This window comes from Pseudoliparis swirei, chromosome 24 (assembly GCF_029220125.1).
Source record: "Pseudoliparis swirei isolate HS2019 ecotype Mariana Trench chromosome 24, NWPU_hadal_v1, whole genome shotgun sequence".
NCBI classification, from domain to species: domain Eukaryota; kingdom Metazoa; phylum Chordata; class Actinopteri; order Perciformes; family Liparidae; genus Pseudoliparis; species Pseudoliparis swirei.
In genome coordinates, this window is record NC_079411.1 from 26,768,687 (window position 1) to 26,840,775 (window position 72,089).

General features: G+C 42.4%; 1 protein-coding gene across 4 annotated transcripts; it reads left to right on the forward strand.

Moving 5' to 3' along the window:
• Positions 1-16,124: 16,124 nt before the first annotated feature.
• On the forward strand, positions 16,125-42,767 carry pcdh10a (protocadherin 10a). 4 transcript variants are annotated; one of them, XM_056409249.1, is made up of 5 exons: positions 16,125-19,029; positions 21,267-21,325; positions 21,767-21,873; positions 37,674-38,066; positions 41,014-42,767. In XM_056409249.1, exons 1-5 carry the CDS (start codon positions 16,486-16,488, stop codon positions 41,031-41,033), a joined length of 3,123 nt encoding a protein of 1,040 aa, XP_056265224.1. In that variant the 5' UTR covers positions 16,125-16,485; the 3' UTR covers positions 41,034-42,767. The 4 variants fall into 4 exon arrangements, with proteins under 4 accessions (XP_056265224.1, XP_056265225.1, XP_056265223.1 ...); XM_056409250.1 differs by having other exon boundaries at positions 37,674-37,834; XM_056409248.1 differs by lacking the exon at positions 41,014-42,767 and adding an exon at positions 38,702-38,746.
• Positions 42,768-72,089: the final 29,322 nt, after the last annotated feature.

Below are 72,089 nucleotides of genomic sequence, written 5' to 3' on the forward strand. Positions count from 1 at the left end.
AGATCAGAATCAATATATGGAATACAATGGGTGAGTCTGGAATAAAGAAATATATATATAACAATGTCATGACATGTGGGGTCCACAGGAGAAGCATCTTGCCAGACTTTGGAGATCCAGTACCAGTCGAGTCCAACGTCTCCTTAACTATTGGCTAGAACCCCTCGAGCTGTATTCTACCTCGTTGGTGATCCCCATGACCGGTCATCCAGCTCCATTATCAGGAAAACGTCAGTTTAATTGGTCCAAACCTTTACATCCTCCCCAGCCGTACTTAGTGGTCAGCGTTGACGCTATAGAGGTTGGTAATGCTGAAGACGCTTCTCCTATGAACGCAGCCAGCTGGACGAGCTACAAAAATCGCTGAGTCAGCGCCACGTCCAAAGCCAAAACATTATCATTATTACAATAGGATTTTTAGGCCTGTAGCAAATACACTATAATATATTTCATCCTAATCAACCGTATTATTTCTCGAAGTTATCTATCGTGGTTATTTGCATTAAAAACTGAAAATACAATATTTTATTTTTTTTGATTAATAAAATCTTGGCATTAACCTTTTTTTAATTCTGCATTATGAGCTGCTTAGAGCTAGCTGTAGGATATTAAATGGGTAATAATTTCCCTATATTAAAAGATATATATATACAAATATATACATGAATATATATATACTGTATATATATATTAAAAGATATATATATATTAAAATATATACATAAATATATATACATAAATATATATATATATTTATTAGGGCTGGGCAACGATTACAATTTTTAATCGGGATTAATTGCATGATTTCCCTGATTAATCACGATTAATCACGATTAATCGCATTTGTATGCGCAAAATCCAATAATTAATTCAAAAGTAGTGTATAGCGCACTTCTATTTTAAATGTTCTGCCATGTGAATGAAAGTGCCATAACATTTGTTGTCCCTGTTAGAGTGAGACACCAGAAAACACTTTCAGTGCAGTTTGTCAATTCCTAGAACTTGACACTTATTTTAAATGTACTGCCATATGAACTAAAGTACCATAAAATCTGTCAGGACATTGTCAAACGCACTGTTATGCAGAGACACTGTGACAGAACGCTGGAGACTGTGAAGCAGGGACGTGATCACAAGGCAGTCGTCTCGCAGCAGCGATCATATTTGGTGCTCTATCTGCTCAGTGTGGTGACTTTATTTGACACATTCCACTGCTGTGCAACTTCAGTAAAGTGTCCCGCGCACGTTTCAGCATCATGTCTCTCCTCTGTTTTCATCAGTCAGGGCATGTGAATGCAGCGCCCACTTCTCATCAATATAATGCTCAGTAACTCCGAAGTAAACATCTCTCTTGTTCTGCCTGTTTTGTGATATACATGCCTAAAAGGTGCCTAATATTTCTAGACTGAAATAATATCGGCATTATAATCATTATAACAATGAGTATTTTTTAGTTGCCTATTTTGTGGAGCCCCTCAGGACTTGGTGTCCTACGCTCAGCGCGTAGTGCGCTATGGGAGCGGCGGCGCTGGTAGTCGTTTACAGCATGCCGCACAAACAACAATGAACTAGTGGAGGCGGCAAGGTGCTCCGTGTTGCCAGATTGGAGATGGTGAAGTATCGTACCAAAGGCTCAGCATGGTTGTATTTGGAGGATAATTATCGTGTATCTGGCAACCCTGAGATCGGTCGACCAATGACTGTTCTCTATACTGTCAGAGCTCACGCAAGAAGGTGGAACGTAAGGGAGATACCATTTCCAAAACTTGTAAGGGGTAAATACTAATTTATGAAAACCCAGAGAAACACAAATATCCGACGAAGCAAAATCCCGGACGTTTTTGGAATCCCTGCCGGACGCATTTGTTAGGTCTCAGAAGCAGGACATGTCCGGGGAAAACCGGACATCTGGTCACCCGATGTCCAGTCGTCCCCAGTGAGAGCAACAGCATGTTGTGAAGCTGTCGCTTTTGCAGTCCTCTCCTTTTCATACAACTCGTGTATTCTCCGTGTGACGTGTGTCTTGAGGGCGTCTCATACCTGCCGTCATTTGTTGAGATTCTCCATGTTTGTTAAACCGCGAATGACTTTCTTTTCCGGTTCCGCAGCAATCAGTCGCAGACTTTTACAAAATAAAAGCCTGTGAGCAACACACTTTTACAAGTATAAAATAAATAATAAAACCTGCGTTAACGCGCGCTAAAATAATTGTCGGCGTTAATTAATTGATGCGTTAACGCAAGATTAACGCGTTAACGTGCCCAGCCCTAATATTTATTTATTGCTGGTAAAACAACCCCTTCAAATAACTTTATTTATTGAAGTTTCTCTCTAAAAACTACATTCAATACCGTTACATTTGAACACGGTAACGTTATAATTTATTTCATTTCTCACTTTATTAAAAAGAAAAACAACCAATAAGTGCCAATCAGCACCGCGGGCTGAACTAATGTTGTCGTCAAGCTGTGACAGCTCTGTGACCTCCACGTCGAGGCGGTTCCAGATCAATTATAATCACAGATTACATAGAAATCCTGATGTCGGGGGGGTCTTTGTACTGCTCGGAGACGATGGGTTGAGACTCTGGGCACAGATGTGTCTCTTTTCCATTTTTTCTCGAGCCGTTCTCATTTGTGTCTTTAACCGTCACGTTATGTCTCTTTAAAAATACGTCTTCAACCCAGTGATCTAAAACAGTCTCACACACAGAAAAATAATGGTTCTTAAAGGGTTCTTTGAAAAGCGTTGTGGTTCTATGAAGAACCATCACCTACTGAAGAACCATTCTTTCATCTGAGACACCTTTATAGGTTCTTTGAATAACTCTTTAAGGGAATGGTTCTTTAAAGAACCCTGGTTTGAAAGGTTCTCTGTGGAACCAGATATGGTGCCTTCAAGAACCATGTTTTAAGGTTCTTTAAGACACCTTTATAGGTAATTTGAAGAACTCTTTGAATTGTGATATTGAAGTTATTATTAGCTGTTAATAATTCGTAAAACATTGAGTAGAAACAGAATACTTACAAGCCAAAATTAGAGGTTAGGCTAACGGTCTGAAATGTAACTGGGTCTATATATACAGTACATATATATATATATATATATATATATATACACATACATATTTATATACACACATAATAATAATAATAAATATACTTATATGGGCTTACAGTATTTGAACAATTGTCATAAAACTTGCAATAATAAGACTATTAAGCAATAATAAGACTATTAGGCAGTAGTCTACACATTCAAAGTGTTTTCTTAGATTTTTTTGAACAAAAAATAAAAACAGAAAACATAAACCAGACAATCATATTCAAATCTATTCTTATTTATTTGTGGTCATTTATCGTTATAACATTTTTGAAACCACTATTTAATTTTATTATACTTTTCTACTTGAGTACTATTGGAATGCAGGACTTTTTGCTCAAAAAATAACATTTTATAACGCAATATTATTATTTAACTTTGTACAGATCCGAGTACTTCTACCACATTTAGTTTATTGTTCAATAAAAAATTCAAAGAACGATGATAACTCGCACAGCCGACACCGTTCTATCGTGAAGTGTCGGCCTGTCAGTCATCTGATGTCAATCAAGATGAAGACAAATTAAGTTTATTTCCTATACGACCCTTCCTTTTCTACAAACACACACACACACACACACACACACACACACACACACACACACTGTTGCGCATTCACAGATAAAAAGAAAACACTTAGAGCCGCCATGCTACACGTGATCACGACGCCACATTAAAGGGCGAACCGACGAAGAACAAAGGAGCCGCGCGGCTATAAATAGAGAGCGACTAACAAAGGGACGTGAGAGCGGGAGAGCGTAGGGGGCGGGGCTAATGAGGTACAGGTGAAAACTGATCAGAGCGGGGCAGAGAACCATAACTCACGAAGAAAAAAAACCAGGAAGTAAGACACATCACAAACTTCAAAAAGATAAACAGGGGCGTCAAACTCATTTTCACAGAAGGCCACGTCAGCATCATGGCCGCCTTTTAAAGGGCCGGTGTAACTGAAATATATAAATGTATAAACTACTCCCGAAAGTTTTGTGATATAACTCTCTTTGCATTTGATTATTGTTTATTCGAGTGTAAAAATGTTGTACATAAGAACATTTCTCTAATAGTATAATTAAAATCTATTTAATTTTAATTTGTCAAAATAAAAGCACAGGATGTTTTTCCTAAACGTCATCAGGGGCCACATAAAATGACGTGGCGGTCCGAATTCGGCCCACGGCCTTGTGTTTGACACCTTAGGGTTAAGGCAACAAACCCAATTACTGATTATTTTCCATTGGTGGGTTACTACGTTGCTTTACTTCACCCGACTATATTTTTTAAGACAAAGATTTGCACATTTTAGACATAATAAAAAATCAACGAACACAACAAACCCATTTAGTCAATATGACACTGCAGCATTGGGAATATTTTCACTTTCTCAGATGACTTACAACAGATAGAAAGATGTCTTATTCATATTATGTCTCAGAAATCCATTTCATTTGAAACTTTCAAAATAAAAGCACAGGATATTTTTCTTAAACATCATCAGGGGCTACAGAAAATTGGCCTTGTGTTTGACACCTGTGGGTTAAGGCAATAAACCCAATTAAAATAAAGATGTGCACATTTTAGACATAATAAATATTCAACTAACATAATAAACACATTTAGTCTATATGACACTGCAGAGCTGGAAATTATTTCACTTTTTCAGATGACTGATGACAGATTGAACCACCGTGATACTTTTCTTTATGTCCTGGCGAAACATATTTAAAATAAATCCATTTCCCCTAGATATCACACACACACACACACACCGGCTTCATGAAGCAGCTGATGGGCCTTTCCAATGAAACCAAACACTTTGAATGCCGCAGTTCTTCCACATTTACTGCTTCTCAAACCGCCCGAAACGGATAAAAAGTGCGTAGCGGAAAGAAACAACTATTGAATTCAATCATTTCTTCTTTTCCTCCGCCTCCGTAAAAAAAAAAGGACATCCGAGTCTCGGCGGTACAAACAATCTTCACTTTTCTTTTTTCTTCTTCTTCTTCTCCTCCGGTTGAAGATACGTCGTCGAGGAGAAGAGGATTACGCGGGCGACGACTTCAAGAGATTTCGACAATACCTCGGTGTCTCTCTCTCTCTCTCTCTCTCCGTCTTGGGGGAGATGAGTTGAGCTAATTAGCCGTAATCTCAGCGAGCGAAAAAAAACTCTCCTCGCTTCGTTGACACGCGCCGCCGCCGCCCCGCTAATCGACTGCGAGGAGTTTTTGAGGCTTTTAATACGGCGACAACACAACACACACACACACACACACGCACACACACACACACACACACACACAACAAGCTGTACCTGGGTGATTATGAGGTTTGGGGATACGCGGCGTTACGAACCAATCCGATGTCACCGACTCCGAAGCTGCTCGAATAAACTGAATAGATGCTCCAACATCCCCCCCCCCCCGTCAAAATAAAAGCCCAGAGCGAGTTTTGAAGCAGAAGGCGTTTTTATTTTTTTCAGGCGTCTGCTTTGAATATGAAGAACACTTTTAATGTCCCATCATGCTTTAGTTTTTCTTTCTTCTTCTTCTCTCTCATCCATTAGACGACAAATCCGTCAGTCACCGCGACGGCAAAGACGATCAGCTTTTTATTTATTGTTCTATCTCCTCGTCTTCCGGCTGAGATGGAGCGCTTAGCGGATGTTATAGGGACGGCCTCAGATGAAGGGCCTTTATAGCAACACACACACACACACACACATACATACGCACACACACACATACACACACACATACGCACACACACACATACGCACATACATATATGTACACATATACATACACACATATATACATACACATATATATATACATATACATATACACACATATATGCATACATATATATGCACACACATATACACATACATATATATGCATACATATATACACATATGCACACACATACGCATATATATACATATATGCATACATACACACATATATACATATATATGTACATACATATATGTATACACATACATATACACATACATATATGTACATACATATATATACACATATATATATGTACATACATATATATACACATATGTACATACACATATATACATATATATGTACACATATGCACACACATATGCACACACATATATATATACACATATATACGCACACACATATGCACACATGTATACACACATATATATGCATATACACACACATATGCACATACACACATATGCACATACATACACATATATATACATACATACATATATATATACACACATATATACACACACACACATATATGCACACACATATACACACACATATATACACATACACACATACACACATACGCACATACACATACTCACACACACACACACACACACACACATACGCACACACACATTCGTACATACTCACACACACACATACGCACACACACACGCGCGCGCGCACTTACTTGCTAGAGATCGATCGTCATAACTTATTATGCCGACCACGTAACAAAACACATTCTGAAATGAATGAGGCCGTGCTGGGGGAGTAGGGTTGAGAGGGGGAGCCAGGATATTGAGCATTAGCATCTATATTTTCTGAATGTGGGGGGCAGATGGCCTCTTGGGTCATTTAGACGAATCATCCATTTTTAAAAAGGGGATTCGATGGAGAGCGATCCTCCCGTCAAGGCGTCCTGTTCACCTGCGCCGGCCTTCCACCGCCATATTTTGTCTAAGCGTCCGTGCGGCCTCCCCCAGATTAAATCTTTCATTCTTTTTTTTCAAAGAGAGGGCGAGAAAGAGAGAGAGTGGGTGGAATATGATGTGTGTGTGTGTGGGGGGGGGGGGGGGGCTCACCCCTGGGGGAAAGGCCAGTGCATTAGACAGAGAGAGAAAAAAAATCGGTTCCCAGCTCAGATGAATATGAGCGCCGCAGATTGGTCGACTGTCTGGGGACATTCAGGGGAAAGGCAGTTATGAGTGGAGGCAGCAAGTGGAGGAGGCAAGGAAAGGAAAAGAGGCAATCACCGCATAACCAAACAGAGCCCTGAGGAGCCGAGGGGCCCGAGGGCCCGAGGGGCCCGAGCCCCGGCAGACACAGATTGCTTATTCAGCTGTTTTTAGAGTGACGGCATTAACGGCATCCGGCTGAGAGGTTCTGGTCCCCTCTTTGACGGCCGACACAGAACCATGGAGGTGGCATCTGGAACCGGACATGGTTCTTCAGAGTGATGCCATAGAAGAACCATTTTTGGTTCCACGAAGTACCTTTCAAACCAGGGTTCCCTTAAAGAACCATTTCCTTGAATAGTTATTTTAATAACATATAAAGGTTTCTCAAAGAACCTTCGACAAATGGTTCTTTAAGGCACCATTTCTGGTTCCACAGAGAACCTTTCAACCCAGGGTTCTTTAAAGAACCATTTCCTAAACGAGTTCTTCTAAGAACCTAAAAAGAAGTCTCAAGGAACCTTCAAAACATGTTTCTTCAACCCATCATATCTGGTTCCACAAAGAACCTTTCAACCCAGGGTTCTTTAAAGAACCATTTTCTTAAATAGTTCTTCAAAGAACCTTCAACAAATGTTTATGTAAGGCACCATTTTTGATTCCGCAGATAACTTTTAAAACAATTGATCTTTAAAGAACCATTTCCTTAAATAGTTCTTCAAAAAAACTATAAAGGTGTCTTAAAGAACCTTCAAAAATGGTTCTTTAAGGCAACATTTCCAAAATGGTTCTTCAGTAGGTGATGGTTCTTCATAAAACCAAAGCCTTTTAAAGAACCATTTCCTTAAAGAGTCATTCAAAGAACCCCTAAAGGTGTCTTAAAGAACCTTCAAAAATGGTTCTTTAAGGCACCATTTCTGGTTCCACAAGAACCTTTCAAACCTGGGTTCTTAAAAGGAACCTTTCCTTAAATAGTTCTTCAAAGAACCTACAAAGGTGTCTCAAGAACCTTAATAAATGGTTCTTTAAGGCATCATTTCCAAAATGGTTCTTAAAACGAATTTCAATCGTTCAATGAGAAAACAACAACAACAACATTATTATAATATAAACAACATTACATAACAGTAAGTAAACAAAACAAAAATTATCATAATATGAACAATAATAAATAAAAGTAAGAAAACAAAACAAAAAGTATCATAATATAAACAATATTACATAACATTAAGAAAACAAACCAACAATTATCATAATATGAACAATAATAAATAAAAGTAAGAAAACAAAACAAAAATTATCATAATATAAGCAATATTACATAAAAGTAAGAAAACAAAACAAAAATATTATAATATAAACAATATTACATAACAGTAGGAAAACAAAACAAAAATGATCATAATATAAACAATATTACATAACAGTAAGAAAACAAAACAAAAACATACTTAACGAGTTCACGGGTTAATGGCGGATTTAAATAAATGAACGTCTGAGGTGATGGAGGAGAGAGTTCCAGAGGGAGGGGCCAGTCTCCCCCCCCCCACCCTTCAGATCCGATACTTGGCCAGAGTTTATATGGACAGTAAATAATTTCTCTCCATATTAACGATGTGAAGTGAAAAGTGAATAAAGTTGCCCGCGTTGCGCCGACCCTCAGAGGACCGTCGCCCACGCCGCGGCTCCGGAGACGTGGAGCATCTTCCAGCTCATCGTCTTGACTTTATGAGGTCGTGTAATATGTCAACGTCGAGTTTACATCGTGATGTACTCCTACCCCAAGGGGGAAGGATAAACCATTGCTGCTTAGTACCCCCCCCCTCCTAGTTATCACATAAGATGAGAGGATTGATATCGAGCTGTAGATGGAAGTCGTTGAGATGCTAGTTCTGCATTTGAGTCATTTCGATATCGTCGGCTATAGTTTAAAAAAAAGAAATGTTCATATTTAGTGTTTTATTTTCGTATTTTTACAGTGACAGGAAATAAATCTTTTAAAAGTAAGAAAAGATCAAATAAATTAAGTTTGCATCTGACCAAGTCTGATCATGAGGGAAACTAAAGGAAATTAAATATAAAGTCATTGTTTAAGCAAGTAAATAAGTCAAAATAATAAGAAAAAACAACAACAATCAAATCAAACAACACTTAAATTCGGTCCAACGATCAGAAGAGTAGGTTTGTTTATCTATTATTGTTGATATGTTTACACGTAGTTAGTACTTGTTGTGATCTTATAGCGAATGTGAGAACAAATTTATAAAGCTGCTTTTCAGTTGATTTTTGAGTCTTTAACCCTTTATAGCGCAGTGGAATTCAAAATGTCAACGCTACAGCGCTATCGGAGGACACGACTGTACTGTTTTACTGTTGTGACATTAAAAAATAAATCTTGTTTTTAGACAGAAAATCAATGTTAATGAAGTTACCATATATGGTTCCTCGCCCGATAAAGGGTTAACGTGTATCGCTTCATTCGTTCTGTGACATCTTATTCGTGACAAAGCGAGACCTGATTGGTCTTAGTTCATTATTGCTTCATGTATTTTACACTTATTATGCTGGTTTATGGAATATTAGGCTTTTTTTAAATATAATAATTATTTTCAACGTGTAGGAACAAGTGTAAAACTATATCGATATCTATATGTAATATATAAACTGTATCTGTATTTACAGACATGGTGATGGATTCTCTCTGGAACAAAAACAGAATAAACAAACCAATGAACGAAAGTCGCTCCGGCAGCTTCATCTTCATCTTCATCTTCTTCTCTTCTCTCTCTCTCTTCCGTTTCCTGTCGGTGCCGTTCACCGCTGTCAGAAACCCAGATGGCCCCTCCCCCCTCCCCCGCCCCTCGTCTCACTTTAACACCTCCACCTCCCGAGGCCCCGCCCCCCCACCCCCGTTCCTCCGTCCATACACCGGTCCTTCCCCCTCTCTCGCTCCACTGTCCACATCTTCCCTTTGAGCCCTGTTTCTTCTCCTCCCTTCTTTCCTATATCCCCACCCCCCCCCCACACACACACACACACACACACACACAAAGCCCCCCCCCCTCCACTCCCTCAGTTATCCATCAGACTGAGTAATGGCCATCAGGGCTGGGAGTCGCCCTGCAGCTGTCTGGGACAGACACTGATCACACACACACACACACACACACACACACACACACACACACACACACTTTGAGCCCAGGGCGCAGCCATCCATTTTGCACACGGCTCACAGGCCGATGCACTTTCTGGGCTCGCCCAATTACAGGAGCCCGAAATGACACGGGCGAGGCGGAGGCCTCCCATTGGAGGATGAAGAACATCAAGTGCTTCTGATTGGGCGACTGACGTTTGTGCGTTTGGCTTCACGGTCGGTGGAGACGGCAACTTGTACAGTTATTAACGTCAACTTGTACAGCAACTTGTACAGTTATTAACGTCAACTTGTACAGCAACTTGTACAGTTATTGACGTCAACTTGTACAGCAACTTGTACAGTTATTAACGGCAACTTGTACAGTTATTAACGGCAACTTGTACAGTTGTTAACGGCAACTTGTACAGCAAATTGTACAGTTGTTAACGCCAACTTCAACTTGTACAGTTATTAATGTCAACTTGTACAGCAACTTGTACAGTTGTTAACGACAACTTGTACAGCAACTTGTACAGTTATTAACGACAACTTGTACAGTTGTCAACGACAACTTGTACAGTTGTCAACGACAACTTGTACAGCAACTTGTACAGTTATTAACGACAACTTGTACAGCTGTTAACGACAACTTGTACAGCAACTTGTACAGCTATTAACGACAACTTGTACAGTTATTAACGACAACTTGTACAGTTGTTAACGACAACTTGTACAGCAACTTGTACAGTTATTAACGACAACTTGTACAGTTATTAATGACAACTTGTACAGTTGTTAACGACAAACTTGTACAGCAACTTGTACAGTTATTAATGGCAACTTCAACTTGTACAGTTATTAATGGCAACTTGTACTGTTGTTAACAGCAACTTTTACAGCAACTTGTACAGTTATTAACGGCAACTTCAACTTGTACAGTTATTAACGACAACTTGTACAGCTGTTAACGACAACTTGTACAGCAACTTGTACAGTTATTAACGACAGCTTGTGCAGTTGTTAACGACACCGTCTACAGTTCTTAACTTCTTTAATATTTTTTGTATTTGATTTGTCAGTGTTGTTGTGTGTTGTGTATGCATGTGTGTTGTATATTTACATATATATTTTGTTTTGTATTTTACTTGTATACTTCTATATCTTTCATCCCTGTTTCTTATATTTTGTGTTTTGTTTTTATTCTTGTGTGTTGCTGCTACTGTCACGACAAATTTCCCCTTGGGGATTAATAAAGTATCTATCTATCTATCTATCTATCTATCTTCTCCACTCATTCACGTCGTCGTCTCTGTATTGATTATCGGTTTTGTGTTTATTGCAACAAGAGGCAGTTTGTTTCCTCGCCTCTATTCGTTTCTCTTCTACTCATCGTGTTACGACCCTCCAGCGATCCGACGAGCGATGACATCACACGTATCAACGAGCTCGTCTCCTCTCCGATCGCCACGACGACGTTTGAACCCGCTGTCCCGCCGAGCGACCGCATGCTCGAATCCCAAAACCAACGCCGATGCCCGTCGACGTATCGAGACGCCGTCGCCTTCGACTGCCGGTCATCCGGCCGCGGCTCGGTTACATCGCGGCCCGAGCCGCTCTTAAAGGTCCGGAGACCGCGGAAGGTCGCCGTAATGGGCTCGAGGTCGATCCTCTCGGTGCTCGCCCTCTTAATGATATCTTAATTGCCTTTTCGTTCATATTATGAAATGTTAATGGCCTTCTGAGCTTTTTACCTCCAGACCAGCCTCAGTCGGTTCGCCCCTCGCATCGTGGCAGGTTATGACATCATTTGTCAAAATGGTTGTCCCATTTGTCATTTTTGAGTGGTACTTAATTATAAATGTGGAAACAGTTAAAGGGAGAATGACCACTGACGTTTCTCTCGCTCGCGACAGAACAACCACGAATGAAATGCAGCTCACCGACATCTTTATGGTTATAATATACATTATGTTTCTTACGCCAACATGAATTATATATACGATAGACGTAACATGGAAAGTATTATCGCGCGATGCAAAAGGCCTTGGAATAGCTCCACGTTTTGGGAAGTACACTTATCCGGCGTCGTGCTGTCAATTAGGGCCGACTCGATGAAGAGGAGCTACTTCCTACGTCGATGAGAAATAAAGATCCTGACTTTCAGGCGAGTGTACACCGGTGAAAACGTAGTTATGAATATGATATTACATTTCTGCTTCAAAATCCTCAGAAATTAAACACACTGGCCCTTTAAGTGTGTTAAAGGCTATAAATCGATAATGTGATCGGACTACGGTTGGTTATTTGCTAATTTATCTATTCAGTGACGATCTGTTTACAAATATTCGCTAATTTTAATGTATTTTTTAGTCCCGATCTATTTACGAATATTTGCAAATATTATCGTCAGTTTCAGTGTCAAACTGTTTACAAATATTCGCTAATATTATCTTCAGTTTTGGTGACGATGTTTACAAATATTTGCTAATATTATCTTCATTTTCAGTGTCAAACTATTTACAAATATTCGCTAATATTATCGGCAGTTTTGGTGACGATATTGTAAAATTGTTGGTAATATTATCGTCAGATTTGGTGACGATCTATTTATGAATATTTGCACATTTTAGTGTATTTTTCAGTGACGATCTATTTACAAATATCTACTAATTTAAGTATATTTTTCAGTGCCTATCTGTTTATAAATATGTATTATATATATTTATTCATTAGTTTTAGTTACGATATTTTCAATTGTTTGCGAATATTATCGTCAGTTTCAGTGACGATGTTTACAAATATTTGCTAATATTATTATCAGATCGGTTACGATATCTTCAAATATTTGCAAATATTATCATCAGTTTCAGCGATGATCTAAAGTATTTACCAATATTTGCTTATATTATCAACATTTTCAGTGAAGATCTAAAGTATTTTCAAATATTTGCTCATATTATCATCAGTTTCAGTGAAGATCTGTTTACAAAAAATCGCAAATTTTAGTGTATTTTCCAGTGACGATCTGTTTACACAGATGTTTCAAACACAGCTGAGAACAAGTAAATGTCTTCAAAGACCAACACAGATGTTTCCACATATTTCGGTTGATTAGAAGTCCTCTTCTGAGCCGTGTGCAAAGCGTTGTAGATCAACACGCCCCTCACTAAATGGATAAATAACACTTTCTACTATTGTTAATATACGGCATTATCACAGAAGCTATAATACATTTTTGTTACATTTAAAAGCCCGAATAAGTAAAACAATTAACGCTGACAGGATTCCATTTAGCTGCTCCGTATTTCACGGCGCCGGCGTCCTGTCAAGCTGTCACTGGGACGTTGTTAATGTTGTTAGTAACACCTGTGCTCTTTCCTATTACTAACTCAACATGTCTGCGGCGGAGAAGGAAAGAAAAACAGAGTTCTGTGACATAATTGCCAGCGTAAAGCTCCACCTGAGATCGATCTGAGCAGAGGTCTAATCAGCCACGGTGATTGAGGACCCCTTTGGGGGCTTTTATAAGCACGCATGTACACCGCCGACCAACAAGAGCATGACCAGATGTTCCGATTAATAGTCTGCGGACTCCATCGCCGCTGCGGTCCAGCCTCTGGTCACTAATTAGTAGGCAGGTAGGGTCAGAGGTTACATTAGGTAGATAAACCAAAACAAATTAAACGGTGTCATAGTATCTTCAAGTACATTGCTTACGAGTATTTCCATTTTATTGCACGGATTATTTTCATCCTCAACGCATTATTTTCCTCCTCCATATATTTATATATATATATATATATATATATATATGATGAGACAAACATCAGAGATGGGACAAATACAACTATTTATATATATATTTTGGTATTTATATATATATATTTATTTATATATATATTACATATATTAATATATTATATATATTACTATATATATATATATTATATATATATATATATATATATATATATATTATAAATATATATATAATTATATATATATATTTATATATTATATATATACTATTATATATATAATTATATATATATATATAAATGTGATGATCTTATAGAAAACACATGCAATATAATATCTGATGACGTCACACAAGCAATTTACTGTTCAAGTAGACACAATAAAGTCTACAGATGAAATTAACTCCTTCACTGCTGAGTGGCGAGAAGTTTTCAAACTCCCTCTTTCATCTAGAGGAATTTAGAAAAAAAAGAAAGCACGTCGAGACGCGAGGGGGCGACGTTGGTCCCTGTAACACCCCGACGGGGAGAGAGAGAGAGAGAGCGAGAGAGAGAGAGAGAGAGAGAGAGAGAGAGAGAGAGAGAGAGAGAGAGAGAGAGAGAGAGAGAGGCTGTGCTTCTCTTGCTTCAGGGTCCGCTCCGGTGTCAGCTCCGTTCAGTCACACCGCCGCGGCGCAGACGTTGAAGGCTGGAGACGCGCGCGCTTTGTTGTCTTTGTGACGCGCGTGGCGAGATGTTTTAATCCGGCGCGTGGAATTAAGACACTTACGCTTAATTGAAGCTCCAATTACGCTCTTTTTCATCTTTTTGTCATCATCCTTTCCTCCTTTTTCGAAGTTAGAGTAAGTTAGACCCCCCCCCCCCTTAACCCCCACCCCCAACGCAACTATTTCTCATTTGCATATTTAATTCACGCTTTTATGAATTAAATTAGCGCATGACGCAACTGCCTCTACAGTTAAGGCCGGCGTGAGACGGGGGGTTAATGATGAGAATGGGAAGATAGGAGAACTAATAGACTCCAGGCTATTAGCAACACGGTGGGACTGAAGTGCGCCGCTTCATTAACCCGAATTAAAGGAACTCATGTGTGATCCGGCCTTGATGGAACCGCCTCGTCTCCAACTGATGCTCGCTATAGCAAACACAGTGCCGATATCACTTCATTTCAAATGCTTTCTTCTTTTTAAAAAAAATATTGTGTGTAGAGAGAGATGAGGGGGGGGGGGGGGGAGAGAGAGAGAGAGATGGGATGGCCATGGCACGGCGGGGTATTGCGTCACTATAAGCTATCTTTGCATGGTGGTCCGTGGCTGAGGGCACTCTTGCTCCATTCTGACTCATGCCTCGTGCTTTTGGTGTCAGAGCACATACCCAAACTGTCTAAATAGTTGCTCCATCTTTTTTTTTTTTAGCATTGCATATGGAGAGAAAAAGAAAGAAATGACCATATACTTATTAAAATATATAAAAACATTGAAATCCCATCTGCAACAGACTCCAGTCCCCCCCCCCCCCACACACACCTTATTCATCCCACTTTCTTAATTCACTACATGTGTAACATCTGTAGTGTTGCTGCTATACAACTGACTCTGAGCTTTGGAGGAGAGAGAGAGAGAGAGAGAGAGAGAGAGGGTGAGGGAGAGAGGTGGGGGTGGCGCAGCGGCACACTTGACTGCTGTGTTGCGAGGGGCCCCGCGATCCTGTGCAGCTCTCTCTGGCTGGCGTCGCAGAGCCCCAATCAGGTGCCATCACACCGCGCGGTTCGAGAACGCCCATTGGCTGGCGGGGGGGGGGGGGGGGGGCGGAACGGAGCCGTGCGCAAAAAAAAAAAAACCCTGGCTGCTCACACTCGCCTCACAGAAGCCGAGCTGCGAGCATCATCCGCTCTGAGCGCGTTCCGGGCGCAGTGGCTCCATCCTCTGACAAGAGAAAGTCTGCTTCTCCATTTTACAAGTTGCTTTTTCTCTTCTATAGATTCCATCGGTGCGTAAAAAAGGACTTCTTTTTATGTTTTTTTTGTTGCTGCTGGCTTCTTTTGTGTGTGTGTGTGTGTGTGTGTTCCTACTCGGGTGGATTGTGTTCCCCCTATAGTGATGTTCTGTGACTTTATGTGAAGAACGCGCTGTCTGTTCTGTGCACAGAGAGGAGGAGGAGGAGGAGGAGGAGGTTTTTTGGCTTTGCGTCCTGGCTCCATCCATCCAGCCTGCGATGTTTGCGCCGACGCCAAAAGCGCACAGACCGGTGCAGAATTGATTAAAAAACAAGAGCGCGCAGCTCGGATCAAATGGCTGCGCTTCTCGCCGCTGAAACGACACAATGTTCCTGTGACCCGAAGCAGGAGGAGAGGAATGTTCACCGGCGGACGGACAGCTTTGTTGATGTTCATTTAATCGCTTTTTTTAAGGACAGAAAAAGTGGGAAATGCTCATTTCTTGTGAGAAAAAAGGAATAAAGCTTTTTTTTTTTAATCGTCTTTGAAGTGCACTTTGCAGAGAGAGAGGAGGAGAAAGAGAAAAAGAGAGAGAGAGAGAGAGGGGGAGATGATTGGGTTACTATTCCTCCTGCTCTCCGTCCTGGATGGAGCGGTCTCTCAGCTGCACTACACCGTGCCAGAGGAGCAGGAACCCGGCTCCGTGGTTGGGAATATCGCCGAGGATTTGGGGCTGGACATCACCAAACTTTCCGCGCGCCGCTTTCAGACGGTGCCGAGTTCACGGACACCGTATCTGGAGGTGAACTTGGAGAACGGGGCGCTCGTGGTGAAGGAGAAAATCGACCGGGAGGAAATCTGCAAGCAGACCATCCCGTGCCTATTGCACCTGGAGGTGTTTCTGGAGAACCCGCTGGAGCTCTTTCGCGTGGAAATCGAGGTGATGGATATCAACGACAACCCGCCCAGCTTCCCGGAGACGGACATTTCCGTGGAGATATCGGAGAGCGCCATCCCCGGTACCCGGTTCCCCGTAGAGAACGCCTTGGACCCGGACGTGGGCACGAACGCGCTCAGCACGTACGCCATCACCAGCAACAACTATTTCTACCTGGACGTGCAGACGCAGAGCGACGGGAACAAGTTCGCGGAGCTGGTGCTGGAGAAGCCGCTGGACCGGGAGCAGCAGGCGGTGCACCGCTACGTGCTGACGGCGGTGGACGGAGGCATCCCGCAGAGGACCGGCACCGCTCTCCTGGTCGTTAAAGTTCTGGACTCCAACGACAACGCGCCCACCTTTGACCAGTCGGTGTACTCCGTGAACCTGCGGGAGAACTCTCCGGTGGGCACCCTGATCATCCAGCTTAACGCCACCGACGTGGACGAGGGGCAGAACGGGGAGATCGTGTACTCCTTCAGCAGCCACAACGCGCCGCGGATCAAGGACTTATTCGACATCGACGCCAGAACCGGGAGGATCGAGGTGGCCGGCGAGGTGGACTTCGAAGAGAGCAACACGCATCAGATTTACGTCCAGGCGAAGGATTTGGGCGCCAACGCGGTGCCCGCGCACTGCAAAGTGCTCGTGAAGCTCGTGGACGCGAACGACAACGCGCCGGAGATCGGCTTCAGCACCGTGACGGAGTCCGTGAGCGAGCAGGACGCGCCGGGCACCGTCATCGCACTTTTCAGCGTCTCGGACCGGGACTCCGGTGAGAACGGACACGTGAGCTGCGAGCTGCTCGGAGACGTCCCGTTCAAGCTCAAGTCGTCGTTTAAGAACTACTACACCATCGTGACGGACGGCCCGCTGGACAGAGAGCACACGGACTCCTACACCATCACCGTGGTGGCCAAAGATAAGGGTCAGCCGTCGCTGGCCGCCAGCAAGTCCATCAAAGTGCACGTGTCCGACGAGAACGACAACGCGCCTCGTTTTACGCAGGCGGTTTACGACGTGTACGTGACGGAGAACAACGTGCCCGGTGCTTTCATCCACGCCGTGAGCGCGCTGGACCCCGACGTGGGGCAAAACGCGCTCATTACTTACTCCATATTGGAGTGTGACATCCAGGGCATGTCAGTGGACACGTACGTGTCCATAAACCAGGACACCGGGTACCTTTACGCGCTGCGCTCTTTCGACTACGAGCAGCTGAAGGAGTTCGGCTTCATGGTGCAGGCGAAGGACTCCGGCGACGCGGAGCTCTTCTCCAACACCACCGTCAACGTGATCATCGTGGACCAGAACGACAACGCGCCCGCCGTCATCGCCCCGGTCGGGAGAAACGGCACCGCCAAGGAGCACCTGCCGCGCTCCGCGGAGCCCGGCTACTTGGTGACGCGCGTCGTCGCCATGGACGCGGACGACGGCGAGAACGCGCGGCTGTCCTACAGCATCCTGCGGGGCAACGAGATGGGCATGTTCCGCATGGATTGGAGGACGGGGGAGCTGAGGACGGCGCGCAGGATCTCTCCGAAGCGCGACCCGCAGGGCTTCTACGACCTGCTGATCGAGGTGCGGGACCACGGGCAGCCGCCGCTCTCCTCCTCCGCGAGCGTGAGCGTCGCGCTGGTGGACAGCGTGGTGGAAAGCCGCAGCGGGGACCGGGGCTCGGCCTCCAAGGCCAAGGAGACCTCCCTGGACCTCACCCTCATCCTCATCATCGCGCTGGGCTCCGTGTCGTTCGTCTTCCTGCTGGCCATGATCGTGCTGGCCGTGCGCTGCCAGAAGGACAAGAAGCTCGACCTGTACACGTGCCTGCTGTCGGGCGAGTGCTGCCTGTGCTGCGGCTCGTGCTGCAGCCGGCACGCGCGCGGCCGGAAGCAGAAGAAGCTGAGCAAATCCGACATCATGTTGGTTCAGAGCACCAACGTGACGTCGGGGGTCGGCCCCGCGGGGCAGGTGCCCGTGGAGGAGTCCGGCGTGGGGGGAGGGGGCTTCGGCTCCCATCACCACCAGAACCAGAACTCGTACTGCTACCAGGTGTGCCTGACGCCGGAGTCCGCCAAGACGGACCTGATGTTCCTGAAGCCGCGCAGCCCGTCCCGCGGCGGCGACGCGGACCACAGCAAGCCCTGCGGCGCCGTCGTCACGGGTTACGGTGACCAGCAGCCGGACATCATCTCCAACGGCAGCATCCTCTCGAACGAGGTAAGAGACGCGGCGCCGCGCGCGTGCGTGCGCGTGGTTGTTAGTGGGTTAACCGTCATTGAAGTGGAGGTCCTCCAGAAGAGCCACGCGGCTGCTTCACGTCCACGCGCGATGTTCACTCAGGTCACGCGCACGCACACACACACAAAAAAGAAAGGAGGAAAAGAGAGAGAGAGAGAGGGGGGGGGGGGGGGGTGTCTGCTCAGCGGCCTTTCATCAGCGTCGGGCCTAATGGTGATTGGACATGTCAATGTTACATCTCATGTGGCCTTTTAGAGCTGATTTAATATCTGCAGCAGACATGAGATGAGAGGGAGAGAGGAGGAGAGAGAGAGGGAGGGGGAGAGAGGAGGAGGTGAGAGAGGAGGGGAGAGAGGAGGAGAGAGAGGAGAGAGAGGAGAGAGAGGAGAGAGAGAGAGAGAGAGAGAGAGAGAGAGAGAGAGAGGGAGGGAGAGAGAGGAGAGAGAGAGAGAGAGAGAGAGAGAGGGGAGAGAGAGGGAGAGAGGGAGGGAGAGAGAGTGAGAGGCAGAAATGGAGGGATGGCGAGAGAGAGAGAGAGAGATTGATTATGGGGCATAACATACATTTAGTTGGTTTTTTTCGCAACAGACTGGTTTCAGATTTGCAGAGAGAGAGAGGGAGAGCAATACAGGGCGAGAGAGAGTGAAATACAGGGAGAGAGAGAGAGAGAGTTAAAGACAGGGAGAGAGGGGGGAGAAAGATAGCGAGAGAGATATGGGGAAGAGATATAGAGACAAGAGAGAGAAAGAGAGAGAAAGATAGAGGGGGAGAGAGGGAGAGAAGGAGAGAAGGAGAGAGATATTGATTATGGGGCCTAACGTATATTTTCAAGTCAAACCACAGAGTTGAAAGAGGCTTTTATTTTATTTAGTTGTTAGATCTCGTTTATCTCTGAAGAGATGATCATGAAGAACTGGTTGAGGCTCCGGGTCGAGACCCTCAGAGTCCAGGCGAGGCCCTCAGAGTCCAGGTGAGGCCCTCAGAGTCCAGGTGAGGCCCTCAGAGTCCAGGTGAGACCCTCAGAGTCCAGGTGAGACCCTCAGAGTCCAGGTGAGACCCTCAGAGTCAAACTGAACTCGTCGTGAAAAGGAAACACAAGAAATGTAAAACAAATGTTTCAGAAACAAAGAAAACAAAGAGAGAATCTACAGGAACTTCATTCAGCTGATAAACATTTAAAACATCACCAGGAGGAGGAGGAGGAGGAAGAGGAGGAGCTCGAGGGTCCTGTTTTGTGTTCCTGCGTTGGGGGGAAACTGGAGTTGGGGGTTATTTTTTATTTGTGCTGATTGCGGTGTGTTGGCTGGAGTGGAGCCAGTCAGTCAGTAGCAGTCAGTCAGTCAGTAGCAGTCAGTCAGTAGCAGTCAGTCAGTAACAATCAGTCAGTAGCAGTCAGTCAGTAGCAGTCAGTCAGTAACAGTCAGTCAGTAACAGTCAGTAGCAGTCAGTCAGTAACAGTCAGTAGCAGTCAGTCAGTAACAGTCAGTCAGTAACAGTCAGTCAGTAGCAGTCAGTCAGTAGCAGTCAGTCAGTAACAGTCAGTCAGTAGCAGTCAGTTAGTAGCAGTCAAACAGTAGCAGTCAGTCAGTAGCAGTCAGTCAGTCAGTAACAGTCAGTAGCAGTCAGTCAGTAACAGTCAGTAGCAGTCAGTCAGTAACAGTCAGTCAGTAGCAGTCAGTCAGTAACAGTCAGTCAGTAGCAGTCAGTTAGTAGCAGTCAAACAGTAGCAGTCAGTCAGTAGCAGTCAGTCAGTCAGTAACAGTCAGTAACAGTCAGTCAGTAACAGTCAGTCAGTAACAGTCAGTCAGTAGCAGTCAGTCAGTAACAGTCAGCCAGTCAGTAGCAGTCAGTCAGTGGTGGGCTGGTCTTTCTGGTCTTTCTGGTCTTTCTGGTCTTTTCCTGTGCGTTGAGTATTCTGCTCACGACGTTTCTCAGCAGCACGGCGAACAAAGGCCGTTCAGTTTCAGCTCCATCATTCACACATTCAATCGCCTTCCAACACACACACACACACACACACTACACACACACACCCACTCTACACACTCTCGCCTCCTCGCTCACCTAGCCCCCCCCCCCCCCCCGCCCATAGCGCCTCCTCGTGGAGCTGTGTGTGAGCAGCTGATGTCTCCTTTGTGTGTTTATTGTGAACGTGTCGACTCAGCGTTATTACAAAGTGACCAGAATATGTGTTTCTGTGTTTTTTTCTCCTCTAGCCGAAACACCAACGAGCAGAACTCGGCTATCTGGTGGACCGACCCAGACGTGTGAACAGGTAGTCAAAACACACACACACACACACACTTCCACATGCACACACTAGATTATTACCAATGTGTTAAGCCTATTGAGCCACACACTCACACACACACACACACCAGAGGACCCGTTAACGTTCAATCGGCCTCATGGAACGGAGGTTATTCCCGCATCTATAAAAATTGAATATTACATATCTTCGTGAGCTCGGTTAATGGAGGCCCCTGGAGGCCCCCAACGCGTCCGTAACGTTCGTCTCCAAACGTCGGCACGAGTCCCGTAACCGACGGGGCGGCGCTCTAACGCCGGATTTCCATCAACGCCACGTGTGTGACGTCCAAATTTAGCCTCTCGCCGGCCCCCGCCGCGAACACCGCGTGGATGTCTGATTCTCTTACTCCTTTTTCTCCTTCTCCTCAACCAACCCCCCCCCCTCCATCCCGTCTCCCTCCCGCAGTTCGGCGTTCCAGGAGGCCGACATCGTGAGCTCCAAAGACAGCGGGCACGGCGACAGCGAACAGGGCGACAGCGACCACGACGCCACCAACCGGGGTCATTCAGCCGGTGAGTCACCCCCCCCCCCACACACACACACACACTTCCACCTATACTATCCTCCCCTTGCGATGGTGGATGGGATAGAATACAGAAATCGTTGGTGCGGTTCAGCGACTTTTAATTTCCTTAATTTGAGCGTGTTAAAGGCTCCCGGGCTCCGGTGTTGCTGAAGCTGGCATGAGCGAGCCTCCGGAGGTGTTGATTGTATATATAAATATATATTTATTTATTTATATATATTTCAAGAGGGAAGAATATTTCCACGACTTAAAACCAAATTTCCATGACTAAACATTTTGAGAAATCTCGGTTGCATACATGAAAAAGTGAGAAAATATCGTATTTTAACTAAGAATGAGATTTCCAAAGCATACAGTATATATACCGTCTAAATTAATATATTAATATAACACATTTCCATGACTTTTCCCAAACTTTTTGGATTTTTTTTCTTTTTCAAGGACTTTTCCAGGCCTGGAAAATATCCATTAAAAAAATTCCGTGACTTTTCCAGGTTTTCCTTGACCCCGTCTTAACTCTTCTACATGTTACAGTCCACTACATGTTTTTGTGGACGGGGCTTTACGTTTTGATCGCCCTTGTTCCCTCTAAAATCCCATTAGCCGATACCTGCTTATTGATCAACGTGGAGTCGGAGGAAAATACAAAATCTCATTTCATATTGAATTGCCCTTTTCCTTTCTGAGGGATTGTTCCAACACGGCTCATGAAAAGACACCCCCCCCCCCCCCCTCGTCTAGACTGGAGCACCCGCCAAATATCATATCGGACGCCGGGAATACAAATAGAGCCGATTAGATGGGCGTCGTAGGACAGCGCGCGGTCGTCATCGTCGGGCTCCGTGGTGGTGGTCGGCATTGTTAATGAACCGAGATGAAACAAGAGAGAGAGAGTACCCAGAATGCAGCAGAAGAAACAGGCTGGGAAGGTAGGAGTACACCTGCATTTACCCGCTCGGTCCGAAACACCCGGTGGTAGCCCTGGTTGCTTTAAGCCCCGCCCCCCTCCCTTTAAGCCCAGTAAGAGAAATAAAGACGCTTTATTAACACGCAATATGTTTAAAAAAGGGTTAAATGCTTATAAAAAGACCACAATGTTGCTTAAATAGTGATACAAGGACAAAAGAAAAGCACAAAAAGGGTTCACCTACCAGAAAACCTGTAAGTTATGTTATAATGAGTCACATTATGCGACTATTTTTAGCGGTAATTTGTTGAATCGTTTTCTCAAACTATTTTTTTGCTTATTAAAATAGTAGAAAATTCATGAATGAAAGTGACATCCATTTCCAGGTGCATACGTGTGTATTTTGGTTTTCCACTAGAACGTGTTAAACATGTATGAATATACCTGCATTTATCCTCACAGTGTTAGCGCTGGTTGCTTTAAGCCCCGCCCCCTCCCTTTAAGCCCAGTCCTACGAGAACAAGATTGTGCACCTTTGCAAAGATTATCCTCTCGGGGTAAAGATAATCTGATGGGTGGCTGTATCTGAACGTTGAATCACAGTCAGCCCGTAGAATACGGACTGGTCCGGGAGTTGCTATGCACTCCAGATACGCAGATATATATATATATATACACTACCGTTCAAAAGTTTGGGATCACTTAGAAATGTCTTTATTATTCAAAGAAAAGCACTGTTTTTTCAATAAAGATAACATTAATCAAAAATACACACTACACATTGTTAATGTGGTAAATGACTATTCTAGGTGGAAACGTCTGGTTTCTAATGAAATATCTCCAGAGGTGTATAGAGGCCCATTTCCATCAACTATCACTCCAGTGTTCTAATGGTACATTGTGTTTGCTAATCGCCTTAGAAGACTAATGTCTGATTAGAAAACCCATGTGCAATTATGTTAGCACAGCTGAAAACAGTTATGCTGGTGATATAAGCTATACAACTGGCCTTCCTTTGAGCTTGAAGTTTGAAGAACAAAATTAATACTTCAAATATTAATCATTATTTCTAAACTTGTCAATGTCTTGACTATATGTTCTATGAAATGTTCAATTCATTTGATAAATAAAAGTGAGTGAGTTTTCATGGAAGACACGAAATTGTCTGGATGACCCCAAACTTTTGAACGGTAGTGTATATATATATATATATATATATGTGTGTGAATGATTACTGAAAAGGAGGTTTTTGTTCATATTATCCCTTTTTAACTTTAACGCATTCAATAAAGACTAGAACTCATAAAATATACAACCTCTAAATGGGCTTTTAAATCGTATATATGCACACTTAAGTCTTTAAACCAGCTAAAAGTAACACAAAGAGGGAAGTATGACAATGAAAAAGTGAAAATCTATTACAGCAGATAGGATGAAAAACACAAGATATTCAAAGTCTGACCCATTTATTTTCAAGAATACAAGGTTTTATGACCTAAATAGTATTTTTTAGACTTAAATTCTGAATGTGCGTGTATATAAAGGATAACAGGGAACCTGTGTAGGTTCCACAGTGACGTGGGATCCATCTTAAGCCATCACCTCCTTCAGTAAGCGGTCAGGCCGCGACTGTTTTTAAAATGCAAAGCCTTCACTTCCCTCCCGCTGCTTTTGCTTTGCACAGTTAAAAGCAGCACATTTATGAACAAATAACAGGTTTCCTCGGCTTTTTATCCGGCTCCCAAGCACACTCGCTCTGGCAACCGGCCTGGGATTGAACCCGGTCGGCTCCCGTACGACGACGACGACGAGGGGGAAAAACACAACATTTGTTCCTCGTGTTGAATTTAGAAAAGGGAACAGCTTACCACTCCACGGGACGTCGTATCACACCACTGGTATTTGGAAAAGAGAGACACATGCGTTTCACAGACTTCGCGAAACGAGAAAAAAAAACAGATGGACCGAGTGTGTGTGTGTGTATTTGTGTGTTTGTGTGTGTGATTTAATATGTAGGTGGATGCATGATACCTGCATGTAGTCCTCTCGTGTGTTTCGCGTGGGAGAGAACGAGGCGAAAGGGGTTGATATCTGTATTAAAAAAGGTTTCCCTTTGAGGCCGTGATGTGAAAAGATTTAATGAGATTCAGTGGAAGAGGAGACGAGCGTTAGCTAACGGCGCCACGGAGGCATATAGCCGTTGCTCATTTCTCTCTCTCTGTACATGTGAGACTTCTGTTATATAATGAGGTGACTATTAGGGCTGCAACAACATTCGATAAACATTGCTAAAAACTGCAAAAAAATCGATTGTTAGAATAGTTGGCTAACGAATTTCGTTAGCGATTCGTTGCGGTCGCGCGATTATTACGGCACTCGATAATTCGGCGAGATGTTTCAGTATGGGGGAAAAAAAGAAAAAGTTGGAGCAAAAGGAAGGAAAAAAATAGATAACCGTTTCCACGGAGCAAAGCAACGGAGATAAGCCACGCCCCCTCCCAGGCGCGAATGAACCACGAGTAGTCGGGCGAGTAAACTCACGCGAGTTAAGCGTTGTCTGTTATATAAAGGGCTGGAAATTATTGCTTTTTTTAAGGATTTTAAAATCCGATTCGTCGAGTAATCTAAAAAAAATAGATGAATCGATTATTAAAATAATCGTTATTGCACCCCTAGTGGCTGTTTTTGGTAGTCTCATTGGGTTACGCTTTGGTGTGATTGCGCTTATAGGACTTCAATGATGAGTTCATGTTCTTCACCTCGGGTGCCACGTGCATTTGTTATGCATTTTTATAGCGAAATCCATGTGTACGCTGCATCTGTTTGGCATGCTCTGGTTTCCATACTCGCATTCTGTGTGTGTGTGTGTGTGTGTGTTTTATACACACATCTTCTCTTCCGGGGTCTCATCCTTCATTCTGTCTCCCGAACACGGTGGCTCTCCGTAACACTCTGCTGATCAGTAATTCATTTTTGGAACCTTTGCATATAGCAATTATCAAAAGGAGGGTTAGAGGCAAGCTTTTCCTCGCGGGACGGCGGCGCCGGCAACACACTCTATCTCTTTTTTTTCTTTTCGGTGCACCTCTGAAAAAAATTTATTTCAAATCAAGCGAAGGAAAAAAATCATTTGCAGTTGGCATATCATCAACTACCGCCGCCATATAGCTTCCCGCTCAGCCGACACTTTAGCAAATAAAGTCTCCCGACGTGGTTTTAAATCAAAAGGACGCCGCAGCCCTGTGACGCCGACGGATACCTTTAAAAAAAAAAAAAAGTAGGCAAATAGCTTTTCAGAAAGTATACCTGGAGTTACAGGCACCTATTGATTGACAACCACCCCCAACACACACACACGCACACACTTTTTTCTTCTTTTTTTAGGTTGCTCGATTCAGATTAGACACAATTTCCACTCATTATGTCCCTCATCATCCCAATTAGAAGATAGTGGCAAGTGTGAGCAAGCCCCCCCAAAAATAAGGTGACAGATAAGAGAAGATTAAATATTCATCAGGAAGAGAAAAAAAAAGCCTGCATCTCAGAAAGAAAGAAAAAAAGTTCAATCATCTGGGTGACGGGCGGGAGGCTGGGAAACGATCATTATCGTGACGTTTTGTTTTCGGTGGGAACAACAGCCGTGACAAATGGGACAATTAAATCACCGTGGCAATGGTGTATTAGATGGCTGATTATGAATTAGTGGTCGGGCGCCGCGTCGCAGTTTCCCACGTCAGGGAGCTGTCAGATGAATTTAGCACAGCGGGGTTTTGAAACGCCGAACTATCATCAGGCTCCAGATAAGCGACGCCACCGGAGACTGTGATCCATGAGACACAAACGAAAGAAAAGTTTTCAGGGTCATTTCAACAGCTCAGATGATTAAAAAGTTGCTTTATTAACACGGAATATGTTGAAAAAAGGGCTGAATGCTGACAAAAATACCACAATTTTGCTTATATAGTGATACAAGGACAAAAGAAAAGCACAAAAAGGGTTCACCTAGCAGAAAACCTGTAAGTTATATTATAAAGATTAACGTTATTGAATTATTTTTATCGATAAACAGATGTTTTGCTTATTAAAATAGTAGAAAATGCATCGATGAAAGTGACATCCATTTCCAGGTGCATACTTGTATTTTGGGTTTCTACTAGAACGTGTTAAATATGCTTTAATGTTTAAAAAACACATTATTTTTCAAACTGTCTGTATGAATATACCTGCATTTGCCCTCAGTGTTACCGCTGGTTGCCTTAAGCCAGGGGTGTCCAAACTTTTTGCAACTAGGGCCAATTGTGATAAAGTAAAGATGCCCGGGGGCCAATAGTTCCTTTAGACATTTTTTAAACCACAAAAGTTACATGAAAATACACTGTTATAAAACAATTTATTTTTACTGTCACAATTAATTTTATTTTTTAAATGACAATGTAACCACATACAATATAACCAAGTCTGCCTTTCATTCAGTCAGATAACAATGAAAAAGCTGTATATAGAATACCTTACATTTCTATGAGTTACATAACATTGCAATTAACCTGTTTTGCACTGAATACCTTTTCAAGATAATATCAATAAAGTGCAACCTGTGAAAAATTTAACAAAATAAGATCAAATATTTGGGCATAAAGAGTTTACTGAGTGTTAGTGACACTGCATATCTTTTCATCTTTTATCTTGATACGGCCACTCTCCATAAAGCTCAATGTTGAGCTCTTGTTTTGAAGGGCAACAGCTGGAACGCTGAGAGGTAACACCTGGCAAATCTCCAAGAATCTCGTCTGTCGCGCATGCGCAGCGTAACCGGTTAACGTCGTAACGTACACATTTACACGAAAGTCGGCGACAGGCATTTCGCTCTTTATTTATTAATGACTTAGTTTTATGTCCGTGTAGTTTGTAATATGTGAAGTTCTCAATAAAGGTCTTGAAATAAAAGAATCTGCATTCCCCCTCGCGCCCCACCTCGTCTCTGCTCTTGAACCCGGAGCAGAGAGCGACTCTGAGACGACTTGTCTTCACCACCGTGGGAACGCAGAGGTGTCGGTTTGCTGTTCCCGCGACATATTGGACGCTCTCTGCCGGCTGGTTGGAGCGCGCTCACCTGTATGTGCGCACCTGTCTGTGCGCATGGGGGCGGAGCTCCGCCGCGATACCGAGAGCCAGGAGAAGTGTGAACGCCACCACGTAGAGACAGAAATGACATGCCGCTGTGTCGATACGATCAATAACAGACGACCGTTTAGTTGAATAAAACAACCTGACATTACTTATGTTGTAATCTGGCGCTATAGAGAACATTTCAGTGGGGCGGACCCCCACCCTGTTCTCATGGGAGGGGAAACACTAGTAATTCCCACCGCTCCTGAAAGCGGCGGCCCTCACTGTCAACTTTTCTCCTTTTTTTTGCCGTCGCCATGGCAAATAGGTTTGGAGAAGGGTTCACGCCACGGATGCAGATTCAGATACATTAGAAAGGAGGAATTACGTCTTTCAAGTTTTTATGATTTCTTTATTCTGACAGATCTGGCGGGCCACAAATAACACATTATATGACCGATGTCGCGGGCCGTATGAAATCTGACCGCGGGCCGGACTTTGGACACCCCTGCCTTAAGCCCCACCCCCTCCCTTGAAGCCCAGTCCTACGAGAACAAGATTGTGTTTCTTAAATGATGAAAAAGAAATAAAGACAATTTATTAACACGCAATATGTTGAAAAAAGGGATGAATGTCTATAAAAATACAACAATATTGCTTAAATAGTGATACAATGAGAAAAGAAAAGCACAAAAAAGGGTTCACCTAGCAGAAAAACCTGTAAGTTATGTTATAAAAAATCACATTAAATAAATGTTCTCGGTAATTTGTTGAATCGCTTTCTCGAACAATTGTTTTACTCATTAAAATAGTAGAAAATGCATAAATGAAAGTGACATTTGTTAGCGCTGGTTGCTTTAAGCCCCGCCCCCCTCCTTTAAGGTCAGTCGTCTCTCAGCCCTGTTTCACGAGAACAAGATTGTGCACCGTTGCAAAGATTATCCTCTCAGGGTAAAGATAATCTGATGGGTGGCTGTATCCGAACGTTGAATCTGTCAGCCCGTAGAATACTGACTGGTTTGTGAGGTGCTATGCACTCCAGATACGCAGATATATATGTGAATGATTACTGAAAAGGAGATTTTTGTTCCCTTTAACTTGAAGCATTTAATAAAAAGCAAGAAGACTAGAACACATTAAATGTACAACCTCTTAATTGGTTGTTGAATTGCACAGAAAGTACAGTATACATGCACACGTAAGTCTTTAAACCAGCAAAAACAATAACACAAAGAGGGAAGTATTCCAATGAAACAATGAAAAAGTGGAAATCTACTAGCCTACAGCAGATAGGATAAAAAACATTGCCTCGTTAAAAAAAAAAGAAAAATCAATTTGCGTTTAGCCCGTAACAGGTGGAGATGTCTCATTGAATATCGATAAAATTCATAGCAGGGAAAAAGAAGAGATTAATCAATTTCATTAACTAATTACGCAGTCTACTTCCTGAAACATGTCTTTCTTATCTGACCTTTTCATAACACAATAACGGTGGGCGGACGAGTGGATACCAGAATGATTATCGGCACACTGAAAACATCGTGTCGAGGGTCTTGATGAATGTCTTCTCTGCTGTCAAGAAAAGGCCGTGCTGTATGAAATGAACCGAGTGATAAGAAAATGATGTACGATACAACCTTCTTGCACAAGACTGGATCAAATCAGGGTAAAAAGAAGAGAAAAAGATGCACTCTTTTTGGTCTGAATATTTAGGTGAGTTTAGCCTCTAAACTGTAATCTCACTTACGGGAGTAATAAATCTGCTCTTGGGCCATGAGTCATACGCGTCGCCCTTCTGCTCAGAGATTTAGCCGTCGGTGAACATCTGCTCCGTCCGTGCTGCAATGCTAAAAAGAAATCCTCCAGATATCTGTTGATTAGGCTCAAATTAAACTCAGGTGTCGGGTAACGTGAACCGTGAATAAGTGGCTTCAGTTACGCTGCCTGCTAAAGGGATTCAGAACCTACAATGAGCCACACTTTGTGCACATTTGCATCACATAATGAGTATGTGACGAAGAATTTATGAAAATTTGGTTTTATTTTGACACGCCATTCCTTTCACTTTTTAACAATGTACTGAGACGTGGGGAAGGAAGGAAGTTACGTGGCTACAAACGGGTTTTTGACCAATGGATTTCCAGGACTTCTTCCATTACCTTTTTTGAGAAGTTGACATATTACAAAGTACACGGACATAAAAATAATTCTTTAATAAATAATAGAGCTAAATGCCTGTCTTTAAGTGTAAATGTTTGGGGGATAAAGGAAGTTACGTGGCTACAAACGGGTTCATACACATTTTGACCAATGGATTTCCAGGACTTTTACATTACTTTAAACCAGTGGTTCTCAAACTGTAGGGCGCGCCCCTCTAGTGGGGCGCCGAGGCATTACAGGTGGGGCGCAAGGGAAAATGCCGATTTTTTTATTTCAAGAGCTTTATTGAGAAATTCACATTTACAAAGTACACGGACATAAAACTAAGTCATTAATAAATAAGAGCGTAATCACCTGTACTTTAATGTAAATGTTTACGATACGGTGTTAACAGGTTACGCTGCGTGTGCGCGACGGCCGAGATTATTGCCGATTTACCAAGAATCTCTGAAATTGTCTTTCTTGCTGTTGCCCTTCAAAACAAGAGCTCAACATTGAACATTAATTAAGAGTGGCGTATCAAGCCTGCAACCCCGTTTTAAAAGAGGTGTAGTGGAAAGCTCATTGCAGCGTTTATAATGATAACACGTGATGACTCACACATATCTGCACTTGTTTTGCAAAGGTTGCACAGTATTGTTTTTAAAAGATATGCAGTGTAAAACTCTCTATTGCCAAATATTTGAACATGTTTTGTCTTAGTTTTTCACAGGTTGCACTTTATTGTTATTATCTTGAAAATATATTCAGTGCAAAACAGGTTGTTTGAAGCCAAAATAAGCTATTTTTGCCAAATATGAGTTATTTTTGGCACAGATAAAACTGTATTAGTATTCTAATAAAGTGATATTAACAAATGATGTCCAGGACTAAGAAAATGATACCTCTGTTAATCATCCTTTAAAAGGTCAAATCCGACAGTGTCAAGTCTCACTCATGAAAAGCCTCGAACTGTAGGGGGTATTACTAATCAAAGAGATACTCTTAGGCCAAACGGCCATCTTGGCTTTTCCCTCCCAGCTCAGTCGCGGTTTAACAAACATGGAGACGTGGTAGCTGCCTCTCCGAGACTCACACAATGTCTCCATCTGCCATTACTGGATATGGTGGGAGCCATCTTCCTCTGTGTTGGCCCTGGGAGGTCTCTGGTTTACTCATCACAGCCTCGCCGGCCAACGCGAGGAAGCCGTGGTACACGCCCCGCCCCCCCCCCCCGCCGATCCCGAAGCCGCCGTCCAAATATTGATATTTTTTTGTCTGTAATCTCTCCGGAGGACAAGATGAAAAACAGAGGAAGAGATTCGAATCCCCCCCCCCCACCCCCTCTACCTGAGGGGAGCGTTTTATGTTCTTTTTTCTTGCTTTCTAGAGAGTAAATGAGATAAAGAGAGAAGAAGAAATGGGCACAGAGGATTAAATGTGTGTGGGGGGAATAACAAGAGACAGAGGGGGAAGTGAGACGGAGACAGACGGATGGATATGTACCCACCAAGTGGATTTTAAGCCTCGTGTTTTCTCTAAATTAGTTTTTCCGTCATCCCCCCCCACCTCACTCCCAGTCGCTGGATGTATGTCAGGCAGCGCAATTAGTCAAATCACACCGACGTGGGATTTTTCGGAAACACTCCGAGATGTAATGAAAAAAAGAGAGAGAGCAGAAGTGCTGATTGCTTATTAGCAAGTAGATTGTGTTTGCATTATTTTGCGCCGTTTACATTTTCCTGTGCGTGCATGCGTGTGTGTGTGTGTGTGTGTGTGTGTTTGTTCTTGCTGTCTGATGAGGTCACAGTGAGATTGGGGCGCTAGCAGGGCCTGTCATTGCCAGTCACTGTTTCGGTTGTTGTTTTTGCCTTTCTGCCCGAGGAAGGAGAAAAGGTGCTTCACAACCACTGGGTGTCATGTGCACATGGCCTGTCTTTGTCTGTTTTCACTTGCATACATTTACATATCTCGGTGTTAAGAGTGTATTTTTAAGTGTGGTGTGTTTCGGAAAAAAAACACATGCGTTGATGTCGCTGGTTTTTTTGGGGAGGGGGGGGGAGGAGTGAGAAGCCAGGCAAAAATCACTTGAGTAGTCTGGAAGCCAGGTGACAAGAGCTGCTCTCCGAGCTTGATTTACGGCGAATGCAGCAGACTATATTTATACGGCGTCTCCAGAGTACAATACGGACCCCGTGCCTGCTTATTAATATACCGCGATATGAAAAGTATGGACCAACCCAAGCTGGAAAGCTTTGTTCTTCATGCTTCGACATTTACTCTTATCTTTATGAGTATGCAAAATGTCTTTTGTTCCTGCATAGTTGCGTGTGTGTTTGGCTTTGCACCCGTGCTTCAGTCCTTCAGATTGATTTGTTTGTACATTTTGAAGCATTGTGGCAATAAAACCGCCGGTACAGCGGCACAGAGATGATTGGAGGACTTGAGGTCAACACCCTGGTGAGTCCGAAGAGGAAAGTAATTTGCTAGAAGTCCATTAAAAGGCTGAAGGCTAACTGTAAGGTGTGGATTAACATAAACACTTTGATTTATATGCCCCCCCTCACAACTTTAAAAGACGGACACAGATAGACGTCGGTTAACTCGGAGGTTAAATGCCGCTCAAAATTTCGATTAGCATGTGCGCTACTGCTGTTGATTTTTGATCACAGCCTCTCCTCCAGAGTTCAGAGCGCTATATACGTGCACATGCTAGGTGGCGATGCGAATAAATAAACAACCCCGTGGCAGCAAAAAGCACTGACTGGTGCATTTTCTTCTTTTTTTTATAAACTTGCTGAATCAAAAATAATTACTTGAAATAAAAATAGAAAGAAAACTACCTGCGGGTCCTTATTCCGGAGCTATTTCCCCGGAAACATTGTTTGTCTGCAGTTTTACTTATGAAGTGAATAACTCTGGAGATTTTAAAAGCAAGTTGTGGCTCCGTTGACCACGCAGGAAAATAAGAAATGAGCTTTTTTCTTCTACATTTATTCTGAGTCGTTATTAAACCAGGAAAAGCCTGCAGCCCCATTTGACTCTGAATAGTTCACTTTGAGGCTGCTATACCTTTATTATATTTCCATACGAAAGGGGTTTAAATACACCAACGCTAATGTTAAATTGGAGATTTTTTACCAACCTTTATCAGACCTATCTGACCCCTCCAGCTGTGAGGCCCATGTGTCGGCAGTGCTGTTGGTAATAATACATGATATTTACATAATATTTACATGTGCGCGGGTGGATGGCAAATACAGATATGGTACAGTCACGATATGGTATGAATTCAAATCGTGTTGCTCTAATGATAAACAGCTGTTCTCATACTGAATACTTTTTTAGAAGTCTTCTCAAATTTAGTATAGCGACATTCAACTTAGTTGTTATTATTTCATATTAAAATGGTATTTCTTTGGTCTTTGATAATTAGTTTAAAGGATGCATTATGCATACACCTAAACAATAGATGTCTGATTCGTGTGTTGTTTTGCAGTTAAAAATATATAAAGTAATCTGGACCTGTAGTCACAGTTACGTAGTATAAGACGACCAAATGGTTTATCTGTCACGGTGCTATTAGAGTGGACCCAAAAGCACGACTCGGACAGGAGTAACAAAGATGAATGTCTTTAGTTGAAAACAGGCTGGGTCAAAACAGGGAGATCAGTCCAAGAAACAAACAAGTTCAGAAAGGGGCGGGGCAGAGAATCAGAGGTCAGAACAGGCAGGTCAGGGATATACTCTAATAACACTGGAGAACTTGGCATGAAAACACAAGACAATCTGGCACAGGACAAGTGAGGGAACCTAAGTAGACAGGGACTAACGAGGGGATGGGCAACAGGTGAGACGGGCATGAAGACCAGGTGAAGGTAATGAGGGACTAACGAGGGAGTGACCAGAGGCAGGTGAGGGGAGTTGGACTGACGAGATGGGAAGCAGGATCTGGAATTACATGATAGTTAGAGACAGGATGAAAACAACTAATAAAAAAAAGAAGGTGTGAAGCTAAACTGTTACATTATCACTCTTTTGATAATACTGATTCAATAATTCTGTGATTTTTCTGCTGTACTGTTCATTCTCCTTGATATAGTGGATATGTTTACTACAAGACGCACTGTGCTTTACTGACTCTACTTGTGTTTGCTATTCTAATTCAAGCTTTTTCAAAAATACAAATTCAATTTTTTTAAATGTGTTTTTTTATGTGAAAACATGCAGAGCAGGTGGAGGTCAAGGACAAAGCAAATGTTTTCTTGCTTTGGGCGCACGGCTAGAACGCAAAAGCGACTCATACTGTACGAGCAGACAACAACCAGAGTGTAAATTATGCCGCGACCACGATGCTGTACAGACGTAGGGTTTTCTTTATTCTTTTCATAATGTAGAAACCCGTCTGAAATGCACAGAGCGGTAGAGCGATACTTTGAATATGCAGGGGGGAAGAACACGGGACACAGGACTCCTTTTTGTCTTTACGTAAAGCCGACCGCTAAAGACCTTCACGCGCCGTGGAACTGACGAATGAACAACACGAAAATGCAAAATATTCGTCTGCGCATAATTTACATCAAAGCTATTCTTACCGGCAGAGATGCAAATTCTACAACAACAGCTGCAGAACCTTTTCCACGGAAAAAAAGTGACCCGGTGTGCCAGTCTGTGAGCTGAATTGTTATTTAGCCTCAGCAACTGTACGCTGTTTTTCTTTTATTGTGAAAAGGTAAGACCGAAAATGAAGTTAGCTGTTGTGGTTCGACTCTGTTATGTCCATTTCACATAATCTAATTGATAATTTAATTAACAGTTTAACAACTCAGACAAGTTGCCCTTGCACCTTTTTTGCTACGTTTAATATTCACGTTCTTCGAAAAGATTATTTTTTGACGTGCAAATTAATTGCCATGAAGAAAATTCCCCGGTGTGTATAAAGGTCTTACAGGTCAAGCTGCAATAAAACAAAGCCAGCTCTTCACTATCTTTATATTATGGCAGATATAGAAAATACAGAAATGAGCCCCCACCAAATGCGTGTCACGAAAATGCACAACTGAAAAGACGCATTTAGTAAAGTTAGCGTATCATTGGATAGAACTTCATTTTCATAAGTTGTTGTTTTCAAGTCCTCAGGACCCATCGTGAAGTTCCCGTACATAACAACGATGACTGTATTGAACCGTAGCGCTAGACAACAACACACTTGTCGGGAAGACGATATAAAGTCATCATGTTACTTCCTCCTCGATTTATTGTAATTATTACATTCTTAATACTCTTGAGCCTAGTATCTATTGATATGAACATGCTTACATTACATTGTGTGTGTGCATGTGCATTTAGTTATAGAGGAGCAGTGGCTTCATCGGTAGAATAGATTTGTGTAAGAGGACCCTGGAGCCTTTTTGGCCTCAGGGAATTACAGAGCGTCTCCGTTTTTTCGTGTTTTCCCCTCTTTTTTTATGCCTTTTATCGTCTCGCCTTCCTCCGGTGACCCCGATGTGCTTGCCTCCTCCTTTTGATCCCGCCGACAACGCTTTCCCACACGGCTCTTAAACTCGGGCAAAAAAATACCAAAAAAATCCAATCTGCACATGAGTAGAGACTCATTACGATGATGACTCTGTTTACGCCTCTTGTTCTTTTCTCTTCCCTTCTCATAATCTCTCCCGTCCCTGCGCTCCTCTCTTTATTCTCTCCAAGAGAAAGTAATTAACATAACTGGTACATCTTTTCATGCCGATCGTGTGTTTGCGGGACTGCGCGTGTGTGTGTGTGTTATTCTATTATATCATCTCAGATGTTAATTTAACATTTTTTATGTTGATGTTTTGTTTTCGGCAGTGTCTTTGTGTCAATTACACACTTTTCTTTTCTCGATTTGTTTAGAGATGATTGACACGAGGGTGTGATTAAGCAGCCAGTGAATACGTTGCATGTTTATTTTATTTTTTGGCCTGTTTTTTCCTTCTTTTTCGAAGATAATTGTGTTTTTATTTGCGCGTGAGGATGATGGAAAATGGATTTGCGTTTAGCCTCTCTGTGTTTTGGGAATCAATTGCGAGGCTGAGGATGTTGATGTGGAGAGGGGGAGGGGGGGAGGGGGCTGAAATGTTTTCGCAACACCACATCACTTTGATTGCACATTTCATTCGGAATGAATGAGGTGAGGAGGAAAACAAAACAATTCGCTTCATCAATGTTGGCCTTGTCTCTTTGATGAATAGCTCTCGCTGCACTTTATCTGCTCGCAAGTGATTACTAAATTGTGTTCTCTCTTCTGGTCTCTTTTGCTCTCATCTCCTCCCTCCATTTTGCCTCTCCACTCTCAAATATCCTTACCTCTTGTCTTGTAAATCCTCTTCGATTCCCCCCCCCCCTTCTTACTTAAAATCCCTCCATCGTTCACATTTCCACCTTTTTCAATTCAATTTTATACAGCCCAATATCACACATTACAAATTCGCTGTACAATCTGGACACATACGACATCCATGACCTTTGACCTCACATCGGATCAGGAAAAACTCCAGAGTAGAAAAAAAAACTTTCACGGGGAAAAAAGGGAGACCGACAGAGGACGATCACTCTCACGTTTCAAGTTTATATTTGTTCGAGAGGGACAATGTACATTGATGAACACTTTAAATTCAAATGTAAATGCACCGAATTACAGCCGCGAGGCTGATTTCCATTGTCTGTCTGCCCCCGGGCCAGAATGTACAGGCTGAGCGCCCGAGAGGAACAGGTTGTGCCAAAGTGCAGCAGTAATAAACTACAGTCAATTCTAGTCTATAGCTGACAATACACAACAGTTTGTTAATAAAAAGTTAACAATGGATAAAAAAAGAATCGCATTAAAAGACCAAGATAAAATATCTTAGTGTAAGGAAGACATTTCACATACATCATATTACACACAGGTAATAGATATAAGGTTATAGAGTAAGTAGAGAGAGAGAAGAGGAGATAGGTGCTCAGTGTATCCTAAAATGTCACCCCAGCATCCTTTTTACCTTCTCCTAATATGACTCCTGGGAGGAAGCAGAGTTAATAATGTGTGATGGAGAGATGGAAATTCATCCTTAAGTAGAAAGACAGGTAATAGATATAAGTGTAACCCTGCAGCCTTTTTTCCATCTCCTAAGGAGGAGATAGGTGCTCAGTGTATCCTAAAACCTCACCCCTGCATCCTTTTTACCTTCTCCTAATATGACTCCGCAGAGGTACCAGAGTTAATAATGTGTGATGGAGAGATGAAATTCATCCATAGGTAGAGAAAGAGAAGAGGAGATAGGTGCTCAGTGTATCCTAAAATGTCACCCCAGCATCCTTTTTACCTTCTCCTAATATGACTCCAGGGAGGAAGCAGAGTTAATAATGTGTGATGGAGAGATGAAAATGTATCCTTAAGTAGAGAAAGAGAAGAGGAGATAGGTGCTCAGTGTATCCTAAAACCTCACCCCTGCATCCTTTTTACCTTCTCCTAATATGACTCCGCGGAGGTACCAGAGTTAATAATGTGTGATGGAGAGATGAAATTCATCCTTAAGTAGAGAAAGAGAAGAGGAGATAGGTGCTCAGTGTATCCTGAAACCTCATATGATGATGTGTGTCCTCTCCCTCAGGCGCCGACCTGTTCTCCAACTGCACCGAGGAGTGCAAGGCCCTGGGCCACTCGGACCGCTGCTGGATGCCGTCCTTCGTGCCGTCCGACGGGCGGCAGGGGCCGGACTACCGCAGCAACCTCCACGTCCCCGGCATGGACGCCACCCTGCCCGACACTGAGGTACCGTCCTCCGTCGAGCTCTCCGACCAACCGACCGTGACCTCCCCGACCGCCGCCTCGTCCGCCGATAGGTCATTCTCCACCTTTGGCAAGGATGGTCAAAGGTCACAGTCACACCACAGCCTTCACCATCACCTCCATCAGCAGCAGCAGCAGCCGCAGTACAGCTCCAGCACGCTAGAGAGGAAAGAGTATGATAGGGGGACCCTGCCGTACAAACCCACCTTTCCCTGTGAGTATCAGTATGAAAGTTCACTGGGACCCTACGACTTCGGTCTGGTCCAGAACAGATACTAGAGCAGGAGACAATTAATCTGCCCTTTTGATTCTGATCTGAGCTCAACTCTTATTTCTTAGATTTTTTTTTTAAAGACTTTTTTAAATATGGCTTTTTCTTCTTCTTCTTTTTATTGTTTTCATTTTGCCACCGAATGTAAAAAATGTACATTATTATTGCAAACTTCCCTTCTCCCAAAAAAAACACTTTGAAAAAACTTACCTATTTTAATGCAAAATACTGTCTGTAAACATGTGACCAATTATAAAATAAACACAATTTAAATTGGACTCATGTTAACTGCTGTTGCCCCTTTCTTTTCTTTTTCTTTTTTTTATACCTTCCTCTAAATTCCCCCTCAGAATCCTCTCCAATTAGCCTTTTTTTCTGATGCTCATACAAGTAAAGGTCACCAACACCCGAGCATACTTCACTTGGGAAGATATCCCTGACATCTTCACACGCATACAATTAAATGTCCTTACGGTTTCAAACACGAGTGTATATAGATAGAGAGGATATGAAAGATAGACCATCTCATTTTCTAAAAGGACATCTTTTTTTTCTTCTTTTCATTTGCTCCACCAAAGGTGTTCTGCTCGAGCTCGATGACTTCCCTACTGAATAGCTCGAAAGGTGAAACGCGCAACCCACGCTCGTCTTCTCGATCGCAAGGACTGAAGTCCATTTTGTTCTCAAAGGGGAACGTGTCGAGCATCCGTACTCGCTCGCTCATGGATCCATACTTGACATAAAGAAGGGGGAGGTGCGAGGTGCGCCTTCAACCCCGATGTCAAGACTCTGCAGTTTGGAGTTGGGAGTTACGGGCACATGTGCAAGAAAAGAAACTAAACACAATATAATGCTGCGTTTACACTAAAAGCGTTGCGAATATTTTCAACGCTTTACTTGTACCATAAATCTTTACCTACTTCATTTCTGCCATCCACCACGGAAGAAATGTGAGCCTACGAGTGATGTAGCCACCAAATATATAAATATATATATAAATATATATATTTATATATATAGATGTATTTATATATATATATATATATTTATATATTTATATTTATATTGATTGGCTTTCGCAACTCAGCGTCCGGTGAATCTTTTGGCAAAGTTGAAATATTGAATTCATTGACGTCACTCGCGCCCGCCCGGCGAAAATTCTCATCCGTCGCAACCATTCGCGTTCGTGCATTGGCGGAAAAATTTGCAACGCTTTTGGTGTGAACGCAGCATAAAGGGTGCTTGATTTGCCACATGAAGGATATACAGTATATTGATATCCATTGGAGTAAAAATGTAGTTTCCAGCTTCGCATTCCGAAAAGAAGCTGAATGGGATTCTTTAGAAATGATGGCGGCGAGCTTTCCAAGCTCCCCACATTACATGAATATTCTATTCGCTGTAAGAGTAGAGAATGGATTCGACATACACACATTCAGTAGAGAAGTCATTTCCAACCACCATCCTCCATGATACTGCATGCCGGCTGTGGGCTGTCTCTCCCAGGTAAACGATGACCACTATAACCCTGCTTTTTCTTTTGTTTGCAATTTAGCAAACAGAGCCGAGCCATTTTTTTTCCCCGTCTCGCACACATCAGCTCTGTTTGAAAAAAAATAATTTGTATTTAGCCTTTGGGTGCTAGAGCACGCTCCAAATATAGCAGCGTCTGTTAGTCCCCGTCTGCCTCGCAGGGTTCGGGATAAATGCACTCCATTTTCCTGTCCAAAACTCCCGACTGTGTTATATTTCATTTTAACTTTTCTTAATACATAATTTCACATTCTTTTTGAAAAAAAAATGTCACCACGGGTTCAGTTGTTCATCATTCTATGAGAAAAGATGAGAATAGTCTCAAAGGCCGAGACTCTATCAACCATTTGGCATCATGTTCTACCGTATGCTACTATACTGGCTACGGAGCAAAGCTCTGATCAGCAGGGTTGCCTTGATAAAGGGTTTATGAATATTTAATGATCCATTTATTGATAATTAATGAAGCAATTAGTGTCCTGTGTATTTTCTCTGCATGCATTATGTAGCCACCAAATTCTTTAACTGTATCTTCACTGATGGACACACTTTTTTACCCAATTCCTCAATATTTTTTACCATTAGGAAGAAGTAGTCGAAGAAGAAGAAGTAGTCAAAGAAGTAGTAGTAGTCGAAGAAGAATAACAAGAAGAAGTCGTTGAAGAAGAAGAAGTAGTCAAAGAAGTAGTAGTAGTCGAAGAACAATAACAAGAAGTAGTAGTCGAAGAAGAAGAAGTAGTAGAAGTCGAAGAAGAAGATGTAGTCAAAGAAGTAGTAGTAGTCGAAGAAGTATAACAAGAAGAAGTAGTCGAAGAAGTCGTAGAAGTCGAAGAAGAAGTAGTCAAAGAAGTAGTAGTCGTCAAAGAAGAATAACAAGAAGAAGTCGTTGAAGAAGTAGTAGTAGTCGAAGAAGAACTAGTAGCAGAAGAAGAAGCAGAAGAAGAAGAAGTAGTAGTAGTTGAAGAAGAAGTAATAGTCGAAGAAGAAGCAGAAGAAGAAGTAGTAGTAGTTGAAGAAGAAGTAGTAGTAGTCGGAGAAGAAGAGGAAAAAGAAGAAGTAGTAGTCGAAGAAGAAGTAGTAGTCCTGTGTATTTTCTATGCATCCATAGCCACCAAATTCTTTAACTGTATCTTCACTGATGGACACACTTTTTTACCCAATTCCCACATTATTTTTATCATTACACTGCAAGGACCGGCCTTTTAAGGGTGTGTAAATAACTTCACACAGAGAGTCCTTTGTGGCACGCATCCTTCAAAGAGATGAAGGTATTTCCGAGCCAATTGTGTCCCTAAAGAGTCTCGAAGGGATAGGTTGTCATTTGTCTTATTGGGTTTTGTTGCTCTTGTCTTTTCAGCCCGCAAAAGGATTTGTTAGCTCGTTCCACGTGGACCTTTCGGAGACGGCGTGAATTTCGGTTGCTAAAGACCACCCACACTGACGCTGGAGACGGCTACGTGGAAAACTACACAAACAGCGACCTGGACAACGGCAACCTTGGTTAGACTTCATTATCTTGGGTGGCGAACTGTAACGAAGCCTTGGCAGTGGTCCGCCGAGGAAGGAGGAGGAGGAGGAGGAGGAGAGGAGGAACTAAAATGCTGAGTAGCTGTACGCCTCTAGATATCTTATAGGAGCAATCCAAGGCCTTATTTCTCTCAGCAGGACTGAGAACGGGGGTCGAACTATACTTCGACGTGTGAAGAATTATAAAAATCATCAGCAGAGGGATGAGAGGAACTGAAAACGAACGGCTGGAATAGAAAAGAAGAGGGACCCGGTTAACTCGTAGGAGGTGGGTTGTTTTTGTTTTTGGGGACTGAGGAGTTAGCCTCTAGAGATCTGTGTGTGCCTGTTTACATGAAGAAGAAGAAAAACACAAATGTTTCTGTACAAAACTTCAACCAATGTCACATGGAACCCTTTAGCTATTTCTATGGTCACCACTAAGCCAACTGTACAGAGACCGAGTGGGGGAGGGGAGGGGGGGAATGGAGACTGAGAGCCAGAAGAATTAAGAAAATGTTAATTGGACATCGAGAAAGAGAAAGAGAGAGAGAGAGCAGGTGTTGTACAGGTATGAAATGACATTAAAAAAGAAGGAAATGGGATAAGCAGAGGCGATGTGCAGTATTATACATTCTGTATCTCCGGTTTTTTGACTTGACTGTCTTTATATAACTTCTCTTTTTTCGTTTCTGTTGTTCTTTCTGTGTGGTTAAAGTGTGCAGACTCTAAAGTATTCCAAACATACCGTTTAAAGACAGGAACTCGATATCCAGGTCCGGTCGTCTTTCAAGTTAAAGCCACTTCAGGAAGGAGATGTTCACGAATACGCTGCGTCGAAAAAAAGGCGGGAAAAATGTGATAATCTTCACGTTTGGATTATCAATAAAATATCAGAAAAGTTCCCATTTCCTTCCTGAGCTGAATGCAGAGAAAGTGAAGTGACCCTTTTATCAGGATGCGGTTCCTTTGATGCCATTGGCCTATACATAAACAATCAAGACACACTCAGTGGTTTTTATCATGTGTGCAAAGTGTTTACTGTGCTATTTTAAAAAGCTTATAAATGAACATAAATCTATATATAACTATATATATACATATATATATATATACAAAATACTTTTTTTTCCAAAAAAAAATGTAACCATTGGTTAGTTTTCTACACCTCCATAATGCCATTCAATCTAATAATACACAACGAAAACACTTTTTTTCTTCATAATTTCAGCCGACGAAGCGAAACACTTTCACTCCAAACAGGATTAAGTTGATGTTCTTGATTTGATTGTTACTTTTCACGGTTAACGGACGCTCGGCCTTATTGTGTGTAGGGGAACGACACCAGTTGAGTTGTTTTGGCCTGTTGTGTATTTTTACTAGCAGAATATTTGTTCATGTACAGAAAGAGGGACTATCACAATCGAGCTAGATATCAAAGGTTTTACAATCATACAAAAAGAGGCATACACAGATAAATATGGACGTGAACAGACTAACACATGGTGAGAGGTGCAAAGTATTGCACACACACACACACACACAAACACAAGCACACACACACAAAGGTCAAGTGGTGATAAATAAACAGTGTCATTGAAGTTTTCCAATGTGTGTTTTGTTGCGTTCACATGAGAATAAATGTAACCAATCAGAAAACAAGACAATGAGCCGGCAGCCAGGTGCTCTGAGAGACACATGCTAACGTGAGCATCACAACACGCTCTCGGGTACAATGCTTGAGCAGGTGTGCTTGTTTCCTGATTCTCCATCTTGTTTTATTATTCATCAGAACACAAAGTGCAGCTGAGGAAAAATTATATTAGTTTTGCAGGAATATGGTTATAAACCAAGGTATTGGCTGAATTCAGAACTTTTAACTGATTGTAGTGCTAGGTGAAACATTAGCAACACCAAATCATAGTGTTATTACCTTCGCATTGAAAATGCCCGAAGGTTATGTTTTGATCGCCGTGTATTTATTTATTTATTTATTTGTATGCGTGTTATTCGCAAAACTCAAAAAATATTGAACCGAATCGCATGAAATTTGGTGGGATGATTGTTTATTATCCAGGGACCATTTGATTAGATTTTGGGATCAATCGGGTCAAAGGTCAAGGTCATGGAAAGGTCAAACTCTTTTTTTACCATAGCACGATACATTTTTGTCCAATTGGCATGCAACTAATGTCAAAATGTTCATAATTCAATGCCCAATCTTGTGATATGTGAAGGTATGTGCTCTACCCAGTGCCCATTCTAGTTGAACATGCATTACATGTCATTTAGCTGAGGCTTTAATCCAATGCGATTTACAATCATGTTACATTCATACATCATAGACGCAGCTACAGGGAGTAATTCAGGGTTAAGTGTCTTGCTCAAGGACACATGGACTAAGGTGGGGATTGAACCGCCAACCCCCTGATTGGAAGACGGACCTGCTAACCACTGACCCCACAGTCATGGATTCACCAATTAATTGGAGTCACGATAACAAATCCATCCGGTAGCTGTTGAGACGTTTCACTTGAGCGCCACATAATGTCAACCTGCTGGTGGACAAAGGTCACGGGGGTCAAGGTGCCGATCCAACTCGGTGAACGAGAGACCGACATAGCCGCCCCTCGACGCCATGCAGCTAGCATGGCTAACAATAATGGCGTGAACTTGGATTAGAGCGGCTCCTTTGTAACAGTCAGGGGACACGAGCTGCACAAAGCGGGGAAGTTTGTCTTATCAAAGCAAGAACTTGCTTATTGCTTAAAATCCTCACGGAGCATATCCTCCGAAGTCACTGTTGTTTTTAGCACATGCAATTTTCACGAATAGATATTCAGCTATCCCAAAAGAATCTCATGGATTTCCAAGAAGTAATCAGTGTAGTGTTGCTCTACTTTCCTCATTCCCTGACCTCAATAGCCAACCCCAAAAAAAACCTTTCTGATGGCTGTCACTCATTACGCATTCTGTCCATGTCCTTCATTAATAACTCAACACCATTCCCCTACATCCCAAACACACTCCTTCACTCAAGGGTGATCTTCACATGGCCTGGCACAAGTTCATAGACAGAAGAAGAAGAAGAAGTCAAAGGAGAAGTAGAAGTAGTAGTCAAAGGAGAAGTTGTAGAAGTCGAAGAAAAAGTAAAAGAAGGAGTAGATGAAGTCGAAGAAGAAGTAGTAGTCTAAGAAGAAAAAGTAGTAGTCAAAGGAGAAGAAGTAGTCGTTGAAGGAGAAGAAGTAGTAGTCCAAGAAGAAGAAGTAGTCGTTGAAGGAGAAGTAGTCGTCGAAGAAGAAGAAGTAGTAGTACAAGAAGAAGAAAGAGAAGTATAGTCCAAGAAGAAGAAAAAGAAGAAGAAGTTGTAGTTGAAGGAGAAGAAGTAGTAGTCTAAGAAGAAGAAGTAGGAGTCTTAGAAGAAAAAGTAGTAGTCGAAGGAGAAGAAGTAGTAGTCCAAGAAGAATAAGTAGTAGTCTAAGAAGAAGTAGTAGTTGAAGGAGAAGAAGAAGTAGTAGTTGAAGGAGAAGTAGTAGTCGAAGAAGAAGAAGTAGTAGTCCAAGAAGAAGAAAGAGAAGTATAGTCCAAGAAGAAGAAAAAGAAGAAGTAGTAGTCGAAGGAGAAGTAGTAGTAGTCTAAGAAGAAGAAGAAGAAGAAGAAGTCCTTGGGTCATGAGGGATACAGTCCCTTACTTGACAGCCTAGAAACAGAGAAGATCTGTTTGTGTCTGTTCCAAGATGGCCTTCTTTTACAAGCAGAGATCCATGTGACTGGCGCATGAGACTTATCCGGCTGTCGCCCTTGTGAATAAACAAACTTTGGAGTTCTGATTAAAATCGTACCCATAAACAATTCAGTCGTTTATAGGACTGCAAAATGGTGGGATGCAAAGAAATAAAAAGAAAGAGGTCAGCTAGCGGGTAATATCTTCGAAACAACAACAGGGAAATACTGTGAAATTATTGGATCACTCCCTCAAAGGTGTCAGAGTTATTACTCTGAAAATAATCTGCATCTTTGGATTCATGATCGATGACATAATTACATCGATTTAACCCGATTGGTGCAAGAAGATAATCAAATTGTATTTTTTATTTTATTCAGTCAATTAATTAAAATACAATACAATATTATTTTATATAATATACAAAACAGAAAGACTGAAAGGGTATAGGTAGAAGCGAAACATGCTTATATATTCCTAAATAAATCAGAAAATTAATATCAAATAAAGAAATAAATAACAAAGAAAACAACAAATTAAATTAAAATAAATATATATATATATACATACATACATACACATATATATATCTATAGATATATATATGCATACATACATACACACATACATACTTCCACATACATCTTCCATATAAATACGTTTTTAATCGCATTTATAACTCTCAAGAATTTTAGATATAATCAAATTGTCACTATTTCCGTGACGTTACTGGTTTGGTTCTTCGGTACCTTTCCCCTCGTCTGACGCTCGTGTTCCCGCTCTACGATTACCCTAAGTGAGAAGTGTTGATGGCTGTTCTTAAACCAGCGCACTTGAAGCCAGCGTGAAAGAAAAGCACTGCCTGTTTAGTTTTTTTTAAAGAGGAACAGAATGCAATAGCGTTTCAAATGGTGGATAATGGAGGCACTTTCTAAAGGGAGTCCTTGTTGTTGCGCTCATTTGTCCACGAGGACGTTGACATTTTTATTTGTGTGAAGAAAAGAGAGCAGGGGGGAGAAAACCTCTGCCTCTAAAAATGATGTACTACAAAATGAAACCTAATTATCAAAATGTCCTCATGACTATTATCAATAAATGTGTTTTTTCCACGATATTACCCTAATGGGACCGAGGCGCTGCGCTCTCATTACCTAGCTCCCTGATGAGCTGTAATGTAGTGGTGCCTCGGATTCAGTTAAAACCCTTTTGTATGTGGACTTCTGTACCAAAGCAGAGTAAAAATATCTGCTCAAATCATCCGCGTTCAATGTCAACTTCCGATATGTTCACAGTTCACAAAGCCAAGGGCGCGTTTCAGACGGTACTTGAACATCTCTAATTGCCTTCGCATTGAAAATGCGGAAGGTAATGTTTTGATCGGCGTGTATTTGTATGCGTGCGTGTTATTCGCATAAGTCAAAAAGTATTAAACCGAATCGCATGAAATTTGGTGGGATGATTGGTTATTATCCGGGGACCATTTGATTCGATTTTGGGATCGATCGGGTCAAAGGTCAAGGTCTAGGTCATGAAAGGTCAAAATCTTCTTTGAATCGCATGAAATTTGGTGGGATGATTGGTTATTAACCGGGGACCATTTGATTCGATTTTGGGATCGATCGGGTCAAAGGTCAAGGTCATGAAAGGTCAAAATCTTCTTTGAATCGCATGCAATTTGGTGGGATGATTGGTTATTAACCGGGGACCATTTGATTCGATTTTGGGATCGATCGGGTCAAAGGTCAAGGTCATGAAAGGTCAAAATCTTCTTTGAATCGCATGAAATTTGGTGGGATGATTGGTTATTATCCGGGGACCATTTAATTCGATTTTGGGATCGATCGGCTCAAAGGTCAAGGTCATGAAAAGGCCAAAATGTGGCTGCGGCGAAGGTATGCGCTCTACCGAGTGCCCGTTCTAGTTATAAAATGTTCTACGCTCAAGGTTCACCGACCGGCGTTATTCAGAGTGAGATATGTAGGACGTGGTTCAACGATCCAGAATGCATCTCTCTACGTGAAATATTTAAAGATGTAAAGGTTTGATAGCCATCTCTGGGTCTACTTACTAGAGAAATAAAGTATCGGCGGACGTGTTAGACTTCGCCGGGCGACCTTTAGGCGGAGGCTGACATTGTATCAACGGCGGCGAGTCGACTGTGATCTGTTTGTCCTCCGCGTCGCCTCCTCGGCGAGAACGTGGGAGTCGTTACGACCGAATCATCTCGCCTACACCCGTCCCCTCTCCTCGCCGCACGAGGTCGGCCGAGGTGACCTCGCTGTCCGTCTGAGCCTCCGAGCCCGTCTCTCATCTTCTCGCCTTGGCAAAGACGCACTTCATTACTTCGGCTAAATAGACTTTCAAGAGACACCCCATCAGCCATCATTTACACAGCCCCCCGGCCCTATCACCTTTCACCGCAGCCGACCTCATCAGACGACATACGCACCCCTGCCATTCGTACACATGCACTACACGGCACGCCCACAAGCATAAAGTAGAGCTCTCCCGCCTTCCTTTGCCGTCTTATTCCTCGTCACCTCATCAGTCAAAGCACACACACATACACACTCGGGCATCCTTGGGCTCTATTCCCCGGCCACCTCATCAGGCCAGAGCAGACAGCTATTACAGTCGGCGCTCCGATGCCCATTTCTCTCCGACCGTCTCTCTCCTTATCTGCCGGCTGGCCAGGTCTGCAGCAACCTATTGACCTGAGACGTCGTCTCGCCGCCTCCGTTGGCCTGGACGGATTTTTAAGGAATGGATGATTTTCTTTCTTTCTTTTTATCTGCCAAACTCTATCCAACAACTGTTAATGAGGGTCCTCGTTCCGAGTTCTTTTTCTTTTTCTTATTCTCTCCAAACAAACGTTGTCTGGCCGCACAGCGCATACCCCAACGAAGTGAAATTCCACACGCATATCAGGACTCGTGACATTTTTTAGATATTTTAGTGTTCGTATTTGTTTATAAAACAATGTCTCTCTAGCGCCCCCTAGAGTGTTCGGGTTTTTTCACCAATGACGGATTGAGTTGAAATTTGCCATACACGTCCGCTTGGACCTGCTCTACAACATTGCCAATATCACCCTTAAGCTCCGCCTACTTAGATTTTCCGCCATTTTGAATTTTGTAAAAAAATATTGTTTTCACTTTTTTTGATTTAGAATTCCCCCCTCAGTCAAGGCATGATTGACATTGTGTTTTGCCATTTCCGAATGTCAAAAAAAGTTATTAAATCATTATTATTATTATTCTTAAAGTAAAAAATAATTAAGGGGGTGCCGGGGTTGCTTTTCTTTGTTTTTTTTGGGGGGGGGGGGGGGGGTATGTGTGTATGTGTGTGTTCAATTCAATTCAGTTTATTTGTATAGCCCAATTTCACAAATTACAAATTTATCTCGGAGTGCTTTACAATCTGTACACATAGACATCCCCCAAACCTCACATCGGACCAGGGAAAAACTCCCAAATAAAGGGGGAAAAAGGAAAAAAAAAAAGGAAGAGCAGGAGAGACTCTCCAGGAGGATCAGAACAATAGAAGAATAGTAGAGAAGGAGATGTTGAGACAGACAGATTTAAAATTAAATACAAATATGATATAATGAATATGTTCAGTATTCATCATGGGAGTGGATCGATCACGATCATGCAGATGGATGGCGGTGAGGGAGGGTGGAGGTGTCAGAGGTGGAGAGGGTCTCAACAGGACAGTGGCAGTCAGTCAGAGGAGATTCCGACCCAGACAGGACTGATCCATCAGGGAGGATAGATCTCGATAGATATCTCATGGGTCCGAGGTCCCATGATGAAGTCAAGGAGGACTCGGAAAGGCACCATATATGTGGATGTATGTGTGTGTGTGTATGTATGCGTGTATGTATGTATATGTATATATGTGTATATATATATGTATATGTGTGTGTATGTATATGTGTGTATATATATTTGTATGTTTATGTCTGACATATTTGTACTTGTTTTATGTCTGTCTAAACGAATACGAAATTTAAGTGGAAAAGCAACAACTTTGGACTCAATTCACTTCAAAAACAGCAATAAAAGCATAATTGTAATCACACCTTTTAAACAGAAAAACCCTAAAAAAAATAAGTATTAGTTGCAAAACTAATACTTATTTAAGTGTTGTGATTAGACACAACTGTCGGTTAATTAGTCTGCGGGTTTGTCTCGGAACAAAGGGAAAGAGTCAAAGACAGACACACTACTATCATTCATGTTCATGTCCATCATTTTTTCCCCGGGTCTTATTAAAGATGCTGTCGACAGCATCTTTTTACAGTCTGATAACTCCACAACACTGGAGACAGATAGTGCCAGAAAGCCACCCGGGCCAACATTACACGCATCTGTGCTTTTCTTATCTGTTCCCAGGAATGAATAGGAGACAAGTACTTTTTTTTCCCTTCAGTTTCCAAAGATGACCTTCTGTCTTCACATACAGTATTTATTGAAAAGCTGTCTGTAATTAATCATCTATGTCGAGCATGCATTACCTTAAGGCTAACTTAAGTAAGTGTTCAAGGACATTTGTGTTAAAGCTGCACTAACAATGTCTTCATACTAACAGTCTACAATGACTGGATAGTGATGACAACCGCATCATTCTCACTCCACTCTGTGGTTCTCTTCAGCTCCTTGGTGTGACTTTGCATGCTTTAGTTCAGTGGTCGCCAACCCGTCGATCGCGATCGACCGGTCGATCTCGGAGACGTTCCCTGTCGATCTCCAAAATAAAATGAAAATAAATTCAAAAACACATTGTTTGTTTTTTTTCATTTTTTTTTCTGTCTTCTGAATGTTTTCTTTTCTCTGATTGGGAAGATTGACGAAAGAAAAAGATCTCTTTCTTTTTCATTACGAACGGAAAACGGGTTACAGCACAGTCGTTGTCAGCCCCGCCAAAGAGGGGAAGACTACAGGTGAGGCGGCAAAATGCAGAAAGACCTTTATTGATAACTTCATATTATACAACAACACAAAACAAAGTACATCACACATAGACAATAACAATAAATGTTGAAATGCCTGTAATCTGTATGTTCATGTTTACCGTTATTTAATACGCATTAACAGGCGTTTAGCGCGCGATAGCCGATGGCGACGACTTTGGTCTTCTTACCTTGAAGGTTACCTTTTTTTGTTTTGGGCTTTTTGCTGTTGTCCAAAAAACAAAAGCTTTCTGATTTTTTTTTTTTTCTTGTCTGAAAGAGCATGTGATTTTGAAAGTTTTTTTTTTTTTTTTTGATATTCTATTATTTGAGGACAGACAGGTGATTTATTTCACAAATTATGATTTTATTATTTATTTAAATGATTAAATCTGAGGATGTGTGTAGATGATGTGAACGTACTGACGGTCAGAGTTGAGAATCCCAGAAAAATCAGATGAGAAAAAAAATTTGCCCCCACCAATTTGCCTGTCAAAAAAATCAAATCAAAAAAAATCAAAATCCAGGCTGGATTTGACAGAGACAGACAGCCAGTCAGACTCCGTCTCAGAGACTCTGCTCTGTCCGTCTCAACTAACCACACAATACATGCAGTCACACACATCACAGTCACATGACATCACACTGATGGGATGATTGTGACTTTGTGTGATGAGTGAGACTGACTGATGATCATGTCTTGTTGTGTCGTGTTGTGTTGTAAAATAAATAATAACAAATATTTTATTAAAATTTAGCTTGGCTGCTCATTGTGTTGTGTTGTCATTGTGTTTTTGTGTATATTTTTAATAATATTGTTACTTTTTATATCACACTTCAACATGATTTTGAACTCTGGAAACAAATTGAAAATGACAACCAAAAAATGAAAAAGTCCAAAAAGTCAAAGTCTTTCGTCCAGTTCCTCAGGTCATTTCTCCCCGTTCCTCTCCCAGGTTCAGGTCAGGGCGGAGGTCAGGGAAGGTTGATGAAAAGCTCACTGCTTTAGTTCATTGCTTTGGTTTGGGGTTATCTCTCCCTGCTGTCATCAGACATCATTTCTATTCAATTCAGTTTATTTTATATCACCCAATATAACAAATTACGAATTTGCCTTCGTGGGCTTTACAATCTGTACACATAAGACATCCCTGTCCTAGGACCTCACATCGGATCAGGAACAAGTCGCCTCAGAAGGGCCATGACAGGCGGCATCAGACACCAGCAGGTCCAATGGACCCGATGAGACGTGAAGTCACAAAGACTCCGGGGAGGAAGCAGAATTAGTAACGTGGGACGGAGAGATGTAAAATCATCCATAAGTAGATAGAGAGTAGGAGATAGGTGCTCAGTGTATCCTAAAATGTCCCCCAGCAGCCTATAAGCCGATAGCATTTCTGTATATAAACATACGTATCTGCTACGTAATGATTCCTTCAAAAGTTGGTGGAGACCAAAACCAGAGGAAAAATCAAATAACTGCTAATGTTGTTCCGTGTCTACCGAATGTGTAAGTAAGTATGTCAATGTTTGCTAACATAACGTAAGATGAAAAGTCCAAAGTGCCAATTAAACATTAGTCTTTCAAGACAAATCCCTGACTTTGCTATCCAAGGCTCAAACATAATTTATCTGCCTCCGGGACTCGAAGAATTGTATTTCCACGTCAGCCGGAACCTTTTGTTCCGTAGCATTCTCGTTAACGAGATGTCCCAGGAACGCCTGGAGGGGATTTTAAGAACATAAAATGTGGCACAAATGTCCACTTGGACTGAAGGATGAATTGTTTAGATTTTTGGGGTCAAAGGTCAAGGTCTCTGTAAACTCTATCTCTGTACAATTCTGGTGAATGGGATATCTTTGGAACGCCTGGAGGGAATGTATTTGACAATTGGCGAGAAAAACATCCACTGATTAGAATTTGGTGGAGAAAAGCCACAAAAACATGTTTTTTTGGCCTCAACTCAAGAATTTCACACCAATTTCCAACAGGATGAAATGATGAAGTGATGGTGGAAGCATACGACCGCACGTCGGAAATTCTAGTTCTCTTTGTGAATGAAGATCATGTGCTGCCACAAGAAGAAATATATATTTTTGCTTTGCCAGTGGCCGGTACAATCAGAATACTGTATGTAAAATGACAACCGTGGATATGAAGACATGATGTCACTCCTCCGGGCGGATTCGTCAAACCAGGGCAAAGAAAAGAAGAAAAAAAGAGTTTTGGCCTAGATTACAATTACTCTGCTTTTCCAATAAAACGTGATCATGCTCACACACACACACACACACACACAAGGCCTGCAACGTCTCGCCCTCAGCCGCCATCCCCTCTCATTGTGTATTCTGGACAGGAAGTCGTGAGTTGGTAACCCGGGGTGACGGAATCAGGCCTCTGACTCACGCCCTGACCTCAAGGGGAGGGGGGGGTGGGACAACCCAGCAGAGGACAGACCTCACCCTGCAGCGGTATAGCTAACGCAACATGGTTAAGAGAGACAAACAAGCGAACTGCAGAGCCAGGATGGCATGCTGCAAAAGAACAAACATCAATAAGAGCAATGGCTGCCTGACTGCAGAGCCAACAGACACAAGAGGAAAGAAAACCAATAGAAAGTGTGCAAGCTGGCCACACCAAAAAAAACCAGCTAAAAAACGTTTAAAAAAAGACCCTTCTGTTTTTTCGGTAGCTCGGAAAGAGAGAAAGAGTTTCGGTCCGAGGGAAAGAAAACTGCTTGAGTTACCGACAAAAAACAACAACAATTTCTGCCTTTTTTCTACATGTAAAAAAAACCAGCCAAAAACCGTAAAAAGAAAAGACCCGACCGGCTCCAAAAGAGAGAGAGAGAGAGAGTTCGGTCCGAGTAAAGAGAAACTCAAAGCCGTGGCATTGATTTCAAGGAGATGTGTCGGGTGGAGGAGTTGAGAGGGTGTTGGTGGGTGGGGGAGGGGGAGGAGGTCGGTTCCAGGGTGGTGTAGCAACAAGGATAGGAGCCACTAGAGACCAACTTTATCCAATTCTTTGTTTCTGCCCCCCCACCTCCTCCTCACCTCCCGACCCCCAGATGCAGGTGCAGAGATGCCGAGTGAAGCATGAGATTCCCCCCCCCCTCCGTCCAGTCCAGTCACAGCCTCTCAGAAGGAGAACACCTGTTCCCCCGAAGAGACAGGAAGATGTGGAGGGGGGGGGGGGGGGTTCTCTTTCTCTCATTTCCTCGCGCCCTCCTCCAAATTCCGGCCCAGCCTCTCCTCGTCCATCCCTCCCTCTTTCCTCCCTTCCTCTCTCGTTCCGCCGTCTGGCTCTCAACTGTCAGCCTGAGAAATGGCAGGCGAGACAGGGGTCTCCTGCCCTGGGGAGATGGGCAACAGAGGCCTCCAGACACACACACACACGAATGTCGTCCGTGTACCACGATGCACCTGCCAACCTGAGCACCTGTTACACGTGACGGCATGAGTTTTCGTCTTGAACGCACTTAAATTAAACTCATAAGTGTCGCTGACATTTGTGGTTTTTTCAGCCAATCAGCGCTCCTGATTTTGTTGTCGCGTGATCCTGAGAGTGGGCCCCACATTTGCATGTATATGAAAACATTAGAAAAACAAGTTTCCCTTAGAGAGAGAGTTATCTTATGTTGATTGCAATCAACATTTTGATGATGAGGTTGAAACATCGCAGGGGAAAGTTTTGCGACAAAAGTTTTTTTTTTAAATTGTTCCGCGGCGACGACGTCGGCACAAACGAACGGAGTGAATCCCATTTCATTTAAAAATACTTTAAATGACAAAAAATCGGATGATGGAGGCAGTTCGATTTCACGTAATGGGCCAAAACGTTCTAATTCAAGTGAAAGAAGAATAGTTTGACACAAATGGAAATGTCCATGAATTGCTTTGTGGCGAGAGTCGGAGATTACACCGCGCTCATCTCTTTCCTTTAAGCATGAGGACGGAGCCATAATTACATCGTCTCTGCTTTGCATAACGATCGGACGCACGGCGTTCGTCGGCCTCTCTCCGAAAGGGAAACAATATGCTTTTCCAGCATTTATGTTTTGTGGTTTTTAAGAGGAGTTACGTGGTGGCTCCCTGGTTCAACGCCGTGTCATTATGGGCAACAACAGAAGCAGCTCCAGCACATCAAAACTTGTGTTTTTATACATTTCTATTTACTTCAGAAAGAAACAAGCTAGCCGTTTCCCCCCCGACTCTCAGTCATTATGCTAAGCTAAATACCTGCTTATTGCATTTGAGTGGTATCAAAGTTGTCATCTGACTATAGGCAAGGAAGTGAAGGAGCAACTTTTTTCTACAAGGTCAAACTATTCCTCCAATTATCTACAACAACAAATAATTATAGTTTTTACTTCAGGCTAGCAGTCGTTATGATAAGCTAAGCTAATCCTCCGCTGACTCAAACTCACTGTGGAGACATGAGACATATCAATGCTGTTATCTAACTCGAGGCAAGGAAGTGAAGAAGCAACATTTTTTCCACAAGGTCAAACTATTCCTCCAACTAGCAATTTGACTTCAGATAGAACCAGGCTAGCTGTTGTGATGCTAAGCTAAGCTAAACCCCCTCTGACTCGCACTCCCTGTGCAGACCGAGTGGTATCAATGTTGTCATCAAGGCAAGGAAGCGAAGAAGCACCTTTATTCCACAAGGTCAAACTATTCCTCCAATTATCTACTAAAATAATATATAAATAGTTTTTTCTTCAGGCTAGCTGTCGTTATGCTAAGCTAAGCTAACCCCCTCGCTGAGTCACACTCCCTGTGCAGACCGAGTGGTATCAATGTTGTCATCAAGGCAAGGAAGTGAAGAAGCACCTTTATTCCACAAGGTCAAACTATTCCTCCAATTATCTACAAAAAATATATATATAATTTTTACTTCAGGCTAGCAGTTGTTATGCTAAGCTAAGATAATCCCCCGCTGACTCAAACTCACAGTGCAAACGTGAGAGTGGTATCAATCTAACTATAGGTAAGGTCAAAGGTCAAACTATTCCTCCAATTATCGACCAAAAATAAAAAAATACTTTTTACTTCAGTCAGAACCAGGCTAGCTATCGTTATGCTAAACTAAGCTAATCCCCGCTAACTCGCACTCACTGTAGAGACGTGAGAGTGGTATCAATCAAACTATAGGCAAGGTCAAAGGTCAAACTACTCCTGCCAATTATCTACCAAAAATAAAAAGTGAATGCTATAAGCCACACATGGACTACCGGTGACACGGCTGTCTGTTTCTTCCCGATAAACAGCCGATTCATCAGATCAAAATGGGAATATCTATACAAGCGGGTAACTCTGCTCTTCATTATCGGCGTGATGCGCCGACAAGATGAAAGAAAACACGACGACTCTGCACTTCTTCTTTTTTTCATTCTGTGTGTGTTTGCGTCAGCCGGACTCCTTACTTGTTACTTCCTCATCAAAAAACAGACCCCCACACTCTTGATGATATGACCCTGTCAAAAACCAGAATATACCCCTCACAGCTGGTCAAAGTCTTCATATGCACAGCTAACGCACAACATACTGTGTCCCCACAGCTTCTCGACGGCGTGAATTATAATGAAACACACTGTAAAGTTGAGTTATTTCACTCTCACACTTTTACTGGCTGTTAATTCGACTGGCGTGCCGTTTCACGGTTTGCCGATCGCGTTATATTTCGGTCGCGGTCGCATGAAAGACACCCCCGTTAAAGTTAGGAGTCAACTTGAGGTGGGAAAACATCCGATTTTTACACACTCTTTACATTTTCAGCATTATAAAAAGATAAAATAGCGGAGAGGTTGCTCTCTACCAGAGGGGCGTCAAACTCATTTTCACCGTGGGCCAAATCAGCATCACGGTTGCGCCTCAAAAACTATAACTTTATAACTATAACTTAAATTTTTAATTTAATTCAGTTCATTTTATATAGCTCAAAATCGGAAATTACAAATTTGCCTCATGATCTGTACACATACGACATTTCCTGACCTTTGACCTCACATCGCACCAGGAAAGTAAAGCGACGTGAAAATTCACTTCGCTTTTGGCGTGAATGTGTGTGAATCGACAGCACTCTGCTCCCCTTCAAAATAAAAGCATGGGATTTTTTTTTTTTTTACAGCAAAGACCCCCCAAGCACTGAACACTGGTCCGTGACCCACTTTTTGGTGGTCATGTGACTTTCGAGTCGTCGCGGGCCGCATACAATGACACGGTGGCTCGGATCCGGCCCGCGGGCCTCGAGTTTGACACCTGTGCTCTAGTTAATGTTCCTGGCTTGTTTGACATGGCACCAACTGAACGTCACGCTTTTTGTGTTTACTTATAATTTATTTTTCCGGTTGATGAACATGTATTTATATATTTAAAGAACATCAACAATCTTCTACGGCTTGTAACATTTACATTTCACTTATAGTACTAATCACCCAAACAAGATATAATAATATGTAAATGAAGGTTGAAGGGGGCTTTATTATTGAACTTTGGAAAAGATAAAGACGAGCTGTTCATTCATTATTACAGTCTTTATGTTAAGCTTCAAGCTAATTGCCTCCTGGCTCCACAGACACCAGACATAGGATCAATCTTCTCATCTAATTATAAAAAAGCAAGAAAGCAAATAAGATGACGCCGCAATCAAACACAGTTTATGAGCCAGAAATCATTTCTTGTAATTAATTATACTCAAAACACTGGAACACATGCAGTCAAATGACAGATAGACTGTAGTTGTGGGAGCTATTTATTTTGACATTTGTATTTAGTTTTATTGTAAAGTAATATTGCTTATTTAGGCTATATTTTGATATGTTAGAGTTTTTTCTCATGATAATTTTAGTTGAATTCATTTTGATGGTACACAGAAAAAATATAAAAATTTCAGGTCCGAATTGAGAAAAATCACTTCCAGGATTATTATATGTTTGGAACGAGGCAGTTTAAAAGTTTAAAACTCTCACAAATCATATTAAAATATGTGAACATTCTCTCTGCATAGTTTGACTCTGAAAAAGTGAAGCAGATCAAAGTTAGAGAGGCTTTTAGTACTAAAATATGTCAAATCGGCCATTTTGGCAAATTTTGACAAATTTTGGATTTTAATTTTCTCATTAATATATGTGCTTGTTTCTTATAGCGCTATTACATCATCGTTTTTTAAATCTACGACGCATCTCTGCAAGTTTCCCGCTGCTGGGCAGAATCTGTCAAATACAGCAGTTGAAATAGTTTCTTTCTATCACACACACACACACACACACACATGGCCGGAGTGTGTGTTATGAGCGGGGTGAGATCCACCGCCAACGAGGACTTCTTTTATTTACACGGACAAAAAAACGTACAAAGAAGTACCGCGCACACGAAGAAAACGATTAAACTAGTGGAGTCGGTGCTTGACGAATACATCACATCTCTAAGGTCTCATCTTCGTCGCTCACGCGGAGTGTGTAATCAGTGAGACGCTGTATGTGTGTGTGTGTGTGTGTGTGTGTGTGTTGGGGCTCACTCAGCGGTCAGCATTGGGCAGTATTTCATCCACAGTACAGTCCCTGTAATTTCATCCTGAAGGCTACGGCCATCAACTGCAATATTATATTTCTCACACCCTTTCTTACCCCTGCTTTCTCTCTCTCTCACACACACACACACACGCACGCACACGCGCCTACTATTACTGGTATTATATTCGCAGCCATTCGGTTTCGATTCGCAGTCCACACTGTAAAAAAAAAAAGACAAGACGTGTTTTTATTATTTATTGATGATGTATTCACATCAGAGGTGATGATGGAGCGAGTGGTGCGGCTCACATTTAAAAGGTAATGCTTTGACCCCCCCCAACACACACACACACACACACAGTCAAACAGAGTCATTATACCCAAAGACTCCCACGATGCCCGTCGGTGTACGTCTCCCGCTGCATCCGCTCACTTTAACGCCACTTAAAATATAAAGTAACAAGGGGGGGGGGGGGGGGCGGGGCTTAGAGAGCCACCTTCCTTCTGGGGAGAGAGAGAGGCTCTCAAGAGGAGAGGCGGCCGCTCTCTGAAGGCGGCGTGTTCGTCATGAGAGGCGGAGCTCGCTCCGAACAGATGAAGAGACGCAGACGATGAATTGATTCTCTCGGCGTTCTCGTGGAGGAGAGAGAGAATGGGCTCGAGGTTCTTTTTCTTCTTCTTCTTTGTTTGTGTTTTTTTTTTTTTATAAGCACATGATCTGTTTTGCAACCAAATTGAGAAGAAGAAGAAGAAACATGTTTCTCTCTCTCTGTGTATTTTATGTCACTTTCCTTTGAGGCCAAAATTATACCTGGAATAAAAACAGATTAGAGCTACAGTGGCTCTTAATCATAGTATTACTCATGGTATTACTCATGGTATTACTCATGGTATTACTCATGGTATTACTCATGGTATTACTCATGGTATTACGCATGGTATTACTCATGGTATTACTCATGGTATTACGCATGGTATTACTCATGGTATTACTCATAGTATTACTCATGGTATTACTCATGGTACTACTCATGGTATTACTCATGGTACTTATGGTATGTTTCTAGTTTGGCTTTCGTGAAGAAAGAGAAGATCAAATAAAACTCTACGTCAAACGCGTCCTTTTTCTGGGTGATCCCCAAAAAATTGGAATTCCTCGGGTCGGCCCTTTTTTTTCTTCTTTTTTTGTTGTTGTACCTAATCAAATCATTCTAGTTGTTTTGAAATATTGACCCCAAAAAAACGACAGCACAAACAACCCGACGGCTCCAGCGAGAGGGGGGAAGAGTTTCAGCCAACCGGAGGCGGGTCGCCAAGGTTACATGTTGTATTAAATCCTCTGAACCCCCCACGCCCCCACAGGCCTAATGCTGGAAGAATGTTGTTGATGTCGGGTTGTCTCTGCATGCTGTGTGTGTGTGTGTGTGTGTGTGTGCGTACATCCTCTCCTCCCTCGAGCCACAGTTAAACCTCAGTGACATCAGCAGCCATGTCTCATGTTGCTACTACAAAGCTCCCACTATAATGCAGTGTGTCAGGAGCATGCACACGAACACACACACACTCATTAGGACATGGCAGGTGTCTCTCTCACACACACACACACACTCACACACACAGGAGAGGTGCAAGAGTGAATAAAAAAATAGCCAAGAAACAAATTAAAACCAAGTGCAAGATAGGTCTTTCATTATAATTCCCATTTTCAATATAACACAGATTAGATAAAAGTGGAGAAGCCCTGGAAAGGAGAAAAAGGGTTTTGTGTGTGTGTGTGTGTGTGTGTCGTTATTTGAGAATATGTCTTCCATGAACTTGAAAGAGGAGTAGAGGATTGTGCATAATTTACACTTGTGGTTTTTCAAAGAAGCTGCGATGCTCTGCAGACGGTACCCATGACGGTGGCTTCTCCTCCAGCTTCCACTGAACCATCTAAAGTCTCCTCAGTGCTCAACTTGAAGTCATTATAACATCCAATCAATTTTAAACTCTTTTTTTTTTTTTTAAAGGTTTGGCAAATTAGCTGCCCGTCTACTTGCCGGCGCATTATCTTTTTTTGAATAAATAAAAAATATATATGTTTTATTTATCTTCACAGTTTTTATCCCAGCAGGGAAGAGGATTCACACATGTCTCAGGGTAATTACAGATTGAAATTTAAAACCTCATTCCCGACCACACCCCACCCCACCCACCCCACCAATTGTAGGGTTACAGGCTACGGAACTTATACAATACATTCAGGTAATTTCAGGTACATTCCGGAGACGAAAATGTAAAGAGTCAAATAATTACATTAATCCATCAGGTAATGTAAAGCAATTTGGAAATGAAAATTAACAAAAGAAGTTGCGTGTAAAAAAGAGAATGAGTAATGGCTAAAGGACAAAAAACAAAAAGATTAAAAAAAACAAAAAAAGATTAAAAAACAACAACAGGGGGAGGGGAGGGGGGGAGGAGGGGTTTGCTCACTGTTGCTATGGAGCGGATCCACCTTAGTCTATGTCGAGAGGTTCTTTTAAGGAGTCGTAGTATTCTAGAAAAGGTCTCCATACTTTACTAAAGGTTTGGGAGGACACTGAGGGTATATTTGATTTTTTAATCTTTTTTTTTAGTCAGTTAATTTAGCGAGACAGGATAGTTGTTTACAAGCGTGCATAACTAGTGAGTGTTGACTTTAATATGATTCATACTGAATGTGTGCACTGCATATTCAAAGAGTTGGAATCTGATTAAACGCTGAATTATATCTCAAAACACTGTCGTTTGTATATGTTAAAGTAGCTTTTCTTTTAAATTGGGTTACGATGCACTTAAAAAAAAGTTCTTTAGTAAATAAAGATGGTGGCTGGGCGGTGACAGCATCGTGAAGATTGCTCGTAAAAGACAGGTTTATGTTATTTATGCTTTGATGGAGAACAACATGGCGCGCTGAGCTTCTTCTGCTGCTGGGCTGAAATGACTGTTTGGTATTCAGACGTCTTCTTTACCTGGTGGAGGGCGATATTTCATCCCAGCTATTAACAGCTGAGACAAGAGAATTGTGCACAGAGGTGTGGAAAAACAAACAGATAAAGCACTGCAGCCTTAACTCACTGTTCCTTAAAGCAATTAAAGCAATATTTACTTTCATTTCCTAATTCACCCGTCTAGAATTGTTTGATTGATCATTTCTCTCTTTGGCAATAACGATAATAATTTACCAAACGCAGAATGAAGTCTTTAAATAGTTCCTCAAAGAAAAGAGGTAAGGAGGCGGAGCCAACAAATGTCATATTTGCTTGATAAAATGATTTTGTAAATGAATCCATCATCAAAACTGTAGTTGGTTAATGATCCGCTAATTGACAGATCAATAAAACTGAAATTAAGATGAGATGTACATTTTTTGGAAAGTTGACTATATGAAACATATGTACTATAAATGTATGAAAATATTATTATTATTTATTTAAACACTATGTTTAAAAAAAATAATTAATTAACACTTTCTGTATAACCTAATATCTGACTAAATGAGTAGTAATAATATTAATTTTATTTAAATAGCACCTTTAAAAACAAAGTTTACAAAGTGCTCTACAGAGAGTCAAGGCAAAACAAATAGAATGGTAAGATACAAAAATAAAATGTAAAAAAAATTAAAATTAAAAAATACAAAACAAATACAAAATACCAAATAAAAAAACCCGACAAACTAAATTAGGGGAACCAAATACATGCATAAAAGGACGACATCACACAGTGGACACATGAGTGGTAGCGTTAGTTGTATTATGGAGAACTTGCAATAGCTTGTGATTTTAAACTGAGGGCACATAAGGGGGATTTAAAAAGATTTAAAAAATACAGCAAGTGCCGTCTTTGATGCCCCTGTGGTGGATAACACATAAAGTGCCTCGGTAGCCCGGTCTACAATAAGATGTAATGAAGTGCCCTCTGTGGTGCTCTTTCCCTGGAAAAAACATTATGAAGTCCCCCCTTAACATGCCCTTTCAGTTCGGAAATGTTATGAAGTTCCCTCTAACATGCCCTTTCTGTGGAGAGATTTTGATGAAGCGCCAATACGTGTGGTAAAAAAATATTGTTTAGCTCTATGTGTGAGAGGCAAAGTGCCCTCCTTTAATTACTACGCCTAAATACTTATACGTTCCCAGTGTGTTTATAATTACAGATATAAGATAGTTGTGAATGAGCGCGGGAATGAACGATATGGACAAAGTCACTTTCTTTGGCTGTACATCTCTGTGGCCGTTTATTTCCTCACACAAAACATTTCACCCGTGACACTGACACCTCGTGACCTTTAACCCCTCGACGCCACCCCGTTGCCCTGGTTATGCTCGGAGCTATCAAGTTGCATTATGGGAGGAGTAGGATCACGGGTTTGAATAGATTGAAAGAGTTGGAGGAAGGTTCATCGGGTTGTAGAGGTCTGTGAACTGGGATATGATGACTTGAGTCTTAGTTTAGTTTTTTACTCATGCTGTGATCTAAAAAAATTAAAATTAAATGTTTTATGGCCTGTCACTGTTTTATGTTGTATTTCTGAAACTTCATTCAATGTGCTCCTGCTGCTGTCTTGGCCAGGACACTCTTGTAAAGGAGATTTTTTTTTATCTTAATGAGGCTTTTCCTCTTTAAATCAATTTAAATAAATGAATAAGGGTTACAAGGGAGCTAACTAAAGTCAGAATGTCTTGCACTGCTCTGCTCTGTGTAGTCTGTTTCTTGCATTGACTACTTTATACAAGTGCAATCCTAAAGGTTTAAGAGAAATTCTAACCACTGGAATTGATGTGATGCGATCAGATGATCGTTATATTTGAGAAAAGTGTAAAAACCCAGTCCACTTGTGTCCGTGGATTGTTTTTTTCCCAGAGACATATACTGCACCTCGGCCACAGCACATCTTGCAGAGAGCACATTATCTGGACAACAGCCAGGAGTTTCATTTTGGCCTTTCATCACGTTGCTTATTAAAAGTGAACGCTAATTCCCCAGCAGCTTATATAACCTTTTCTTCCACCTGTGGCATTTTATTACAAGGAGCTAACGCAACAGTTAAAACAGGAAAGCCTGAATGTTCTACATTTAAAAAAAAGTCACAGGACAAATACCAAATGTTAGTCTTATGAATCCAAGTACCATATCAAGCACATTATGTGAAACTAATGCGAAAAACAGAAAATCCTCAAATTCGAGAACTCTCCATTTTGTATTGACATGTGTCTTTGTGTGTGTGTGTGTGTGTGTGTGTGTGTGTGTTTATGTATTACTCCCCTGCAGCGATGCAATCCAAGCCGATTTATTTATCCGCTCCTTAATTTGTCAAACAAGGTCAAACGCCCCGGTGACATTTCATCGAGACTCTTTTGAGCTATTGTTTACACCACAGCCAGACACGCAGATTTCTTTACACAGACACACACACACAAACACACACAGACTTTTTATATCTCCCAAACATTTACAAAGCTGCCGGTGCCCCCCTGCCAGCCAAAACCCAGCATGGCCTCCTTTATAAAGTCAACGAATTTCATGCAACAGCCGCTGCGACATCTGACTGTCAGGTAGACGGGCTTTACAGTCTCATACTAATAAACCTTAATCACCTCCCTGGAAAAACATTCACAGCAAGACGCTCCAAATCAACACGTAGCCATGCCGAAACAATTTCCACACACCCGTTCCAGAAATGCTCGACAACAACTGTCCGTCGCGTCTCAACCGTCTCCGAAGAACACAAAAACACAAAAACACACGTACGTATCCTGAAGATTAATTTAAACCTCGGGTCTCGTGGCGGAAGGAAAATTCAGGATCCAATGATTTAAAGTATGAACAATATTTAAATGTCAAAAAATGATAGTCAATGGTTCACGACGGTGGCGTTGCAGTGCGAAGAGAGGCCACAGGTCTGTCTGTCTCAATCACGCCACTAAAATTATAACTCCAGAACAAAGGCTACGGCTATTAATAATTATTAATTAATTAACAAATGCTTTCACACCTAAAGGTTAGTTCGATCGGCTAGTTTAAACAATGCAGACGGTTCTGTTGGCTAAGATAATTCCTTCGAGACAACGTTAGCCGAACGCCTTACTTCCGGTCAAGGACAGGATGCTCCCTCGCTCCTTCAGAATAAAAGTATCATCTCCTATTACGTCGACATACATTTTTTAAAGCTAAAACATCTCTACACACTAAAATCCCATTCAATCTCATGCACCTTACAGTTATTCATTTTTACATGTATCATCAACAGTTACAATAATAAAACAGTGAATGCATTCTTGATAATATTCTTCATAAATGATCATACCCTTCTAATGTACTGTAAACATAGACTTCCTTTTATGTGCATGTGCAAATCGAAAATCACCTACAAGAACTCGACAATCCCCAGATTTAAAACACACGAGGAACACACGGTGTCTTTGCCCAACCCACAAAAACCCGTGCAGACTTGATCGCTCGCGCTCTCACGGGCGTCTCGTGGCAGCGAAGGCGACGTCTCTTCCTCTGCGGCGTCTCAAACTGTCGCCGAGGCAGAGCTAATGCAGTTAGCCACGGAAGTCAGGCAGACAGAAACATGAACGGTACCTGTTTGCCCCCCCCCACCCCACCATCACATCAATTTCCCGTGGCACTAATGGTGAAGCTTGTCTGGAAATGGCAACAGGACACTACGTTAAAAAAAGAACACGTTGAGAGATTCTTATTGAGATGTCTGTGGCGAATTTTAGTTTTGTCGCAATTGCAAGATGAATTTTTCAAATTTATACGGAAAAGCATGATAACAATTCGTAGACCGCTAGTGGAGCGCACAAATTCTGCACCACTTTTATGTGCCGGATAAGGGAAAGGGTTATTTGGTGTTCACCCTAAAGTCAGACAATAACAATGCTGGAACTAGGAAAATGGACTCGGGTCAATGAGTCCTTTCAGGGTACTTAACCCGACCACGCCAACCTCTCATCCACCTGATGTGACGCTAAAGGTGCGTTCACACCAAAAGCGTTGTGAATTGTTCACGCGAGTAGATCCCATAAGCAAAGTCAACATACAGACGCGAACGGTTGCGATAGACGCCAATTGTCGCCGGGCGGTGAGTTCGGCGGCAATTGCGAATATTCGCCTCAATTTGAAATGTTTAAATTTAGCCGGAAAAATCGCCCGACCTCGAGTTGCGAAAGCCAATCAGCGTTGAGCCGCTCCGCCTTCGGTGAATCTGCTGCTCTAATAGCGCTGGAAGCAGAAGTCATTCAGACGTAGAGCTGAAAGTCACCGAGCTTTGTGAGCCTACGGGTGATGTCATGTATAAATATATATATGATATTAATGTTATGAAGTCAAACACGAGGGCGTTCCGACGTTTGTGGGACGTCCTCAACAAGTACAAAGCAGAACTAATCGTCAGTACTTCCGTGGTGGATGGCGGGAAATGCTAACGGTTTCCACGGAGTAAAGCCACAGAGATAAGCCCCGCCCCCTCACGCAAGTGAAGCGAAAAGCCACAATATGGTCACGCGAGTAAACTCACACGTGTAAAGCGTTGCGAATACTTGCGGCTGAAGGCAACCATTAAAGCATGGAGCAAGTGTCACATGCGGACACACACGCGTCTAATAAATGAGGCAATTTAGCATTTAATTAAAGCAAAACCCGGTGGCACAAATAGTGAAAAGGTTTAGAGAAAATAACACCGCTAATATAATTGGGAAGTGAGAACGGGGGAACTGGGGAAGGAGAAGAGTGTCAAGGCAACCCGAGAGCAAACCTAGATCTAGAAAAATATATAATAATTTCGAAGAGGAAGCAAAACCACAAAGCTCTGTTAGAGCACTCTGAACGTGGGTCGGTATCACCGACCACGCTGCGGTTACTAATGCAATGGGAGTGCAAAAAGCTTGTTTATAATGGCATGTCCTTGAAATTAATGAATTAATCATCATGGCAGTGACTCTATTCTGAATATAAACCAACAAACACTCATAAAACACCGAGGCACGGCCAGTTGCCATACTACACGCCTCATTCTACGACGCTTCCGTCTACCGGAAGTTTTTGGCAGTTTCCCGCCTCTTTAAAATGAACATGAAAATAACCTTATAACGTAACACGTGTGCACACGCGTGTGTGTGTGTGTGTGTGTGTGTGTTTGTGTGAGTCCAAAAGCACGTTAAAACCCATCAAGGCTCATTGCCGGTCCCACGATTAGCAGAAGTTTTACGGCAATTCACGGAGCTCCATGAAACACAAGCGTTGCTTTACTCAAATTAATTAGCTTAAAGTTAGATGTCAAATTGGTTAATTATGATGATGAATGTTTTATTGCAATAACAGAGAGAGGAATTGGAACAATTTACGAAGCGTTGAACGTTGAAATAGTTTCAGACGGTAACGTGTTAATTTAGTTTTTTGGTGTACTTACATGTCAAAACATCTCGGTAAGTTTGAGGAAAAAGATCACAGTTTGAGTAAAATACGAAAGTTACGGAACAAAGTTATAAGGTAAACTATGTAAAAGTTTATGTGGTCCGGGGGTTTTGTTTATTTCTTACAGACTTTTTAAAGAACTGTGCTGGTCAGGTATTTAAGTCTATATTTTGCAAAGTGCTTGCGAAAGGCACAGGGTGTCTGATACATGGCCAGTTTGAAGGATTATCTGAAAAAATATGAAAAAAACAACCTTGCTTTCACAGTCCAGTACAGTTGAAACCTCAACATATACAGGACTGTCTCAGAAAATTAGAATATTGTGATAAAGTTCTTTATTTTCTGTAATGCAATTAAAAAAACAAAAATGTCATGCATTCATTACAAATCAACTGAAATATTGCAAGCCTTTATTATATTTTTAATATTTATGATTAAAAAACTCTCAAAATACTATCTCATAAAATTTGAATATTTCCTCAGACCAAAAAAAAAAAAGATTTATAAAACAAAAACAAACATTTGAATTTGAAAATGTGTGTTTCCAGGTGTTTCGAAATTAGATTAGACGATTCAAGTGATTTGCTTAATACCCTACTAGTATACTTTTTCATGATATTCTAATATTTAGAAATAGAATTTGAGTTTTCTTAAGCTAATCAATCAATATTAAAAGAATAAAAGGCTTGCAATATTTCAGTTGATTTGTAATGAATCCAGAATGCATGACATTTTTGTTTTTTTAATTGCATTACAGAAAATAAAGAACTTTATCACAATATTCTAATTTTCTGAGACAGTCCTGTAAGCATCAACGTAGGTGTTGAGTCAAATACCTCAAAGCAACAAAGCTGAACTTCATCCAGGTCGAGCTGAGGGAAGAAAAAAAACATGGGATGCTGAAAGTTATTACCATACATCATTTGGGGACCATGAATGCATGTGAAAATCAATTTAGTAGATATTAAGCTAATTAATTCGATAAAATAAATAAAATATTTGACCTGCTGGTGGCATTAGATAAAAAAAAAAAAGATGGGATCACCGACTCCTGTGTGATTCATCCTCTGTGGACTATGCATATCTGTAGATTTAAAAAAAATGCTAATCCTTTCAAAAATATTTCTTGAGATATTTCCGTGTGCTCCAAATTGCCAAATCAACGTGTCAGTCATGTCAACAACATGCCACCAGCATGGCTGAAAATGTTGTTTTTCTAAGTCTATAAGCCAGTCTTGTGTATAAAAAAATGAAAATAAAAAGTTACCCGAGCTCCCACAGACCTTTTATAGGAATTCAAATGTGCAGCCTGACAGTCTGTTATGCTCGGGGCATTAGTAGTTGTCACCGGTGCGCATCTGTGGAGCGCACTAACAAATCACTTTGGGGGCGAGTTTAATTAATGACTCGTACCAACGTGAGACAAAATGAGTGTTTCCACTCTCTATTAACATGTATGATAAATAGACCTGCCGGAGTACCGCTGAAGACATCTCACATTAAATAATCACCCATTGGGTGTCACTGTGGCGGAACCGGAGTGTGAGCCGACCTAATGGTCCATCAAAAAGAGGCACATTGCTGAGTCACCGGCTGGACAGGTGCACACATAATGCAGCCTGGCAGTGAGTTCAGTTAACTCTCATGCACTCAGTTAGTGTGAAGTTAGTTTATATGTGTGCATGGAAAGAACTTATAAGGATGAATTTAATAAAAACACATGCATCTGCTATGTTGTATTTTATTTTCACTGGCTGGATAGGTTAGTGAACTCTAATGCACTCAGTTAATGTTAAGTTAGTTTATATTTGCATGTTATTCCTTTAAATGGATGGATGGAAAGAACTTAAGGATGAATTCAATAAAAACACATGCATCTGGTATGTTTTATTATTTTATTGTCACTGGTTGGACAGGTTAATTAACTCTAATGCACTCAGTTAATGTTAAATTAGTTTATATTTGCACACTATTCCCTTAAATGGATATAAACTTAAGTATTAATTCAATAAAAACATGCATCTGCTATGTTTTATTATCTTATTTTCACTGGCTGGAAAAGTTAATTAACTCTCATGCACTCAGTTATTGTGAAGTTAGTATATATTTGCATATTATTCCCTTAAATGGATTTTAACTTAAGTATTAATTCAATAAAAACACATGCATCTGCTATGTTTTATTATCTTATTTTCACTGGCTGGAAAAGTTAATTAACTCTCATGCACTCAGTTATTGTGAAGTTAGTATATATTTGCAAATTATTCCCTTAAATGGATTTTAACTTAAGTATTAATTCAATGAAAACACATGCATCTGGTATGTTTTATGATTTTATCGTCACTGGTTCACAAATAAAATGTAACATGGCAGTTAGTTTAGTTAACTCTCATGCACTTGGTTATTGTGAAGTTAGTATATATGTGCATGTTATTCCATTAAAAAGATGGAAAGAACTTTAAACCCTAAAAACTGTTTTCATCGGGTATGTTTTATTATTGCTCAAGGTATTTTTTTTCCAATGCCGAGCAGCAGGAATGCAAAGAAACAAGCTGACAACACATATACACATTTGTCTGTGCTGGAGTTTCAAAGACACAATCACAACATGAATTCCAAATGTACTGTGTGAGTCCGCCTCATCACAACGAGACAACATGCCAATAACAATATCAGACCCACAGTCGTCTCCTTTCGAACAGACAAATGCTTTAACGCCAAATGCAGAGAACAAAGACACGCACAATATATCAATGTACTGCCTAAAGCAGCGGCGTCAAACTCATTTTCACCGTGGGCCACATCAGCATCATGGCCGCCTCTTAAAGGGCCGGTGTAACTGAAGCGGTGTATAAACTACTCCAGAACATATTGTTAAATAACTCTCTTTGCATTTGATTCTTGTTTATTCATATATTATTGGACACAAGAACATTTCTCTAATATTATAACACAAATCTATTTAATTTGTAACCGTCAAAATAAAAGCACGGGATATAAAGGTGATCGTGTGTCTTTCGAGCCGTCAGGGGGCCGCGTAAAATGACGCGGTGGGCCGCACTCGGCCCGCGGGCCTTGTGTTTGACACCTGTGGCCTAAAGGGATTCATAGCAGAACAGCAATAAGAAGAAACACCAATAGCCTGACTTTGAAAACCCAGAATACATCTAATCCAGATAGATCACAGCGCTAATATCCAGAGAATTGAGCATTTCTGTGAACCATCATTACGAATGGCCACCCTCAGCTATCCATTAAAGCCATTATCAAGATCGATCACTGTCATTGTCTTTTAATGGACATGTGACCCATGTATCATGTGTGCACACATGTCAGTGTGTGTGTGTGTGTGTGTGTTTGCACAGTCCAAAAGCACATGATGATGGCGCCGCGAAAGGTCGCCTCGGTGTGTTGGTGCGCGATGTTTTTTATTGTTTTCGTTTTAAATACTGTTTTCTGCTGGGATTCCCAGAGCTCTTTCACCAGAGAGGAACTCTTGAACATAAGGGGAACAACTCCAGCGGATTTACTTCCAACGTTTTTAACTTCTGTGGAGTTACTGGACATTTTGTAAAGGTGTGCTGCTCACCTTCAGCCGGTGAAACGCGCCGGCCGAGGAAACGTTCGAGCGCGCCACGGGCTACGGAACGGGGATCTCGTGGACAGCGCTGCTATTTATATTCCTCCCCACTGTGCAACAAACTGGACGAACTCCAGCTGCTGGTGGGGAGAGACAGAGACTTCTCCTCATCCTCCGCTCTGTGTTTCACGGAATCATGGCTTAGTGGCTCGATACCAGACTCTGCGCCTCCAGCTCGCTGGCTTCAGTTGTTTTCGAAAGGGACCCACGGAGCTCCTAAAAAAAAAAAAAGGAGGAATCTGCTTTTACCAACCAAACGGCACAACGACGTACGCGGGGTGATTCTACAGCACTGTTCGCCGACCTGGAATCTTTTCATCCACTGCAAACCCTTCTACTCCCCACGTGAGTTCGCTTCATTCATCCTGGCCGAGTTTTACATGTCACCGCAGGGAACGTGAAAACACACAACAACAGACACTGCTGAACAGCGTGTGGGAGGAGGACCTTCCGGACTTTGGTTTTTGGTACTTGTTTTTTTAAAAGGAAACCTCAGCCACGAACTCCTAAATATAGACAGTTAATTAAATGCCCTACCAGAGAGAAGAGCATTCTGGACCACTGCTACACAACAATCAGCAGGGCCTATCACGCCGTCCTCGAGCTGCACTGGGAAACTCTGACCACGCATGGTCCATCTGATTCCTCAGCAGGCAGAGACTAAAGCTCTGCAAACCTGTGGTGAGGAAGTTCAAGAAGTGACCAGTGAGGCTCTGGAGGATCTACGGGCTTTGACTGTACTGACTGGGATGTCTTCAGGACTGCTACCAACAGCCTGGATGAGTACACAGAGGCTGTAACTTCCTACATCAGCTTCTGTGAGGACAGCTGTATTCCATCCAGCTCCAGGGTGAGTTATAACAACGACAAACCCTGGTTCACAGCGGAGCTCAGGAAGCTAAGACTGCAGAAGGACCAGGCATTCAGGAGTGGGGACAAGGACCTGTACACAGAGTCCAAATACAGGTTTAGCAAGGCGGTGAGAGATGCTAAACGACTGTACTCTGAGAAACTGCAACAGCAGCTCTCAGCAAACGACTCTGCTTCTGTCTGGAGAGGGCTCAGGCAGATCACCAACTACAAGCCCAAATCACCCCACTCCATGAACAATGTGCTTCTGGCAGATGAGCTAAATGAGTTCTACTGCCGCTTTGAAAGACAATGGAGCAGTCCTGAGACAATCCCCCACAGTCCCACCAACACGCCACTCACCATCAGCCCACCCTCCCCCCCCCCCTCTGGGGCTCACACCTCTGGCAGGGCTCTACACTCTGGAGCCCTCCATCAACTCAGCGACGCCTCGTCCTCCCTGGAGAGATCGTCAACAGGCTGTTTAAAAGCAGAACCCCCTCCACCCTGAAGCACTGTGCCGACCAGCTGTCTCCGGTGTTCACCGACATCTTCAACACCTCCCTGGAGACATGCCACGTTCCAGCCTGCTTCAAGGCCTCCACCATCATCCCCGTCCCCAACAATCCCAAGATCACAGGTCGCAATGACTACAGGCCGTCGCCTCTGACCTCTGTGGTCATGAAGTCCTTGAACGCTTGGTCCTCACCTCAAGACCATCACCGACCCCACTCCTGGACCCCTGCAGTTCGCACAGAGCCAACAGGTCTGCAGACGATGCAGTCAACATATGCCTTCACTACATCCTCCAGCATCTGGACTCCCGAGGAACCCGCCCAGATCCTGTTTGTGGACTTCAGCTCTGCCTTCAATTCCATCATCCCGTCCCTGCTGCAGGACAAGCTCTCCCAGCTGCACGTGCCCGACTCCACCTGCAGGTGGATCACAGACTTCCTGACCGACAGGAAGCAGCACGTGAGGCTGGGGAAACACGCTCAGGCTCCCGGACCACCAGCACGGGTTCCCCAAGGCTGTGTTCTCTCCCTCTGCTGTTCTCCCTGTACACCAACAGCTGCACCTCCAGTCACCAGTCCGCCAAGCTCCTAAAGTCAGCGGATGACACCACCCTCATTGACTCATCTCTGGCGGGGCGAGACCGCCTGGCGGGACGACCACAGGTGGGAGACTGACCACCTGGTGACCTGGTGCAGCCAGAACAACCTGGAGCTCAACGCTCTGAAGACAGTGGAGATGGTTGTGATTTCAGGAGGAATGCAGCCCCACCCGCCCTCTCATCCTGTGTGACTCCTGGGCTCCATCATCTCCCAGGACCTCAAGTGGGAGCTGAACATCGGCTCCATCTCCAAGAAGGCCCAGCAGAGGATGTTCTTCCTGAGGCAGCTGAGGAAATTCAACCTGCCAGGGAAGATGATGGTACAGTTCTACACGGCCATCATGAGTCCATCACCTGCTCCTCCATCACCGACTGGCACCCTGCAGCCACAGCCAAAGACAAGCGCAGGCTGCAGAGCATCATCCGCTCGGCCGAGAGGGTTATCGGCTGCAATCTGCCTTCCTCCAGGTCCTGTTCACTTCCAGGTCACTGAAGCGGGCCAGAAGATTGTCGCCCCCCTCCCACCCTGGACACTCCTGTTTCGAGTCCCTCCTCGGAGGAGGCTGCGGTCCATCATGACACGACCCTCCGCCCACCACATTTTTTTTTTCCGGCGGTCGGGCATCATCCACCCGGGGGACTGACTGACTGTCACCCCAGGACTACCACCTCTTCTTCCACCTTCCT

Coding starts and splice junctions, on each gene's coding strand:
- pcdh10a (XM_056409247.1), top strand. CDS start 16,486: ATGATTGGGTTACTATTCCTCCTGCTCTCCGTCCTGGATGGAGCGGTC. Junction 19,030..21,266: donor GCAGCATCCTCTCGAACGAG/GTAAGAGACGCG, acceptor TTTCTCCTCTAG/CCGAAACACCAACGAGCAGA. Junction 21,874..37,673: donor CAACCGGGGTCATTCAGCCG/GTGAGTCACCCC, acceptor CCTCTCCCTCAG/GCGCCGACCTGTTCTCCAAC.